This window comes from Medicago truncatula, chromosome 3 (assembly GCF_003473485.1).
Source record: "Medicago truncatula cultivar Jemalong A17 chromosome 3, MtrunA17r5.0-ANR, whole genome shotgun sequence".
Taxonomy (NCBI): Eukaryota; Viridiplantae; Streptophyta; class Magnoliopsida; order Fabales; family Fabaceae; genus Medicago; species Medicago truncatula.
In genome coordinates this window covers 22,046,209-22,118,297 of record NC_053044.1, presented here as the reverse complement: position 1 = coordinate 22,118,297, position 72,089 = coordinate 22,046,209, and the positions used below count along the sequence as shown (strand labels likewise).

The 72,089-nt window shown below is 35.5% G+C and overlaps 4 protein-coding genes across 4 annotated transcripts; 2 read left to right on the top strand and 2 right to left on the bottom strand.

The window, feature by feature from the left end:
* Positions 1-26,111: 26,111 nt before the first annotated feature.
* Positions 26,112-27,777, bottom strand: LOC11407957 (receptor-like protein EIX2). The gene is made up of 4 exons (XM_024778782.1): positions 27,696-27,777; positions 26,978-27,272; positions 26,317-26,860; positions 26,112-26,162 (listed from the first exon to the last, which is right to left on the bottom strand). Exons 1-4 carry the CDS (start codon positions 27,775-27,777, stop codon positions 26,112-26,114), a joined length of 972 nt encoding a protein of 323 aa, XP_024634550.1.
* A 5,984-nt stretch (positions 27,778-33,761) lies between these two features.
* Positions 33,762-36,912, bottom strand: LOC11405908 (receptor-like protein EIX2). The gene is made up of 2 exons (XM_003599836.4): positions 34,137-36,912; positions 33,762-33,972 (listed from the first exon to the last, which is right to left on the bottom strand). The coding sequence occupies exon 1, from the start codon at positions 36,742-36,744 to the stop codon at positions 34,153-34,155; it is 2,592 nt and encodes an 863-aa protein (XP_003599884.2). The 5' UTR covers positions 36,745-36,912; the 3' UTR covers positions 33,762-33,972; positions 34,137-34,152.
* Positions 36,913-52,901: 15,989 nt separating this feature from the next.
* On the top strand, positions 52,902-54,791 carry LOC120579555 (uncharacterized). The gene has a single exon (XM_039831980.1). It carries the CDS (start codon positions 52,902-52,904, stop codon positions 54,789-54,791), a length of 1,890 nt encoding a protein of 629 aa, XP_039687914.1.
* A 366-nt stretch (positions 54,792-55,157) lies between these two features.
* On the top strand, positions 55,158-56,922 carry LOC112420316 (uncharacterized). The gene is made up of 3 exons (XM_024779140.2): positions 55,158-55,469; positions 55,627-55,728; positions 56,346-56,922. Exons 1-3 carry the CDS (start codon positions 55,272-55,274, stop codon positions 56,838-56,840), a joined length of 795 nt encoding a protein of 264 aa, XP_024634908.1. The 5' UTR covers positions 55,158-55,271; the 3' UTR covers positions 56,841-56,922.
* The last annotated feature ends 15,167 nt before the right edge of the window (positions 56,923-72,089 follow it).

Here is a 72,089-nt window from a genome sequence, read left to right as displayed (position 1 = left end):
CTTTTTTCAGTCGAGTCACCAGTTCGAATCCGTAAGAACAACTCGTATTTGTCAATTTTCTCTTTCTTTCAGTCGAGTCACCAGTTCGAATCCGTAAGAACAACTCGTATTTGTCAATTTTCTCTTTCTTCCAGTCGGGTTACCAGTTCGAATCCATAAGAACAACTCGCACTTTCCAATATCCCCAAGTGAGTTACCAGTTCGAATCAATAAGAACAACTCATGTTTGTCCAGTAACCTCTATCCCCTGTGAAGTGACCAGTTCGAATCCATAAGAACAACTCATGTTTGTCCAAGTAACCTCTATCCCCTGTGATGTGACCAGTTCGAATCCATAAGAACAACTCGCAGTTGTCTGTTTGTTTCATCCCCGGTCAAGTGGCTAGTTCGAATCCAAGAACAGCTTGTACCTGTCCAACTTGTTTCTAGTTTCTCGTTACTCTGCTATTCACTATCTTTGTCAATGTCTACCAATCCCGCAGTGGATACGACATATTTTGTTAATTCCAATCCCCATGAGGTCTTGCATTCATAATCCAAATGATGCATGGCATGCATATTATTTGAAAATGGGTAGGCGTATTTTTACGTCCAAACACAGTGCAAATGCTAATATTTAAGTATCTTCGTCCTGTCAAGCCAAAGACTCCGTCTCTTGACTCTCCAGACAAAGAAACTTAAATAGGGGCAGCTGTTATACCCTGTTTTTGGACCTAAAAAATACTGGGCCCAGTTTCATTTCAAACTTTGTCGATTATCAAATTTCAACTGCACAGTTCAAATTGTCTCTGCCTCGCAGTATTTTCAATCACAATTTTACCTATGTTTTTCTTGCATGAAACCTTTCGAAATGTCTTTACTTGTCTTGTAAGTCATTCAAAAGTGTCTCTGAATCATTACATTGCTTTTTCTACAGTTTATTTCAAAATTTGCAAGTCATACAGAAGGGTATTTTGGTCATTTCCTGCAGTGGGACCCATTTTCATCCTTATAACTATCTCTGAGTCTTTTCAAATTCATTTTTGACATTTCATCAGTAAACTTTGTTAAAATTCATTTCAAATTTGCGTCTGAGTCAGCGTCAAGTCAATTTGAATCTGTTTAGGTCATTTTTAGCCCTAGGGGCATTTTGGTCATTTCACACGAAATTTTGGCATGGGGGGGTTACTTTGAAGTACCTCATTTAGGCCATTGGTTCGTTTTAGTCCGTTTTGTCAATTTTATTTGTGTATCGCTTTACGTTTGGTCAAATTACCAATTTTATTTTAATTTTTAGTGTTTTTATTATTTTTGCATTTTTGTCCTCAAAGAGTTCCAAAATTGCAGTTCAGTCCACCTTTTTTTAATTTTCATTTCAGTCTTTTTGGTCAAATTGCAGTTTAGTCCCTGAAGTTTTATTTTTTGCAGAAAAGTCCAAAGTTCATTTTTCAGGTCCAGGCCGTGCCATTTCCATACAAATCCAGGTGTCACATTTTCATTGGCTCAAGTGTACACATGTCAACTATATAAGCATTGAGTCAGAATCAAAGCCATTGATTACACGCCACTTCACCAAAACAGATTCAATTTTTCTCTTTCTTGTCAGTTAGATCAAACCAAGAAAATCACAGAGAAATCACCAAGAACACAAGAACCCTAAGATTTCCAGAACCAAATTCATACACAAATTCATTGATTTTCACATCAATCCTCAGAGATTCGTGTGAATCTTCATCACTGGATTGAAGATTTCCCCTACAATTCAAAGTGCGAGCTCACATTGAAGCAAGCTCAAGCACTGATCATAGGGATTTTTCACGCAGATTCAAAAAACGTTGAAGCAAGCTCAAGCACGTAATCACAGAGAAGCAGAGAAAGAATCAGAGAAGATGAAGATGAACCGGTAAACCGATTTATTTTTGGTCCAAAAGCAAGCAAAATCATCAAAACCGTCAAGAACATTCAAGTTTTTCCCAAAGGTTTTCCTCCATTAAAGGTTTCAACCAAAACCTTAGGTAAAACTCATACTCTTTTTCAAAAGCAATATCACTGTTAAACCTAAAAATCACGCAAGCAAAACAGATCCAAAGGTTCCAGAATTCAAAGAAAACCATAACCGTAAACATCAAAATCTAGATCCGTAAGGATCAACGTTTTGAAAGCGAAAACAGGCGTCAAAAAGTAATCAAACGACGAAACGATGTAGATCTTTAAAGATCTAAATGATCTCATTCAAAAAAATCAAAAATCATTTCAAAACCGTAAAAGCTTTTTCAAGATCTACGTCGTTCCAAGCCGTTTTCAAAAAAACAAATGCCGGATTCGTGTTTAGGGTAAGAAGGCGAATCGTTTGATGTAGAAACTTTGAAGTTCTGGAAAATTAGGTCACCGGAGTTGCTTAGGCGCGCCGGAGAAGATGAAGCTTCCGGCGGACCTTCAAGGTCTCCGCCGTGGCTTCATCCTCACCGGCGGTGAGGGTTTAGAGAGAGATGAGAGAAGAGAGAAGAGTTAGAGAGAGAAAGGTGTGTGACAAATGAAAAAACCGGCGCGTTAGGGTTTTATATAGGGCGCTAGACCGGACCGGTTCAAGACCGGTCCAATCCCCTGCGTTGTGAGCCCTTAGATCTAGGGTTTGGGACCTTGGATCAATCCAACGGTCCCTGAGTATCCCTGTGAGATCCGTTTCCTCTGGTTTTGGGCTGGGCCTTCTGTTGTACGTTTTTTTGCTTCTTTTGCTGCTTGCACCATTTTCTTTGCTATTTGCACCTGTGGCCTGCTCATTCTTGTTTACAAAATTTCTAAAAAAATCCTAGTTGTTTCTTGGTACATTTTTGGCATTTTTACGGTGTTTTCCTGCATGTAAAAAATATCAAAATGGCATGAACAAATTTCCATGTGTTTTTACACTTTTGGTATACTTTTTGCTATGTTTTTGTTCTTGATACTTTGATATGTGTTATGAATAAATGATACCATATCTTATGATGAATATGCCTCTGGACATGTGCTTCTTTTTGCTGTTTTGAATATGATTTTATGGATTTCTTGTTTTACAAGCAACAAATGTTTGTTTTAGAGAATAAAGTGTCAAATTTCTCTATGAATTTGGTGTGATACCTTGCTTGCATATGTTTCCATTAATTTCATGTCATGGCTTGAAACCAAATTTCTTGCAAAATTGCCATGATGTGATGGTTATGGGTTACAAGCACCTTTAGGTATCACATCAAAGTTTTTAGGTTCATTGCCACTTTATTACCTTTTCTTTGCCATTTTTATGCATTTCCTTTTGATTACTTCCTACTATTGTGTGCTTTATGATTACTAACCATTTCATCTCATGTGCCATACCTTTCATAGCATTCCACCACTCTCTCCACTTTCTTTAGCTTAGCATTTATGTTTTTTTACAAGTTTTAATTCATTTGGTAATGTAATTTGTTATCATTGGTTTGTAGCTTGGCAAAGGGGCCATAGAATGTATTTAGGAAATGTTGTAATATGGACTATGGACACTATGACGCACCGACACGCACACACTTACCTTAGATGTATGCATAGGATTGTATGGTTAGATAAGCGTTTAGGTTTTAAACCCTTAGAGAAAATCCATCTTTTTCCAAAAAAGAAACAATTGAACTTCACTTCAAAAATTTTCATAATAAATATGAAGTCAACACTTCATTTTTTCCCTTTCTTTTTTCTTAAGAAAAATTCAATTCATCTTAATCATTTAGACTTTCTTTTTAAATCACTAATCAAACCTCACTTTTTTTGCTAAATCTAATGCCCTTGAGGTCTCCCAATCTCCTTCTTCAAAACCTTTTTCCAAAACTTAAAATCAAACAATTAAATCAAAAAAAGTTTTTTCAGCAAGAACTACGAACGGTTTTGATCCCTTAAAAGGGTACGTAGGCAATGAGTCAAAACTCATCCAAGCCGAAATAAAATCAAAGTCTTACAACTTCTCTCCCCCATTCTTAACTAAATAAACCTCCCATTTTCAAAAGTAAGTAAAAATAAGCGTGAATATAGACTTAGGAAAACGGCTCCTATAGAGGACTATAGTTACTCCGGGTGCCTAACACCTTCCCGTAGTAAAACCGACCCCCGAACTTAGAATCTAAGGGTTTTTTCTCAATTTTTCCCTTCCCAAGAAAAAAGAGAGATATCAACGGTCAAAAGGTTCAAGTCCGATTAATGGCTTGGCACCCAAAAACCATGATAACACTGCTGTTACTGGAAAGATTGCACGCTGGCAGATGCTTTTGTCTGAATATGATATTGTGTTCAAAACTCAAAAGGCAATCAAAGGTAGCATTCTTGCCGATCATCTTGCTTACCAACCTCTTGATGATTATCAACCAATTGAGTTCGACTTCCCCGATGAAGAGATCATGTATTTGAAATCCAAAGACTGCGACGAACCGTTGATTGAGGAAGGTCCAGATCCCAATAGCAAGTGGGGTTTAGTCTTTGATGGTGCTGTCAATGCTTATGGTAAAGGAATTGGGGCAGTCATTGTATCCCCACAGGGGCATCACATTCCTTTTACCGCCAGAATTCTGTTCGAATGTACCAACAACATGGCTGAGTATGAAGCATGTATCTTTGGGATCGAGGAAGCAATTGACATGAGAATCAAACACCTCGACATCTATGGAGATTCTGCGCTCGTCATCAATCAGATAAAGGGTGAGTGGGAGACCCACTATGCTAAGTTGATTCCTTATCGTGATTATGCGAGACGTTTGCTGACATATTTTACAAAGGTTGAGCTGCACCATATTCCTCGTGATGAGAACCAAATGGCTGATGCTCTTGCTACTCTATCTTCCATGTTTCGAGTAAACCATTGGAATGACGTGCCATTAATCAAAGTGCAACGCCTTGAAAGACCTTCGCATGTGTTTGCTATTGGGGATGTGATCGATCAGGCTGGTGAAAATGTGGTTGACTATAAACCCTGGTATTACGACATTAAACAGTTCTTGCTGAGCCGTGAGTATCCGCCGGGTGCTTCCAAACAAGACAAGAAGACCCCGAGAAGATTGGCCAGCAGATTTCTGTTAGATGGAGATATTATGTACAAGAGAAACTATGACATGGTGTTGTTAAGATGTGTTGATGAGCATGAAGCGGAGCAGTTAATGCATGATGTACATGACGGTACCTTCGGGACCCATGCTACAGGGCATACTATGTCAAGGAAGTTGTTACGAGCAGGTTACTACTGGATGGCCATGGAGCATGATTGCTACCAGTACGCCAGAAAGTGCCACAAATGTCAAATCTATGCTGATAAGATTCATGTGCCTCCGCACGCTCTCAATGTTATTTCATCCCCATGGCCGTTCTCAATGTGGGGCATCGACATGATTGGAAGAATTGAACCGAAGGCTTCAAATGGTCATCGTTTCATCTTAGTGGCAATTGACTACTTCACCAAGTGGGTTGAAGCAGCATCTTATACCAATGTGACCAAGCAAGTGGTAGCTAAGTTTATCAAGAACAACATCATATGCCGGTACGGTGTTCCCAGCAAGATTATTACCGACAATGGTACCAACCTGAACAACAATGTGGTGCAAGCTCTTTGTGAAGAATTCAAAATCGAGCATCATAACTCTTCTCCTTATAGACCTCAGATGAATGGTGCAGTTGAGGCCGCCAACAAGAATATCAAAAGAATTGTCCAGAAGATGGTAACCACTTACAAGGACTGGCATGAGATGTTACCCTATGCTCTGCATGGCTACCGTACTACCGTGCGCAGTTCAACCGGGGCAACCCCTTTCTCTCTTGTATATGGTATGGAAGCAGTTCTTCCTTTGGAAGTGGAGATCCCATCTCTCCGTGTGATCATGGAAGCAAAGTTATCTGAGGCTGAATGGTGCCAAAGCCGGTATGATCAGTTGAATTTGATTGAGGAAAAACGTATGGATGCCATGGCTCGTGGACAGTCATATCAAGCAAGAATGGAGACTGCTTTTGACAAGAAAGTCCGTCCTCGAGAATTCAAGGTAGGGGAACTTGTATTGAAAAGGAGGGTAAGCCAGCAACCCGACCCAAGGGGCAAGTGGACGCCTAACTATGAAGGTCCTTATGTTGTCAAGAAGGCCTTCTCCGGTGGTGCTTTAATCCTTACACACATGGATGGTGTAGAACTTCCAAATCCAGTGAATGCCGATATAGTCAAGAAATACTTTGCCTAGAAATATGAAAAGAACAGCGTGGTAGGTCGAAAACCCGAAAGGGCGGCCTAGGCAAAAATGCGCTTCCCGGTGGATCGAAAACCCGAAAGGGCGGTCCAGGCAAAAATAAGGGACAAAAAAATATATATGAAAAGCTCGCTGAGATTGTACGCAACTCAGGCAAGAATGAGCGTCTCGATGAGCCGAAAACCCGGAAGGGCGGTTCATGCAAAAATGAGATTGAAACAAAAGGCAAGTAACTATATCTGGCCAACCACCGTCTCCCTTGGGGCATCTGCAGCTGTCAATGACCGTCTTCATCAAAAGCTCTTATGCTTGCGAATTCAAAGTTTCTAGGAAATGTCATGATTGCTGTGTTCAACGTACCACCAACCAATAAAATTACCATTTTCCAAGCTTTGTGAATCCGTGGAGTCACGCCTTCGGCTGACCACCACTCTTATACATCAAATTGAGCCTGTGCTTTTGTTTAAAACTCTATTTTCTTCTATTTTCAAAGCTATATACAATTTATTTTCCTTCTATTTTGATAATGACAATGCTTGAAACAAACATTTTGAAAATTGAAAACTTTTTGTCTATTTTGAAAAGCAAACCTGAGCAACAGGGTACATTCAAATGAAACATGCATGAGCGAGAGTATGTTGATGTCTATTTCAATATGCGTTACAAGCAGGTTCTCCTCCAGGATAGTCTGTGGTCAATGGCAAGAATGAAAAAACAGAATGAAAATGCATGAAAATGAATGAGCTCGCTAAGTTGAAAACCCGAAAGGGCGACTTAGGCAAAAATGAGCACCCCGCTGGATTGACAACCCGAAAGGGCAGTTCAGGCAAAAATGGGGCATTGAAAAGAATTTATTGCCCCGGTGGATCGAAAACCCGAAAGGGCGATCCAGGCAAAAATGGGATGCAAAAAATGATGAATGAAAATTGAGAAAATAACATGCAAAAAGCATTGACCACAGATGCAATATCTACGACATGCCCAGCACAACGGCGTTTTCCCCGGTGGAGTCTCTCAAGATTCTATCCCCAAGCAAGTTGTTTAGTTACCTGCCCTCAGCCATGGTTCCAATATGTCTCCCAACGACGTCATCTCCAAAGAGGATTTCCAAGAATGTGTAATATAGCACGAGCCACTACGTGCCCAATACTCTAATGTCTTGTCTTCCCCGTGAAGTCGTGCCTACAAAGTGCCAATAGTCATGCATTACAAGCATTCATACATGCATAATCATGCATATTACGTACCCATGCACTTAATGAAACTGTTATATCATCCGTGCATATTGCATTTCCAATAACAATATCAGTCTCAATTCAAAACTCATGTCAGGTTCTCTGTCAAAACCTTGTGAGCCAATAATATCGGTCAATTTCTACTTTTCAATTCAAATCGACGTCAAGTCAATCTCAATCTATATTTTGTCAAAAAAAAAACCAATCCCCAGTGAATATGTTTCTGTTTGGTCAAGTGGCTAGTTCAAGTCCAAGAACAGCTTGTACCTATCAATTTGCTTATGTTATCGGTCGAGTGCCCAGCTCAATCCAAGAGCAGCTTGTACCTGTCAATATGTTTCTGTTTGGTCAAGTTACCAGTTCGCGTCCAAGAACGACTTGTACCCGTTTACTTTTCAATGTTATCGGTCAAGTGGCTAGTTCAAGTCCAAGAACAGCTTGTACCCGTCTATCTGTTTCTGTTCGCTCAAGTGGCTAGCTCAGTCCAAGAGCAGCTTGTACCTGTCTATCTGTTTCTGTCCGGTGGAGTAACCAGTTCGCATCCAAGAACAAGCTCACACCTGTTTATTTGCCTTTGCTTTCGGTCGAGTGACCAGTTCGAATCCAAGAACAACTCGTACCTATCTACTTTTCCATGACCCCGGTCGAGTTACCAGTTCGAATCCAAGAACAGCTCGTGCCTGTCTATGTGTCTATGATTTTGGTCAAGTGGCTAGTTCAAGTCCAAGAACAACTTGTACCCGTCTATCTGTTTCTGTTCGCTCAAGTGGCTAGCTCAATCCAAGAGCAGCTTGCGCCTGTCTATTTTGTCGTTGTCTCCGGTGGAGTAACCAGTTCGAATCCAAGAACAACTCGTACCTGCCAATTTTACATGTTTTCAGTCGAGTCACCAGTTCGAATCCGTAAGAACAACTCGTACTTGCCAATTTTCTCTTTTTCCCAGTCGGGTCACCAGTTCGAATCCATAAGAACAACTCGCACTTTCCAATATCCCCAAGTGAGTTACCAGTTCGAATCCATAAGAACAACTCATGTTTGTCCAGTAACCTCTATCCCCTGTGAAGTGACCAGTTCGAATCCATAAGAACAACTCGCAGTTGTCTGTTTGTTTCATTCCCGGTCAAGTGGCTAGTTCGAATCCAAGAACAGCTTGTACCTATCCAACTTGTTTCTAGTTTCCCGTTACTCTGCTATTCACTATCTTTGTCAATGTCTACCAATCCCGCAATGGATACGACATATTTTGTTAATTCCAATCTCCATGAGGTCTTGCATTTATAATCCAAATGATGCATAGCATGCATATTATTTGAAAATGGGTAGGCGTATTTTTACGTCCAAACACAGTGCAAATGTTAATATTTAAGTATCTTCGTCCTGTCAAGCCAAAGACTCCGTCTCTTACTCTCCAGACAAAGAAACTTAAATAGGGGCAGCTGTTATACCCTGTTTTTGGACCTAAAAATACTGGGCCCAATTTCATTTCAAACTTTGTCAATTATCAAATTTCAACTACACAGTTCAAATTGTCTCTGCCTCGCAGTATTTTCAATCACAATTTTACCTATGTTTTTCTTGCATAAAACCTTTCGAAATGTCTTTACTTGTCTTGTAAGTCATTCAAAAGTGTCTCTGAATCATTACATTGCTTTTTCTACAGTTTATTTCAAAATTTGCAAAAAAGGTCATACAGAAGGGTATTTTGGTCATTTCCTGCAATGGGACCCATTTTCATCCTTGTGACTGTCTCTGAGTCTTTCTCAGAATTTTTTAACATTTCATCAGTAAACCTTGTTAAAATTCATTTCAAACTTGCGTCTGAGTCAGTGTCAAGTCTGTTTGAGTCGGTTTAGGTCATTTTTAGCCCTAGGGGCATTTTGGTCATTTCACACGAAATTTTGACATAGGGAGGTTACTTTGAAGTACCTCATTTAGGCCATTGGTTCGTTTTAGTCCGTTTTGTCAGTTTTATTTTTGTTTCGCTTTACGTTTAGTCAAATTACATATTTTAATTCATTTTTATTTTTACTTTGCATTTTAATCCTTCAACTTTTTAAAATTGCATTTAAGTCCAAACTATCCAATCTTTATGTTTTTTTAGTTCTATTTTTAAAATTGCAGTCCAGTCCCATATTTTACAAAATTGCAGGGAGGTCCTCAAAGTCCAAAATTGCAAAGCCGTGCCATTTCTTCTCCAGATCCAGGTGTCCTGTTCTCATTGGTTCAGATGCACACTTGTCAGCTATAAAAGCAACACAGTGGCAATGAATTTCACACGTTTTCCATTCATCAAGTGCCAACTCATAAACACAGAATCACACTCTCTCTCTTGTCAGTTACGAATCAAACAGAAAAAGCTTCAACATTCATCAATGGCGAAAACCTAAACCACTTCCAGAACGCAAAATCCAGAAAAGCTGAACTGGTTTGTTACTGCAATTCTCAGTGATTCAATTGAATCATCATCACTGAATTGCAGACTCTGCAATTCGAAGCACGAGCTCTTCACCTATGGCAAAAAGCTACGAGTGCTGATCGCAGAGATTCGAAGGAAGAAGAAGAAAAGAAGTTAGGGTTTACACCGAAGAAGATGAAGATTCAAGGCTAGCAAGGACCACACTGATTTATTTTCAGTCTCCAGAAACGAAATCAGATCAAAACAGAAACAAGATTTGAAGATTTTCTGAAGAAATCAACAATCTCCATACAAACTCAGGTAAACACGTGAATCTTCATCATTCTCATCATCAAAGTCAATAACAAACTCAGAGAAGATGTAGATCTGTGAAGTTGAAAACATTTAAGCCAAAAAACCTAAAAGATTTCCAAAAACCGTAACACCAAAAGCGCAGATCTACATCATCCAGACCGTTAATCTCTTCATCTTTTCGTAAAAAGGACCATCAGTACGTGAATCAACAGAATCTCAAAAAAGATTCAAAGAATTTCATCAAAAAGAGCAAACCCTAATTTTGCGAAAAAACGTAAGTGAGAAGACCAGATTCGCGTTGATTCACGTAGTGTTTGTAAAAACCAAGGCCAGAACCGTAATCGCAATGAAAAGACGAAGAGAATGATGTGATTTTCATCAGATTCTGGGTTGAAAGCTCGCCGGAACCCTAGGGAGCTCACCGGAGAAGATGAAGGTTCCGGCGAGCCTACGGTGGCTCCAGCCAGACCTTCATCTCTCACGGTGGCTCAACCCAGAATCCGGTGAGCTTATGTTAGAGAGAAGAGAGAGAAGCTCTGAGTGTAGAGAGAGAAAGGTTTTGTAAAAATGAAAAAACCGGTGCTAGCTTGTTTATATAGGCAACTGAACCGGACCGGTTCAAGACCGGTCCAATCCCTTCAATCCTGAGCGTTGGATCTAGGGTTTCCTTCCCTGGATCAATCCAACGCTCCCTGTGCATCCGGATCTTTTAGTGATTGGGCTTTGGTTTGGGCTTAGTTTTCCTTTACGTTTTTTTGTTTTTTCTGCTATTTGCACTGTTTTTCTTTGCTATTTGAACCTATGTCTTGATTTAAAAATCTTGATAAATTTCCTAGAAAATCCATGCTTACTTCTTGACATTTTCTTGATGTTTTATGGCATTTTTGCACGCTGGAATTGGCAAAATTCTTGTATGATTAATCCATGGCATTTTAATTCTTTCTTGGATTATTTCTTATGATTGTTTTGTCAATTCTATCATTGATTTGTGAAAATGTGATAAAGGCCATTTGATATGTTAATGTGAGGTGCTCACACCTACGATCCTATCTTGATTTTGCTGTTTTAAATGGATTCATGAAACCTTGATTGTATGAGCAACGTATGCATATTCTAGAAAGTAATAAGATGCTAATTCTATCTCAAAATTGGCATGAAACTAAGCTTGTTTGTTTCTAATGATCCCATAATTATAGCTTGAGATAAAAGAAACTATTTCAAACTTGCTATAGCATGAGAATTAGAAGCTACAAATGCCTTAGTTCTTATATCAAAATTTTGGGTTTTCATTACCATTTTATTACTATCTTTATGGCATTTTATGCGTCTTTGCCTCTTGCTACTCTTTATGCTTTATTTCATTAACAAGTTTATTTCCATGTTTCATGCATCCCATTTAGCATTCCCTCCACTTTCTTTAGCCTAGCATTCATCTTTTGCAAGTTTTAATTCATTTGGTAATGTAATTTGTTATCATTGGTTTGTAGCTTGGCAAAGGGGCCATAGAATGTATTTAGGCAATTTTTGTAATATGGACTATGGACACTATGACGCACCGACACGCACACACTCACCTTAGATGTATGCGTAGGATTGTATGGTTAGATGAGCGCTTAGGTTTGAACACTTAGAGAAAATCCATCTTTTTCCAAAAAAGAACAATTGAACTTCACTTCAAAAATTTTCATAATAAATATGAAGTCAACACTTCATTTTTTTTCTTTTCTTTTTCTTAAGAAAAATTCAATTCATCTTAATCATTTAGACTTTCTTTTTAATCACTAATCAAACCTCACTTTTTGCTAAATCTAATGCCCTTGAGGCCTCTCATCTCTATTCTTCAAAATCTCTTTTCAAACTTAAAATCAACCAATAAAAACAAAAAACCATTTTTGAGAATGAACTACGAACGGTTTTGATCCCTTAAAAGGGTACGTAGGCAATGAGTCAAAACTCATCCAAGCCGAAATAAAAATCAAATTCTACTTCTTCTCACCCCCCATTCTTAACTAATCACACCTTCATTTTTTACAAATAGTCTCTAAAAATAAAGCGTAGAAATAAACTTAGGAGAGCGGTTCTTATGGAATACCATAATCGCTCCGGGTGCCTCACACCTTCCCGTAGCGAAAACGACCCCCGGATTCGGAAACTCAAGGGTTTTTCTCCTTTTACCCTTCCCAAGAAAAAAGAGAGATATCAACGGTCGAAAGGTTCAAGTCCAATTAATGGCTTGGCACCCAAAAACCATGATAACAATGCAGGATGAATTTGAAATGAGCATGATGGGAGAATTAAAGTTCTTTCTTGGAATTCAAATTAATCTAAGCAAAGAAGGAGTTTATGTTCATCAGACAAAATATACAAAGGAGCTTCTGAAGAAGTTCAAGCTAGAAGATTGTAAATTGATGAACACTCCAATGCATCCAACCTGCACCTTAATCAAAGAAGATACTGGATCAAAAGTAGATCAGAAGCTATACAGAGGTATGATTGGTTCTCTGTTATATCTCACTGCATCTAGACCAGATATTTTATTCAGTGTATGCTTGTGTGCAAGATTCCAATCAGATCCTAGAGAATCTCATTTAACTGCAGTTAAGAGAATCTTCAGGTATCTGAAGGGAACAACTAATTTGGGACTCCTGTATAGGAAATCTCTAGATTATCAGTTGGTTGGATTCTGTGATGCTGATTTTGCTGGTGATAGGATTGAAAGAAAATCAACCAGTGGAAACTGTCAGTTCCTGGGAGAGAATCTGATATCCTCGACTAGTAAAATATGTCCACAGCAAAAGCAGAATACATCTCAGCTGCAAGTTGTTGTACACAACTACTTTGGATGAAACATCAGTTGGAGGACTATCAGATAATTGCTAATAGTATTCCCATCTTTTTTGATAATACTGCTGCTATTTGTTTATCAAAGAATCCAATTCTACATTCAAGAGCCAAGCATATTGAAATCAAACACCATTTTATCAGAGATTATGTTCAAAGAGGAGTTTTAGATATAAAGTTCATTGATACTGATCATCAATGGGCTGATATATTTACAAAACCTCTAACTGTTGAAAGATTTGATTTTATTAAGAAAATTTTGAACATGCATTTTGTGTCTGATTAAAGCTTGCTTGCCTCTGAATAAGAAGTTTGGTTCTGAAGTTCGTTCAGAAGCTATCAATCCATCAGAAGCTCTTCACTGAGATTATGAGGAAAATGTGCTTCTGAAGATGACATCAGCACTAAAACTTCAGAAGCTGTGTTCTTTGCTTCTGAATAGCAGGATTAGTGGAAACGTTGGAAGTTACTTCTTAATTACAACTGTCCCACTAACTTAGTAACGTGTCTGAAAAACCTCTGACGTGGTCTATTTGTATTGGAGTATAACTAAAAAGGGCAATGATGTTTTATTTGCTTTTAAATTTACTTTCACGCGCCCCCAATTTGTCATTAATGTTGTGTTTGTTTGTCCCCTACATGAATTTCTATCGTTTTATTTAAAAACACTTAAACAAACACACACTACTCACTTCACAACCAACACTCTGTCTTTCCAAACACTCTCATTCTCTGCAAGTAAGAACAGTTCGTCCAAAAACCCTAGAAACCCTTTCTTCTCAAATCATCAATGGCTTCTTCAAGCTCTGCTCCTGAATCAACATCAAATCAACAACAAGAAACTCCTGCGTATGAAATCAAGGGAAGAACCATGTCCTTGGAAGAATGGGAATTGAAGATTCAGTCTGAATGTCCAGTTGATTTCATTTCATTAGCTGCTCACAACTGCGACATTAGAAGATTTTATGTGAATCAAGGTTTAGTAAGGTATTTCAATCTTCTAAACGGACCAACCTATCAAACCCTTATTCGTCATTTCTGGGTAAGAGCCAGCATATTTGATAGGGCTGCTGCTAAGATTGAAGAAGACGAGAAGGTTCTTCTTCACCCTGAACTAAAAGGGAAATCAAGAGAAGAGATGGGTCTAGAACCCTATTCAGGAATCCAAATAAGATCAAGAATCATGAAGAACCTCAACAACCTAAAACCTCCACACATCACAACCTAGAAAAACATCTAGGAGGTGAAATGTAACCAACCCCCACAAAAGCCTCTAAAACAGTCCCTGAAGAGACTGTTCTAGAAAACCAACCTGCAACTTCAACTATCCCAGAGCAAATTGTTCCTGAACAACCTGTTTCTGAACAAGTTGTCTCTGATCTACCTAAATCAACCCAACCTGAAACCTCCACCAGCCAAGAGCAAACTGTTCCTGAACAGGTTGCTTCTGAACCTCTCCAAACTAATCAACAAACAGAAAATCTACACCACTCACCAACTCACCAACATCAAAAAACTTCTGACCAACCTTCCTCATCTTACAAAATACCTATCCCTGATACCATCCTTGAGTATGAATTCATTGACGAAGAGCTTCAAAGGATGTGTGATGAAATTCAAGGACTTGTTCTTCAAAGACAAGTTCCTTCTCTTTCAGTTCACTATGAAGACCAATGGATGAGTCTTAAAGCTAAACTGAAGACAGAATTCGCTGAGTTGCTGGAACTTTTAAGTGAAAAATGCATCACAACTCATGCTGAACTTCTCAAGAAGCATCTGGAAGAGCTTCATTCTGCTGAGAAAGAGGAAGAACAATCTTCTGTACTTCTGTTAGCCAACACTCCCTTCTATCCTGAAAGTGAATATATTTCAAGGGGAGATAGAATTCGTCAAGGGCTGAAGAGAAGACTGATAGCTAAGAATGAAGAAGCTCAGAAGAACAAGCAGAAGTCTGCTACTTTAGAGGAAGTTGTGAGCAAGCAAGCAGAAGAACTCAAGAGGCAATCTGAGCAAATCAAGTACCTAATGGAACAAGTCACTAAGCTAGCCAACCCTTAGATGCACACCATTTTTTTTGCTAGTTTAAGATGTTGTTTTATTTTGTATTGCTCTGATTATGTATCTTAACTTGCTTATCATAATATTATTCATTGCTTCTGAATTTCTTGCTGTTAATATTTTATGTTTTGATACTTATGCTTATTGAACGTTCAGATTCATGTGTTTTAATGCTTACTTTCTCAATCTCTTTCTTTTGTTTTTCTTTACTTTTTTGTTGATGACAAAAGGGGGAGTAGTTGTATAGTATTTTTAGGCTCTGAGCCCTAATTAATTAACTTTTAAGTTAATCTGAACCATTTTTTTTAACTTCTGAAATGTTATTAATTACCTTGTGTGGATTATATTGAAATTTAATTAACAAGTATAGAATTTAGGGGGAGCTTTCAAACCTCACCTTAAAAGCTATTAGACTGAGGGGGAGCTTACAAACCTCATACCCAACAGTCAACGTGTTAATTAGATTAACAACAATTGAACAATTCTGAAATACTATTGTTTGTCATCATCAAAAAGGGGGAGATTGTTGGAACAAAATGTGTTTTACAATAAACCTTAAAGAGTTAAGGGGAGATTGTTTGAACAATATGGGTTTCACATTTAACCTTAATAAGTTTTGATGATAACAAGGTATTAAAAATTGTCAATTGGTTATTGCTAACATTTGTTCAAGTGTACAGGACCATATACAAAGTTATTTAATTTCAATAGGTCTTGGAAGAACAATGAAGAGCAAAGGAATCCAGAGCATCTGAAGAAAACTACGTCTGAAGATTAAGGAGTGCTTCTGAAGTATCAAGTGCCTCTGAAATGATGACGTCATCAGAAGCAGAAGGCATCAGAAGCAGAAGTCATCAGAAGCAATATTTCGTCAGAAGCTAGATCATCACCAGAAGCTACAAGTGATCAACAGATTTAAATCTAAGGATTCAAAGGAGTTGTTTCACGTTTCAATCTCATCTAGAAGAACGAAGAATTGCAAGGAAGATATCAACGGTCATCTACAAAACACTGGATGTTCGAAGAATTGACTAAGTACTTTTGTACAACCACGAACTCCACGAACTCTGAACATGTCCGCGCTACAAGACAAGAAAACAGCTCTGCCTGCAGATTTGTTCCTTCAAGATAGCAATGAATTTGAAGTTGATTATGCAAAGGACTGCATCCAAATCAGGCAACAGATCACTGGTGGATGATCAAAGGAACTCAACGACTCTATTGAAGTGCAAAAAGCTCTCAACGTCTTTCTACTCACCTCTATATAAAGGAAGTGAAGTCTTGAAGATTAAGAAGAGACCATCAAAATTTGAAAGCGCCAAAACTCTGTCAATTTGCATTTCACAAAAGCTCTTAGAATTTCAGTGTTCATTTGTCTATCTTAGAAATTTCTTAAGCTTAGAGAGTCTTTCATTGCATTGTATTGTGAACACCACTGATTGTATATCAAGTGTTCAAGTCCAACCAATTTCTTTATATTTTTGTTTGAATAGAAGTCTCTTGCCTGTGTGCTTGAGCATTTGAGAAGTCTCTTGCTTTAGTGCTTGAGCATTTGTAATCTGAGAGATTATTGAGTTAGTGAAAATCTTCTTGGAAGTGCAAGGGGGACTGGACTACTTCCGGATTGTGGAAGGAACCAGTATAAATTGCTTGTGTCTCATCTTCTTTTCTCTGCTCTGTTTTATTCCGATGCATATCTGACTCTGAACAGTTCATCAGAAGCTCTCTCATATAGCTTCTGAAGTCTTATCAGAAGAAGATTTCTTAAAGAGAAAAAGAAAACACAATTCAACCCCCCTTCTTGTGTTTTTCTCACCTTCAGAAGGTTCGCTTAAGCGACCCCTTAAGCGAACAGTCATAGTTCTGTAGAAAATGCTACGGGTTTCAACCCCTTTTTACCCAAAATCCCCAATTTTGATCTCTCAATACCCAAATGTGTTTTCAGAGATTGTTTTCAGGTGAAAATAGCTAGAATGATCCACAAAGACACAACAAACATGAAAACAATGATATTTGAACAAATTCAACCCATTTTACAAAGTCACCAACAACAACTCATTTCCCATCAACAAATCATGAATTATGCACACCCAAGTCATGAATTATTAATAACAACATCACTTAGCAGCAAACACATCAATTGAATATGAATCTCAGCATAATTCAACATCAACATAACACAAATTGTCATTTAGAGCATAATATGACATATATCATTTTCATATACTTTGATCATTCAATTTCACCCACAAAAAATCAATTATCACCAATTTCTTACATACAAACATAAAATCATAATAGGAGCACGAATTCTAACCATCATGAACAATTAATTAATTACTCAATTAAGCAATTATTCATACAACAATTGAAAATTTACACTAAAAATGATTATGATGAATTCTAACCCCCTTACCTTAGTTAGATCAATTCCCTAGCTCAAGTTTCACTTTAGCTCCTAGGTTCTCTCCTCTTCTTCAATCTTCAAGTTCCTCATTCTCTAACCATTTTCCTCTTTGTTCCCACTTTCTCTCTCTATCTCTCTCAAAATATCTATGTAAATGAAAATTGTGTGATATTTTATCTTAAGACAACCCGTATATAGTCTATTCTCTTAATGGGCTTAACCCTAAACCTTAGTGGACTTAACCCACTCCAACTCAAATCTAAAATGTTTCTACACTCACAACGGTAAAATGCTACTAACGGTTACTTAACTGTAAAATACTAATTACTACCCTACTCTTACCTTTCTCTTTAACAACCTTCTTAAACTCTTTATTATTTTCTAGGACGTTTTAAGGCTCATTGAACAGATTATGCTGAAGTTTCACGAAAAACGCAGCATGACCCAGGTACGGTAATTTGACCATAACTCAAGTTGTAGAGGTCTGGTTGAGGTGAAACCAAAGTCATTGGAAAGCTAACACACATACCTAAAACTTTCATGTTTCTACCGAAATCCCGTTCGAAACGGAAAATGGTTAAAAACAACAATTTTTGTTTGTTAAGTTATGCTGACAAAATCGGGGGCCGAAGTTACAAAATTGGGGCCCGATTTTTGTCGAATCAAAACACTCAGACAGTCGTTTTTCCCCAATTAATCACTTTTGAATCACTTAACTCAATCCCTACACACCCAAATTGTCCCTAATCATCACTCTAGGTTTACCCTACTATTTGAGTGTTAATTCCTTCTCAAAGTATCCAATTTTACACTATTTCAGGGTCAACTCTAATCTCTAAACTAGGTTCCCTTAATATTACTCTTTCAACAACAATTCTACATTCATTCATCATAATTTTTCAGTGGAACTCTTCCTCATAACAGCAATCATAACTTAAGAATTAATTAACGTCAACAACGTCGTCATCACCATCATAACAACACTCATACTCTAACCCCTTTACAACCCTTAATCAAAATATTAAACCCTAGAGATGAAGAGATTCTCCCCCTTACCTTGATTTCTTCTAAAATTTCCAGCTTGACTTGATCCCGTCGCAACTAGGGTTTCTTCTCCTATGCTCCTCTTTTCTTTCTTTTTTTTCACGTTCAGCAAAAGTGACTCTTCTAACTCCTAATGTTTCTATTTATACTTGGGTCAATCACATGTTATAACTTTCTTCTCCTTTATTCACTATACTTTTACTCCTCCCCTCCCCCACTTATTTAAAACTTATATTATACACCTCCGAGTTGTATTATATTTATTAATTCTTCTCTTCATCCTATTAGCCCTCATAGTACGTCACTAATCCACATTATAATCATAATAAACACGACTCCACCTATTTAACCTAACAAAATTAATTAAATAGAAATTTGGGGTGTTACATCCGTTAGATGGAGTCGCTCCTATGGAAAGGCCACCATTAGGAGGAGAGTGTAACACTCCTATTTCTATTTAAGCAATTAAACATGCGAATAATACATTTATTCAAGAAATAGTCGCTACTTTCACCAAATCAAGAAAACAAAAATGGAATCAACGGTCAACATGCATGTATATAAAACCTCATCAATCGCAGCGGATACAAATCTCACACATCAACATACATGTCATATGATCTCAAAATACATAAGCATAAAATTCTCCAGGTCCGACATATGGACAAAATCTCAAAATATAAAATAATCCAACAAGATCTAGAGCTAAAGACAAAACCCTAGATCAGAGCCGTATCTACTCTAAGACCCGATAGTGGAGAAAGCTCCCACTATCCACCAACATCAGGAACTCACCAAGCTACTATTCATGCATAACGTCTACTCACCCATACAGGCAAGTAGGCGGTTAAAACCACTGGGGGTGAGTATTACATCAACATAATCAATAACAGTTAACATGGATATTTCAAAGTAAACATCATGTACTTGATCAATAATAATACTCCCATATTAATACTTACATCATATCCCCCAATATCTCACATCAATAATCACCAATCACATGAACCATCATCAATTCACAGTTGTTCATAATTATCAATCACATATATCTTAAACAATCATTAATCATATTTCATGAACAATCATCAATCACATATATCATATAAGACTCATGTCATGAGATGCACTTATTGACACATAAATGCATGTGGTACCAAATCTCCAAAAGGTCGTCACCTATATCCAGATCTCAATAGATCTCTGCCAGGCAGAAGCCCTATAACGAATAAAACATCGTATCCAGATCTCAAAAGATCTCTGCTAGACCGAAGTCCAAAACTAGATCTCAAAAGATCTCTGTCAGGCCGAAGCCCTATAACGAATAAAACATTGTATCTCAACATGACTATGATGCATGGACATGTAACAAGACTCGATAATGCGACAACAATCACAATTTTCTCCACAATATATAGGACGACACCCAATTATATTGTTCATGTCCACATCATTTGCATTATCAAGAAAACATGTCCATACACAATTAAATCATAGTATTCACCATCACACATCAACATGATTATCAATAATCAACAATGACATTCAACATCAACTATATCATATAGTTTCACCATTCCAAACAATTCTCATATTCCAAGTAAGAGAACATACAACATCTCATGATAAATATCATATCCAACATATAACCATCCAACATCAACTATCACATATAGTTTCACCCATTCAAGCATTCCTTACATTCTAAGTAAGATAACATACACATCTCATGATAAACATCATATCCAATAAAATCATTCATTCATACAACTTCACTTAGTCATACAAGAATAATCACAATAACTCACAAGACAATTTGTTCAAGAAACATTTCCGACAAAAATCCAAATCATGTGGCAAACGGCCAACATTGATATTTTCAAAGTTAGGCAACTTATTCAAGTTTGAAATCCTACAATTCAATCTTAATCAATCATGTAACCAAAGACTTAAGCCACTTACAAACTATTAGAAATTAGTTCAAAGGATAGCTTAAGTTCGTATGAGAAAATCCAAGACAAAACGACATTTTAGCTCAAAACCCGTTTTCACCGATTCAACTCCGCCCAAAATATTTCTTAAACCATCAACACATTCACATCCTCAAATACATAAATGCATACTCAATTATTCACTCTAAGTACTTCATTAGACCCAATATCAAGTTTGGAAAAGTTCCACGGCTCATAGAAAATGTTATGATAAGTTTTCACAAAAATCCACATGACCCATGTGTAGTAATTTGATCATAACTCAAGTTCTAAATATCATTTAGATGTCAAACCAAAGCCATTGGAAAGCTAACAAAATTATCTAAAACTTTCATGTTTACATCAAAATCCAATTCAAAGCGGAAAGGGGTGAAACATAGTGAAATATGCAGGATCTGGTTCGCATAAATCGTGTCACGATTTTGGGCAATCGTGCCACGATTTTATGTCCAGAAACACTGAACTTTCTGCCAACAAAATCGTGATAGGCTTCCCAAATCGTGACACGTTTTGCCAGCATCAGGTCCAGAAATCAGTTCTTCAAAAATTATGTTTTTCACCATTTCGTGCGTAAAATTCAAACCGTTAATCGGATTTTGATGTCGTTTTCGCCTACACGCTCCTGACACTTGCCTCTAACATAATCTACAGAAATTTCATGTTTCAACCTTCTCAAAAATCATTTTCCAAAACCTCACATAATCACTTATTGGCGAAAACGCTTAAACATTGACATTTCACACGAAAAACCCGTTTTCTCCCAAACGACTCAACTAGCATAACCACAATATGAAAACATAAATTTTTCTAGGTTCAAATCATCCAACAACAACAAAATTTCAGTCGACAACCATATATATCAAAAGTTCATTTTGGTCCTTCTCATGAACACTTAACTCAACTTCACCAATTTCACAAAACCACCAACAACAATCCATTTCTCAACAACAAATCATGAATCATGCAAACCCAAGTCATGTATCATCATCAACAATATGACTAAACAACAACAACAACCATTGATCATGAAACATATCACAATTCATCAACAACCATGCATAATACACCAATTGAGTATAATTTACAAACTACTCATTTTCATACATCATGAACTTGCAATTTCATCATCAACAATTCATTTAACATCAAATTAACATATTCAGACATATCTCTACCACATAAGCACGAATTTCAAAGATTGGGTTCATGATAATCACTTATTCTCATAATCGATTATGCATAGAACAAGAGAAAAAGAATTAACTAAATGATTATGATAAAGACTAACCCCCTTACCTTAATTATCTCCAACTATTAGCTCTACCTAGCTTCACTTTTGCTCCTATGATTCTTCAAACCCTTGAATTCTTCAAATTCTCCCTCTTCTCTCTAACCCTTGTTCTTCTCTTCTCCCACTTTCTCTCTCTACCTCTCTCTAGAAAATATCTTATGAAATGAATGAAGTGATATTTTCCTAAGACAACACCTTAGGTATCACCCTTAATGGGCCTAACCTAGTTTCTAGTGGGCTTAACCCATTTCTATTCACATATCAAATGTTTCTACACTCTAACTAGTAATTAACTAATAACGGTAAAATCTTAGTTTTACTCTAGAAACTTAATGAAATAACTATTCTCGCTAGTCACTAAAAGTAATTCTCACTAAAAATTATAATTTTACCCGTTCTCGCGAAATGACCAAAATACCCCTAAGTCCAAAATGACTAAAATACCCTTCTAACACAGAAACCCATGAAAATACACTCAATGATGAATAATCACACACAAGCACATAAAACACATAATAGAAGTAATTAAAATAAATCTAGCTAAAAATCGGGCTGTTACAGAGAGGGCTATCAACGAGATGGAGCTAGTTCTCGATTCACACATTTGATTATTTTCACTAAAATGATTTTAATATACTTTAAAAACACTTTGTTTTGAGTCGAGCGAAAAGAGTTGTCCGTTAGATGGAGTTAGCAATAAGGGAAAGGCCACTCTTAGTAGAAAAGAGCTATCAACGAAATGAAGCTAGTTCTCGATTCACCCATTGATTATTTTCATTAAAGTTGGAGTTTTATACTTTCTTTAAAGTTTATTATTTTGGTATAATCAGATTGAATGTGATTTTATATTCTATTTAAAGTTGATTATTTTGATCATTTTCACTAAATGGAGTTTTCTATATTTTTTTAAAGGCTTTTATTATGATTTTCGGCAATATATTTTTTGAAGGCTTGTAATACTATTTTCACCTCTTTACGATATTGGATTTTCACTGAAGTATACTTATTTGATTGGAAATATTTAAAATGTGTGAATTTTTACGCGTATAAACGGTTGCGAATTATTAGAATTTTATACGGCAACTAGATTTGTAAATTGACAATAGATTTTGAGAAATATACATAATCGTGCTCTTTTGTGTTTCCCTTCTAGTGGGTAGTGGTTGTTGTCTCTCACTAAGTCCTTGTGACTTACTCTTTTGTTTGCTATTTTTTTTCAGATTCCTAAGCAGCTAAGTAGGAAGCTGCTAGCAGATTGAAAGTTTTCGCACTTTTGGTAGGCCCTTTGGTTGGCTTCTCTTTGTATATTTATATTTCAGTGTCCATTGATGTATCTGCAGCTATTTGGTAGTCTAGGATATGTTATTCTGAGTTGTACACGTATGAGAAAAATGTTATTTGATATACTCAATGATGAAACAGGTTTTTTAAAACAAGATTCATATCTTGGAAATGTTAAATTTATAGGGGAAACACTGTCGAAATTTCATTAAATATTTTTATTGAAGTGAAAACCGAGTTGAAATTTTTTTTATTTTATAGTTTGTCGTGTTGAATCAATAGGCTTGCCGGGTTAGAATGTTCTAGTTCGTGTGCCGGTTACGATCAGTGTTTTGGGTCGTGACAGATTATATGCTAATGGGAAAGCATAAAAAAAGAAGATGGCTTGAAAAATTGGGGAAGATGACAAAACTGAGTTTGGTAGGAAAAAAAATAATATTAGCTTAATGAAAAAGGAAATAGCTCCGAACAAGACTTTAGAAAAAGTAAAGAAGACTAGGGGTTTCAAGATTGAACTTGTAACTATCCAAATATGAATAAAAATAATTGAATATATGTGGCCGGGTTGGGCATGCCGATGATTAGGTAGAAAATATGAAATTCATTGCCAGAATCGAACAAGACCGCATTTGAACGATTTGATTTGATTTTATTCCCAAGAAATAAAGTTGTCCAATCCAAACGGATTAATTTGGATTCAGGCTTTGTTCAATGAACACACCTAAAGCAGAGAAGACTATAAATTTTTGAGTCAATGATATGAATGGTGTCGTGACAAATTTGCATATCTTTATTCTTTTTTCAAACTAGACTAGTCATTTCAGATTGACATTATTATCCTCATTGTTTTTCTTTTCTTGTACATTGTTCTTTTCTATCAGGACCAACAATCGTTATGTGGGAAATTACTTTGATGTCAAATAAATTTTTGTCATCATTATGAAGTTTTGTTTATTTTAATCGAAATGATGTTCACGTTTATTGCAATGTGTTGGGTCATGAGAGGAGTCCAATAATCATCACATTAAGCTACGAAAAACTAAATAAACGGAATTAAACACTACATCTTATGACTCTTACTTAAAAAACACACACTTTGCCAAAATAATTAGACATGCTTTTGTGAATAAAGTGAGAATCTAATTGCTTAGTATCTGTTTATATTTTCCAAAATAATTTCAGCTTAGGAGACCAACTATAATCCATAGATTTCACAAGCATTTCATAATGTTTATTCAACTCTGGAGTACATCGTATGAAGTTGTAGGGATGTCAGAAAAACCGAACTGAACTCAAATAACAGTTTTGATGAACTGAACCGAACTATTTTAAGTTTAGAACCAAATGAAAGTGATTTTGAGGTTCAATGCATTGCTGAATTGGAATTTAAGAACCTAACTGAAGCAATGTGTCCAGCATATGTATCTCTAAGTTGAATTTACAGGACTACATAGTCTTTCTTTTATTTATTTTTCGGCTTGACTTCCTTCTATGATGTTCCATCAATGCTAAAACCCCGACTAATTGAAGAAAAAGTCAAAAACTACCCCGTAGCCTTAAAAAATACTATGTTCTTCTCTCTTGCTTTCTCAATCTATTGCCATATTGTTGCCACCGTCACTCATGCACACAAAGCCTCAGAATTTGTGATTCAGTTATCAAACTATATTGCTAGAAGAGTGTGGTTACGAAATTGTGTCTAACTAACACATCAGTTCGGTTCATATAATTTATTTGAAAAAGATTACAAAACAAAAATATCATTTCCATAAATTTTAGAAAATGTATCTAAGTTTGGTCCATGTCAGTTTTGAGTATAAGTTCAACCAAATATTCTGTGGTATACCGCAAGTTAGGACCGTGGGAATTCCACTTGAACGCATTTTATTGGTGAACCACTGCTTCTCAACAATATTTTCAAATACTGTTAGGACCGTGGGAATAAACTATTTGAAAATGCATTAATGCGGAATATTTTCAAATACTTCTGCTAGAGAACAAAAATGTATTTTTTGCTGAGAGAGACCTATGGTTTACTGAGTTTGAATGGATGAGAAGACATACGACTACCACCGGCGTCGCTTTGGTTGCTTGGTTTAGTAAAACAATCATGTAAGCCTTTCGGTTTACTTCACTAACTGAGAGGACTTCTTTTTCCAGCATACAGTTCTTAAAAACGATTTCCATCTGAATATAGTCATCTCGATGAGAAAATACTTGTTTTAGCGGATTTATATTTCTACAGTGCTAGCAAGCAGTACATTGACCAATATGTTGTTAAACAAATTCCATCCAAGCAAAGTTGTCATCGCAATTGATACTCTGTTGACAAATTTGACTGAGATACTTGGTTTTCCTTTGTGTTTCCCCTACACTTTCATTGTTCATATTTCTTGAAAGTTAATGAATTGGAAACTTTGTCATTGCTTCATGCACAAAAAATGTACCATGATATTAAAAGAAAGGACTATTTGAAAATGCATTGATGCAGAAATCAATATATGAAATATACGAGTGGTATAGATATTTGAACTCGAGGAAAATCAAATGGACATTAAATTATAAAGAAAACTGGCAGAACCTTCACATACAGGATATAAAACTGTTCAATGAGCAAAAACTTTAACACCAAGTGAAAAATTAATTCTTTATCAACTATCATTTTTATCACTTTCTGAAAAGTCTGAAAATAGTTTAATTGATGTTACTTTTCTGGACAATTAGTTTTTAAAAATTAGAAGAGAGACCAAACCAATACCTCTAGAACAAAAGAAAGCAAACAACACAGTACAACAATATTAATTTTTTCTTTTTTACTGCAATCAAAGTTTCTACATAAACTCAATATTCTATAATCATCTACATAAAACCCATAAAATGAGAACATTATCCAAAATCACTACATTTAACAAAAAACTTAATGACAGAGATGCATAGACCAGTTGACCACCTGAATGAAACCATTAACTAACTTGTATCCAAACTTACAATTCAACAAAAACATTACAACAAGTGATACATTAATATAATGGCTTTTGGCTCTGTTTGGTAAATTATATCAACGATTTCCATAGCAGTATAGGATCTTCCACATACATAATCACCTGACAAAATATCAAGCAAGCAAATTGGTATAAGTTATGCATAGAATTATAAAATAAAGAAAAATACTCTATATCGTGATCAATTCAACTTAAAGTAGGTTCACTAACCTTTTCTAGCAGAAGCTCAACTTCTGCAAAAGCTATTTAACTTTACCTTCAAAGTTACATAGAGCCTGTTACCCACTCCATATATAAACCGAAAGTATGCATGCCTCCATTTTCGAATAAGAAACAAAGAACCACAAATCCCCCAGAAACCTACTGCAAATCCCACTCCCATACCAAGGTACAATGATTCTTTTAGAGATTCATCATCCTCATTCTCTGCATTTTTAGGATTTTCTTCTTCCGTGGAACAATTATTAAGAGGAGATCCACATAATTTAAGATTGCCAATGTAGCTCGATGCATTAAAACTTTGAAGTTGTGTACCGACCGGGATTTTTCCATCAAAATTATTATATGATAAATTCAAATAACTCAAAAAGGTCAAGAGAGACATACCATGAGGAATTTCACCAAAAAACTTGTTATTAGAGAGGTCGAGAGATTCCATATTTTTCATGCCTCCAATCGTTTTCGGTATTGTTCCCACAAAATTGTTGTGAGATAAGTTTAATGTTTGAACTTGAACAAGCCGAAACAATTCCAATGGCACTTTTCCAGACAAGCTATTGGCTGAAAGGTCAATAGTTCGCCTATACAGGTTAACATCATACACATAATCTTAACCTTTTGTAAACAACTCAATCGTTATATCTACTGGCAATTCCTCCGCATGAAATGTAACCATATGAGTCAAGTTATAGACACACTCTGGTATAGATCCTGAAAGTTTGTTTTGTGCAAGGTCCAAATGAAACAAGTAAGGAAGATTGAATAATTGTGTTGGAATAGTTCCTTCTAATTGGTTAGCTCTCAATATGACAACTTCTAATTTTTGTGATAAATTGATTGGTATTGTTGCAGAAAATTCATTTTCTCCCAAGTTCATGATTTCCAATTGTCTCCAATCAGAGAGGTGTCCTAGAACTTCACCAGATAGCCTATTACTCCAAAGGTTAATGTAATGTAATTCTGACAAGTTCTTTAAACTATGTGGAATTGATCCTGAGAAGGAGTTGTAAGAAAAATCAACTCTATAGGACATTGGTGATATGTTCGGGAGTCCTCCTGTGAAATTATTGTGATGCAAATATAACTCGGTACAATTTAGTGATAGGTTAGTTATGTCTTCAGCAATCGAATTATTTGACAAAAAAAGTTGACAAGCTATACTTTCTGTAAGGCTCGAGAACTTATTTGTATCTACCAACGAAATTCCCGAGCTCGATAAGTCAAGCATTTCGAGAGACTTTTGTGTTTATATCCAGGATGGAAAGTTTGGGCCTTGATTTGTATTTCTCAACGAAAGTTGGTATAGTTGAAAAGGAGGAACCCAATCCAAATCAAATTGGATTACAAAATTTGAATTACTCAAGTCTAGTTCATCTAAACTAAATAATTTGGAAAAATGTAAATTTGAAATTTTACCAGAGAAATTATTAGAGCCAATAGATAAGTAATATAAGGATGAGAGGTTTCCTAGAGTTGAAGGAATGAGACCACCAAACATGTTCGCGGAAATATCAAGGTATTCAAAATTTGGTAGTTGGCCAATTCTATCTATAATTGATCCTTGTAGTTAATTTGTTATTTGAGAGATCAAGGTGTCTCAAATTTTGAAGGTTTAGCAAGCTTGAAGGTATCTCACCATATATATTATTTAGTGCAAGGTCAAGAGAGGTGATATCTTTGGTGAGATTGAAAAACCCATTTGGTAAATGGGAGGTGAAGTTGTTTTCATCAAGATAAAGAGTTACAAGTGAAGATAAATTCAAATACCTGATAGACGTTCCAATCAAGAAGTTATTCAGGTTACAGTGAAACAACTTTAATTCTAATAGTGAAGAAAGTGAATTCACTACTTGAAACCAATTATTTTCCTTATTGAAGATCAATTCCACCGAGGTTGAGATAATTTAAGGAAGAAAGTGGAGAAAGCCAATGAAGATTATCCATGTGCAGAGTAGGACCATATAAGTGGGATAAGTCAAGGTGCAAAAGGTTAGATGAATGTGTAATGTTTTGTTGAAAAGGCAAGAAAGACTTAGAATTATAAAATTTCTTTGAAACCTCATGTTTTAAACTTGGTGCCAAATTATTTGAAACTTTGGTGCACAGCAATTCTGTTATTATTTGAACTTTTTTTATATGACAAAGGTAAGTGCTATAAATATATGTCGTACAGACTAAAGTTAAGCATAGAATCTACGAGTGTCATCGACAATAATATATGAAAGTAGAAGTGATTAAATATACTTGTATGTATTGGTCTAATATTGTTGGACATCAAAAATATATTTGATCTAAAGTTTCAACTAATCAAGTCGTAACTTCTAATCATTTTTTTTTTTTGTGTAAACTTCGATCAGATCATAATTTGATAGGTTTTTTTTAGAAATGTGAACAATTTTGCGGGGTTTATTTAACAACACCTTAAGGTGTTAAACGAATTTTATTTTGATTTGTAAATGAACATAATCAATTTCATTAACTATTTCTAGTTCATTTGATAATAAATCGACAAAATTAATTTTTCATAAAAAAAATTTAAATTTTTTTTTTGTTAATTTCAATTTAAAAATAGTAAAAAATATGCTTTTGAAGTCGATAAAATTGTCTATGAGTAGCCTAATTACCCATAAACTTTTTTTTTTTTTTTGAAGGACAATCACCATATATGAGCGATTCTTGTTTTATTTTATCAAGATATATTCGCTCATCAGAAAGCTAAAAAAATTAGAAGCTCCAAAAAAGAGGACTTGGAATTTTGAAGTGATAAGAAATATGTGGATAATAGTCTTACTATTTCAGCTAGATAAAAAATTAGAAGTTTCAGGTAGTCTTTTTTATACAAATTTGACAAAAGTTTATTAAGGAATTTGAGAAAATTAGTGTGATTCAAATATTAGTTGCATTCAAGCAATTGTAAATGGATATTGCAAGGCGTTGCAAGTCATTAACTATATATCACAATCACAATTTCGAATGTAATTAGCCACAATTTTGAATAACTTAAAATAGTCTAGGCACTTCCCTACATGTATTAATTATATCCACTAAACTACATTAACAAAATATTTAAAAAGTGTTTCCCTCAGAAAAAAAAATATTTAAAAAGTGTTAACAATTTAAAGTATTTTACAGATGGTTGTTGTGATTGACATGATATATAGCCCATGCTGATACAAATGGGATTTTGATTGCCAGGGCCGATTCTGAGGGGGTACAAACAGCTCTACTGATTGGGCCTCCAAATTTTAGGGGCTCAAAATAAAAAAAAAAATTGCATGTAAACATTATATTTAAATGGCGTGAAAAAGTAAAGCAGTCATAGAGAAGCGGCCTATGACTGCTTCTTTAATAGATATATATTAAAGAACACTTAAATTTAAAGAATTTTTATGAAGCGGACCATGACTGCTTCATTAATTTTATTCTCATGTCCTATGGCCTATTTTTATATAAGAGTCAAGCCTCCAATATAGAAAAGAAATAGCTTCAAACAAAAAGTCTTTTTAAAATTAATGAAGACTTAAATTTAAAGAATTTTTATGAATCTATGTTTTAAAATTTTGTCTTGAAGTGACCATTATTTGTTGATTCAAGTGGCAGCGTGATTTCTTAGCGACTTCTCTTGTAAATTAGGCGTTTGAAAGAAGCAAGAATAAATAGGAAATATCCAAACAAGAAGACTTGAGAAAATGACTAGGGAAAATTAAAATATTTTCTTTTGAAATATTTTTATAACTAGAGAGTTAAACCAAAGAAATTATCAAAATCTTTTTCCATTTTTGTCTTTAATGACAAAATGTTAACCAGCAATAGTGATTGACTTTAGGACTCATTTAGAAGCCAAAATAAGAGATATGATATCATATATTTATTGGATCATGTTAACCAGTGTCCTCGGGGCACTAGTTAAGCAGCTAAAAATGGAAAGAAAAAATAAAATCAGCATTAAAAGCATCACTTTTTCAAGTTTCAAACATTAAAATACACAATTTACTAAAAAACATTTCCTTTTATATTTCCTTAACTAGTGCTTCGGGGGCACTCGTTAATATTTCTCATATTTATTATATCTAAGGGGGTGTATTGGATTAGGATTTTAAAAGACTATTTTAATAAAAAAAAATCTTTTAAAATTTTAAAAGACTATGTGAGATTGTATTGATTCTGTGAGATTTTAAAAGACTTTTTATGTAAAAGACTTTATACACTCAAGATTTTAAAGGATTTATCACAATGACTTTTAAGGATTTCAAAGGATTTTATGTGATTTTAAAATTTCAAAAGATTCAATGAATTTTAGGGGAAAAAGAACAAACTTACAAGTGTGAATGATAAAAATAACGAACAAATAAATTCCAGCGTTTGATTGAATAAAGAAAAATAAAACCAATAAAAAAAAATTTACTATTGATTTTCAAATTTTTAGAATTTTATGGATTTTATAAGATTTTAAGGGACTAAAAAAAACTCTAACAAATTATTCTCAATATACATTTTTTATTTGTTAAAAATGTCATTTCCACAAAATTCAATTGTACATATTTAAAATTATGCCATCACTTACAAATCTTTCAAAAAAAAATATTGTGTCAGCCATTACAAATCGGTCGAGTTTACCGAGTGTTAACTCAAACTCGTTAAACCTTCCGATTTTACCAGAAACCGAGTTTACCTCAGAGTTAACATGATTTTTGTACCTAAAAACGTAAACTCGATAATCTCGGAGAATTAACACTCGATTTGCGGAACATCGATTACGACATACTCTCTATCATAATATTCTCAATACAATTTTTTATTTTTTTATGAGATAGAGAGAGGGGGATGAGAGAGAGAGATAGAGAGAGAGAGAGAGAGAGAGAGAAGAAATAGATAGTAACTTTTAAAAGAAAAACAATCTCAAGAAATCTCATCTTTTCATGAAAGACTTTTTCTTGTTAAAATTACACTACAAAATCCCACAAAATCCATCAAAATCCAATTTATTAAACAATCCTTTGAAATTTGAATGATTTTGAATATCACGAGACTTTTTTTAAGTGATGAAAAGTCTTGATTGAATACCTCAAGACTTTTTTAAAATGACAAAGAATCTTGATTGAATACCACAAGACTTTTTCATAATTAAAAAGTCTTTTAAATCCTATAGAATCCTAATCCAATACATCCCCCTAAAGTTGTCAAATTGGTCACAAATCCTACACTTATTAAGAATGAGGTAGAAACTTTCAAGCTTCTATAAATGTTTCTTTTATTAATTTCTTGAAATACTATTTGTGGATGTGCAGTGGTTGTCATCTCTTGTTGTTAATTTAAGTTATAAGATTGTACATGTATCATCAATATGTAAACTAGTTTATCTTGGACAAATCATCCTAATTATTGCAGCAAATTATACTTTAACTTAGATATGACCGTATATGGCTTCGCGATCAAGGCTAATTCAGGTCGAAAGGACTATGGCTTCGCGATCTTGGACATTGTTTCTTGGTGACCTTTCTCTCAGATGATTTCTCATGTTTAATACTGTCTTGTGCAATGACTTATCATTATGGATTTTTAAAGGATGAGTGATGATGATATAATATAGAATCGCTGTTCACAATATTATTCACTATATTGCAAGATCTGGTTGTTTACGACAGCAGTGTTACCTATATGTTTATACAACATAGCAAGCAAAATCTGCCTTGCGATCACTGTGAGACAAAATAGTAATTGATGTAAGCGTTCTTCTGATTCGAACGAGCCTTCATTTAAATTTTGAATTGAATAAGTTTAGCAAGCAATGAACAATCGGTGAAATTGTCTGTTGTAGGTGTTTAAGCATTATCTTGAAGAATTAGAAGAGGAACCGCTTAGGGATAACTTCGTTGTCGTGGTCAAAATGTGGAACTGTTTCATCAAAATTACGAGTTGCAACTTAATAACTATTTGGACATTCAATGAAGATCAACCTACTGATAATTAGTAGGAAGTCTTGTATTTTGAATGAGATATTACAAAACTGCACAAGAAGATGACATTATCTCATTCTCAATAATTCCGATAATCCTAAACTCTTGCATCAAACAAAATACAATTTAAACCTCATGGGACAAAAATCATATCTACCTCAAATGGATTAACTCTCGCTGCTAGTAAATCTATCTTTCTGTCATTTCGAGACAAACATGCAGAAAACTTAAAGCATGTATAATCTGCATGATGATTCTCACCATGTCTTAGTAACTGATGACTTGCATGCGATGTGCGACATAAACCTGTAATGAAAAAAATAACTCATTCAATTTCAAAATTCTAAAATTTGGCTTTATTAATAGTGAGGTGTTGGATGTGCAGTTAGCAGTCGCTGCTAAAATTCTCACATTGTATAGATCACAGATCAAACATAAAAAGCGACGTCTGGGAACTAAGAAAATCAGAATGTTTTCGAAAGAAGGTTACCATGTTGAATCGAGAGAGGGAAAGACGAGGATGATTTTCTTCAAAGCGTTTCTGGAGTAGAAGATTACCATCTCCGATTTTGAGCTTTGCAGTATTTTCTTCCTCTTCCTCGGACATATAAGTTAGTGTTGATAATTATCTTTGACAGATATCAAAAAAATATATTGAAGTAAGTTCTAGTTTATTTCTCTGTGTTTTACCAAAGAAAAATCATCAGCTCATATCATTAAGAAAAAAATATTGATTACAATGAGGTAAACTCATCAACGATTCTTTGTTTGGAGATTAATTTACGAAGTCCATGGATCTTTCTCATTGCAAAGCGTTGGTTCATGAGAAGAGCCCGAGGATCGTCGCATTAAGACTCTTACAAACCACTATTTGACCACTAGACATGCTTTTGTGGAATGTGTTGAAATATAGATAGTTACACTCATTTTAGTTAGTCACTGTATAAGGTAGAAGTTGGATATATTTTGTAACAAACTTGTTAGTTTATATCATTCTCTTAGTTTCTAATACAACATTTTCTTAAGCTTTTATCTCTTTCTTCTCTGATATCATTGATTCTCAATAGAATGTGTTTTCAAATATTACAATTTGTGAAATAAAAGTGGCCATAGTTGAATTATTAAAGTGAGAGTCTATTTCTTAGGGTTTGAATATGATGATGTAGAAATATTGGAATATGAAATTAAGAAGCTAGAAAGAAAGAGAAAAAAAAAAAGAGAAACATCCAAACAAAGAAGACTTAGAAAATGCAGGGAAGACTTCAGTATTTTCTTTACAAATATGTATATTGTTAGAATTTGTTAACTTTAAGCATTTGTTATCATATATATATGTACCATCATTGTAAACTAGTAGAGATAACTAATTCTCTTCTAGAGAGTATCCAAAAATATTTAGCAATTTTCAATCCATTTATTTTAGAGGCTTTGTATCTTTCTTTATGCTTTTGTAATGCAAATCAAATATAATATGGCATCTAGCTATAATGTAAAATTGAAAGCACCAAAGTTTGCACACAAACTCTTATTCTGCAACTATCTGCATAAAGTGATACATAAACTAATAAAAAGAAGAGAGATACATAACATAAGCAACACTGTCCAAAATTAAAGAGGGAGATACATGAGATGAGGACAATCCCCAAGAACAGTGTCTTCTCTTTCTTATTATTGATATTCACAATATTGACTTTGTTTGCAAAATTATATCCAAGATCTGTCACAGACATAATCACCTGATAAATATGAGGCAAATGCAATGGATATAAGTTAAATGGAATTATATAATAAAACAAAAATAATCTATGAAATGATCAATAAAACTTATCATCTGTTCAGTTATGAATAACAAAATACTCTATAGTCTAATCAATGTAACTGTGAAATAGGTTTAACTAACCTTAACTAACAGCAGCTCAGTTTCTGCGAAAGCTATTTAACTTTACGATCAAAGTAACATAGAGTTTGTCGCCCACTCTATCAATAAACCGAAAGCATGCATGCCTCCATTTTCTAATAAAAAACAAAGAACCACAAATCCCCCAAAAACCTGCTGCAAATCCAACCCCCATGCCAAGGTACAGTGATTCTTTTATAGAGTCATCATCTTCATTCTCTGTGGACGGCTTTGCAGTTTTAGGATTTTCTTCTTTCGTGGTACAATTATTAAGAGGAGCTCCACATAGTTTAGGATTCCCAATGTAACTCGATGCATTAAAACTTTGAAGTTGAGTTCCAATTGGGATTTTTCCATCAAAATTATTGCAAGATAAATTCAACACCCCCAAAAAATTTAAGAGAGCCATGCTCTGAGGAATTTCACCAAAAAACTTATTATTAGAGAGATCTAGAGATTCCATATTTGTCATGCCTCCAATGGTCTTTGGAATTCTTCCAGTCAAATTATTGTGAGATAAGTTCAATGTTTGAACTTGAATAAGCCGAAACAATTCCAATGGAACTTCTCCAAATAAGTTATTGACCGAAAGGTCAATCGTTCGCCTGTTCGGGCTAACATAATACACGTAATCTTGACCTTTGGTAAATAAAACAACAGTGGTAACATACCATGAATCCATATGATCAGTATCCATTTGAGTCAAGTTGTAGACGCAGTGTGGCAAAGATCCTGAAAGTTTGTTATTTGCAAGGTCTAAGTGAAACAAATAGGAGAGATTGAATAGTTGTTGCGGAATAGTCCCTTCAAATTGGTTAGCTCTCAATATGACCACTTGTAAGTTTTGTGATAAGCTGATTGGTATGGTTCCAAAAAACTCATTTTCTCCCAAATTCATGAATAACAATCGTTTTGAAGCAGAGAGGTGTGTTAGAACTTCACCAGACAGCCTATTACTCCATAGGTTCAAGACTTCCAGTTCTGACAAGTTCTTCCAACTATGTGGAATTGATCCTGAGAAGGAGTTGTAAGACAAATCAATTCTATTGGACATTGGTGATATGTTCGGGAGTCCTCCTGTGAAATTATTGTGATCCAACAATAAAGTGGAACAATTTAGTGTAAGGTTGGATATGTCTTCAGCAATCGAATTATTTGACAAATAAATTTCATTGGGTATTCTTTCTATAAGGCTCGAGAACTTATTTCTATCTACCAACGAAATTCCTGAGCTCGATAAATCAAGAAGTTGTAGTGACTTTTGTGTATATATCCAAGATGGAAAGTTTGGGCCTTGATTTGTATTTTCCAATGAAAGGTAAGTGAGTTGAAAAGGAGGAACCCAATCCAAATCAAATTGGAATACAAAACTTGAATTACTCAAGTCTAGTGAGTCTAAACTAGAGAGTTTGAAAAAAGTTAAATTTGAAATTTCACCAGAGAAATTATTAGAACCAATAAATAACCAATTTAATGATGAGAGGTTTCCTAGAGTCGTGGGAATTGATCCTTGTAGTTCGTTTTCAGAGAGATCGAGGTATTGAATATTTGGTAGTTGGCCTATTCCATTTGGAATTAGTCCTTGTAGTTGGTTATAAGAGAGATAAAGGTGTCTCAAATTTTGAAGGTTTAGCAAGCTTGAAGGTATCTCACCATGTATATTGCTCTCGTGAAGGTCAAGATAAGTGAGATCTTTGGTGAGATTAAAAAACCCATCAGGTATATGAGAGGTGAAATTGTTTCCAGAAAGAGAAAGAGTTACAAGTGAAGACAAATTCAAATACTCAATAGATGAGCTGATCATGAAGTAGTTTTGAGAGAGATCAAGGCATCTCAATTTCTGAAGGTTTAGTAAGCTTGAAGGTATATCATATATATTGCTCCCCCGAAGGTAAAGATAAGTGAGATTTTTGGTGAGATTAAAAAACCCATCAGGTATATAAGAGGTGAAATTGTTTCTAGAAAGAGAAAGAGTTACAAGTGAAGACAAATTCAAATATTCAACAGATGGGAAGTTGTTCAGGTTACAACTTTTTAATCGTAACTCTAATAGTGAAGGAAGTGTATTCACTGCTTGAAGCCAATTAGTTTCCTCATGAAGATCAATGCCACTAAGGCGGAGATATTTCAAGGTAGAAAATGGAGAAAGCCAATGAAGATTATCCATGTGAAGAGTATTATCAAAATTGAAGGAGGATAAGTTAAGGTGGACAAGTTTAGAGGAATGTGTGATGTTGTGTTGAATGGATGGAATTCTTATCACATCAAATTTATTATCACTCAAATCCAAATAACTGAGAAACTCAAGTTCAAGAATACAAAGATTCATCTCACCTTCCAAATAATTGGAGTTGAGATCAACTTTTGTAACTCTGTTTGTAATATTGTCACAAAGGACTCCTTCCCAAGCACAACAATCATTTTTGGTTGACCACGTTGATATTCGACCAAGACTATCATTGATGCCATGTTTGAAGGTTAATAGTGTCTCGCGATCTTTCTCATTGCATTGAACAACTGTGTGATTGCTGCACATGGTTTTGTGGAATGTGGTTATAAATAAAAGTAGAAGCAAAAAAAGGGACATTTGTGAAGTAAGAATGGTCATCATGAATGTTTCCTTGAATTAGAGAAGAAGAAGAAGATCTAATTCAAATATAAGTTTGGTTGGTAGAAACAGATGTTGGCACCTGGATTCTTGTGTGATTATATGCATAAGTTTTTTTTTTTTTGACGTTATGTATAAGATGGTGTTAGGTAATTAATGGGAAAACATGAAAAAAAATATAGGTCAAAAGTAGATAACTTTGAAAAAATATGAGAAGACTGAATTTTGAACTGATAAATTCAACGATTAGGTTGCTGCTATTTGTGAAAAAGTTTCATTTCGTAATTTTGTTGATGTTGACTTGAAATGTAATGGTTCTTGTGAAGTTCATGTAAATTCTTTTAAGGTTCACAACGATCATTTTTATTATAATTTTATCATACATATATTTTTTGTAAAATGTATTAATTTTTTTTAATTCAACACCAAGATCCGTTGGAGAGGTTCAGTTGCCAAGCTTTGCCTAGTCAATATTCAAAATAAGTTCAAGCAAGTCAATATTGAAAATAACCGATATTGTATTGTCTTTGCCTAGAACAAAGAATAATGTTTCCTTTCACACCGACTTTCAAAATAGTCTTCAAACGCACATGTAAAATAACTACTCCCTCTGTTTCTAAATATAAGCAAAATTTACTTTTTAGGTTCATTCATTTAATGATGTATGTGGTCCACCACATACATCATTAAATGAATGAACCTAAAAAGTAAATTTTGCTTATATTTAAAAACGGAGGGAGTATTATTGAATTGATTAATACAAATTTCTTCTTACTCTTTTCCATTTTTTAAAATGTCCTATAAAATACGTGTTATATTCTCTATAAATTTTCCTTTTGTACGCATCTGAATTTTATTTTGTTTTCCATGAATTCATTTTGTATATAAGAGAATTCAAACTCAATTCATCAAGTGAATATAAATAAATTAAGTTTTATTTAAGTATTTCGTGAATAATTAATGAGAGGATTCGCGTGTATATTAGACATTCTCACATTTACATGTATATTTTTTTTAATAAAGAGCATGTTTATTTTGATGTGGAATCCTATAGGAGTATTAATTTGTAATACTTTTTTCTTTTTGAAAGTATTAATTTGTTATACTAAGTATATTGAAAACTCTAAGAAACGAGAGCACGAGTTAAGATATGAGGAGAGAGAGGAGCGATTGTGAGAGAGAGGAGCGGCAACTATGGGGAAACCTCAGGCAACTGCGTCGGCACCATTCGCCGACCTATGGGAGGGATGGGGCGCCTGCCGGGGTGGCATAAAGGGGAGGGGATTCAGGGGATTGGACTACGGTGAGCTACAAGCGTCGGAAAGCGATCCGATCGGGTGATCGAGGACAAGACAGACCTAGGAATTCTTCTCGGCATGGAGGCTACAGGGAGGACCGGCTTTACTCTTCAGCAAGACGTCATCAGTATCATTCACGCGACTCATGTAACAGCCCGATTTTTGTTAGATTTATTTTAATTTTTTTTATATGTTCTTATATGTGTTTATTTGTACTTGTGTGTGATTAATTGTCATAGGGTGCATTTATTGGGTTTTCGAGTTAGAAGGGTAATTTAATCACTTTAGACTCAGGGTTATTTTGGTAATTTCACTAGTAAGAGTAAAATTGTAAATTTTGTTGAGGATCGTTTTTAGTATTTAGTGAGAACCATTATTTATTAAGTTACCGGTGTAGTAATTAATATTTTACCGTTAGTGACCGTTATTAATAAATTACCGGTTAGTGTGTAGAAACATTTGAAAGGTGAATAGAAATGGGATAAGTCCATTAATTTAAGGGTTATGCCCAATTGTGAGAAACACTACAAAAACCTACACTTGTGAGAAATTTCCTCACACTTTCATTTCACAAGATATTTTGAGAGAGTTAGAGAGAAAGTGGGAGCAAGAGGAGGAAAGGGTAGAGAGAAGACTTGAAGAATCAAGGGTTGTGGTTGAGCTAGGAGCAAAATTGAAGCTTAAGCTAGGGATTACTCCATCTAAGATAAGGGGGTTAGGGTTCATCATAATCACTTATTGCAATTTTCAATTATTTGTATGAAAAGTGCTTAATTGGGTGAATTAATTAATTGTTCTTGAGTGATGAAATTCGTGCTCTAATTATGGTGACATGTTTGGATGTATAAAGCATGGTTAAGCGAATTGTTGTTAGTTGAATTGCATGTTCAAAGTATGAGAAGTTGATATATGTTGAAAATATGCTTAATTGATGAATTATGCTTTGTTGTTGTTGGATTGTGGTTATTTTCATGATCAATTGATGTTGTTGTTGATATGTCATGTTGTTGATAATCATTCATGGCTTGGGTTTACATGATTCATGAATTGGAGATGAAAAGATGAGTTGTTGTTGTTGTTTTTGAAAATGGGTCAAATGGTGATTTTTGCTAAGATGATGTTTAATTCAAGTTTGCATATGGATTTGAGTGTCTTTACATGTTTAGAAACGTTTAGACACACTTTGGGATCGAATTTGGATATTGGGAAGTCAAAATTTAGGATTTTGGGGTAAAAATGGATTTTTTCCCGAGAACAGAACTTTTTCAAACTGTCATAACTCGCCACGGCGAGCTGGAGGCGAGTTGGGGGCGAGTGGCACTTGTGTTAACTCGCCATGGCGAGTGATTCACTCGGGAGGCGAGCTGCACAGTGACAGCATCCCCTGTTTCTCGTTCTTGCATCTTTTTCGCATATTTATGTTTCGAATTGGCTTTGGATGTAAACATGAAAGTTTTAGATAATTTTGTTAGCTTTCCAATGGCTTTGGTTTGACTTGAAAATGATTTTTGGTTTTTGATTTATGATGAAAATACTCTAAGGAGGTCTTAGTGAAATTTTACGAAAATTCCGCATAACTATTTCTAAGTCAACCCAAACCTTATGGATTGTTTCCAAACTTTAAAGTTTGTTTATTATGAGTTCAATTAAGGGTTTAAGAGTATTTAACCTAGGTTGTGTTGGATCTAATTTGGTTTCTCTTTGAAAATGAATTGGTTTTGCATTATGAGTAAACGATTCGAACTTTGCAAAACATTGAGATTTAAGTGAGTTGGCCTATGAAACGTTGATGTATGCATTACTACACTCATATGTGATTTGTGTATATACTTAGTTGAGGTTTCCCAATGTGTTTCCTTTGTTTTGTTGGATAACTTGGAAAATGGTAAAGTGATACGAACTTGTCGTAACTTTGTGATTTTAATGATTTTGTCGTGGTCGGCCGGTGAAACGCACACGTATACTCAAATACACTCATATGTGATCTAATTGTATACGTAGTCGAGGCCTAGAGTTTATTTATTTAGTTTTGGTGCAATTGTCTCATTGTTTTAAAGTTGTGAAAGGAGAGATGGACTTTATCGGAAAATATTCTTTTAAGCCAATTGTCTTGTGAGTTATTGTGACCATTTTTGTATGACTAAGTGAAGATGTATGAATGAATGATTGTATTGGATACGATGTTTATCATATTATGTGTATGCTATCTTACATAGGATGTAAGAAATGCTAGTATTGGTGAAAGTATATGTGATAGTTGATGTTGAATGACATTGTTGATTATTGATAATCATGAAGACGTGTGATGAATTGTTAAATGTTGGATATGATATTATCATGAGATTTTGTATTTTCTCTTTACTTGTAATATGAGAAATATTGAAATGGTGAAACTATTTGATTGATAGTTGAGTGTTGAATGTGATGTTCATCTTAAGGTGATGTATTTTCCTCTTTACTTGGAATGTGAGCAAATCATGTATTTGATGTGAAATTATATATTGGTGATGATATTGGTGAGTCCATATACATTGTTTATTATGATATGGTATTGATTATGCAAGTGGTGATGAATTATTGGTGTGATTGCATAAATGCAAATAAATATTGGTGATGATATGGTGAGTTGTTGTGTGGACATATGCATTATTATTGAGTCATATGTTCATGCATACATATTTGGTGATGGCGGATATGTTTATATATCCAATTGGTGATGATGGGCGACGGCCTAAATATTGGTGATGAACGGAACCGCATGCATATAGGTGTTGTGTCTAGGATCATATCATGAGGTGACATGAGTCCTAGTTGTGAAAATTACTTGATGTACTTGTGGTTGTAAGTGATTGATGGTGATGTTTGTATTTGATGGATTGTTGTGTCATGTTATGATTAACTATGTGAATTGTTAAACTCATGAAAGTGGTGGAATTGTGATTGATGATTGTTCATGGAATATGATGGGGTATTGTTCATGATATATATGATTGGTAATTGTGTATGAATAACTGTAAATTGATATTTGTTCATGACACATGTGATTTGAGATTATTGATGTGAGATATTGGGGTTTGATATAAGTATATGTATGGGAATATTATAATTGATCAAGTGCATGATGTTTATGATGAAAATGTTCATGTTAACTGTTATGTGGATTATGATGATGTAATACTTACCCCCAGTGGATCTGTGATGGACCGCCTGCCTATCTGTATGGATGGGTAGACGTTGTGCAGGTTTAGTTGCTCGGTGAGTTTTTGGTGCTTGGTGGATATCAGGAGCTTTCTCCGATATCGGTGTTTAGATGTTTAGTCGGCTCTGATCTAGGCTTCGTTGTGTCGGTCTAGAATAGTTTTGTTGGACTTTTGTTATGTTTGGAGATTACCCGTATGTTGGGATTTTTGAGATTTATCTATGTGATGAAATAATTGATTCATGACATGTATAATTGAGTTACTCTGGTTTATATTCCGCTGCGACTGTTGAAGTTTATATACATGTTTATGGTTTTGAATAAATGTATTATTCGCATGATTATTTGCTTTAATAGAAATAGGAGTGTTACAACTCACGCTACTTCTCTTGTGATTCACGTGTGTTTGCAGCAGAATTAGGGTTTCCAAATAGCAGCAGCAGGTTCCACACACACCATTCTCATTCTCGGGCTCACTATCATCATTCACAGCCAGGCATTTTTCAGCATGCTCCTACTCGCCATCATTCCAGGACTGGACGTGGAAGATCTTGCACCAGACATGAAATACACTCCAGACCTGTTTCTATTTCAATTTCTCCATCTACCATTTCGCAAGGTAACAATTCTGCCTCTAGGGCTTCCTTCTATGTCACAAACTTACCTGATCAGTTGCAATATGTTGATATTCGTAAGGCATTTGAGGTTTGTGGTATTCTATCGGATGTTTATGTGGCTAGAAATAGGAATGCTCGTGGCCAAAATTATGGTTTTGTGCGTTATTTAAATGTGAAGGACGTTGTGCTCGTGATTTTCGGATATCAAACCATTAATTGATTTGAATCGTAAATCTTTGAACTCTCAATTTTTATTTGTGGGAAGGGAAAAAATGAGTAAAAACCCTTAAGACTTTGGATTCGGGGGTTGGTTACGCGAAGGGAAGGTGCTAGCACCCTAAGCGTCTACGGTACTCCGTAGGAACCTCTTACCTAATTTATCTTGTGCTAAATTGATTTGCTTATTTGAAAATTATTACCTAAAAATCTAAGTGAAAGAATGGAGGGAGAAGAAGTATGTTTTTGGTTATTTTTATTTGATTTGGAAGGATTAACTCCTTTGCCTACATACCCTTAAAGAAAGGGATCAAAACCAATGTAGTTCACCTCAAAAATTTTTTTGGTGGGTTTGGTTGATTTTAAATTTTAGAAAATGGTTTTAAGAAGAGATAAGAGGCCTCAAGGCATGAGAGAAAATAAGGTGAGGTTGGTCAAGTTTTAATTACAAGAAAATCAAGTCTAATATGAATATTAATTCAATAAAGCATTTGATTAAGAAAATAAAAGGAAAAAAAAAAAAAAAAACACTTGGGTTACAAACCAAGGTTTATTAAGAAAATATTTTTGGAGTTTTGCATATTTAATTTTTTGGTAAAATGATTTTTTCTAAACTAACGGTAAACTAGCGTAACGGCGTAAAAATAAAATAAGCGTAAAGCGGTAAATAAAGTGGGATAGTGTCGGTGCATGTGTCGGTGCTACTTCTCATTTATGGATATTTACAATGGACCTAGATACATTCTAATTGTCGGAAATAAAATAACAATAATTAAAATGCTAAATAGAAATAAAATAAAATGCAAAACTGCTGAAAAGAAATAAAATGCAAGAAAATAAAAGAAAGGGACAACCGAAGGGACAAAATTTCGAAGGGACTTTTCCGAAGGGACTTATTCCGAAGGGACAGAAAAAGAAGGAGAAGAAAAGAATAGCTCGTCAACACAAGGTAAATAGGAGAAGAGAGAAAAGTTCTTTGACAACTCAAGAGAACTTTTGGTGTGTAAAATTGTGTGGAATGAGGGCTCTATTTATAGGTGAGGAGGTTGATGAAAAAAGGAAAATTGGTTTAATGGAATGATGGACAATTATGGTGAATTTTGAAAAAGGAATATTAAAGTTGACACTTAACTTGAAATTTTTTTTTTTAAACCTTGGACATTATTTTTTAGACCTATTGACACTTTTTTTTTTTGGACACTAATTAATAAAAAAGAGATAAAATAAAATAAAATAAATCTAATACGAAATAAAATAAAAACAAACTAAAATAAATTATGTAAAGTAAAAAAAAAATTAAAAGATGGAAAATAAAAGGTAAGATAAAACTAAGAGACTAAAAAAAAAAAAATATTGTCACTCACGTGACAATACATATACATATGTATAAATAAATAAAGAAAACTAACTAAAAAAGAAAAATAACAAAAGTAATAAAAATATAATAAAATAATGGCTTAATTACTCATTTAGTCCCTTAACTTATTTTTTGGTTTTGTTTTGGTCCCTTAACTATTAAAAGTTTCGTTTTGGTCCCTTAACTCTAATACATTCATCTAACATAAAGGACCAAAGTGGTTGACGGAGGAAGAGTTAAGGGACCAAAATGAAACCAAAAAATAAGTTAAGGGACCAAAACGAAACTTTTAATAGTTAAGGGACCAAAACGAAACCAAAAAGTAAGTTAAGGGACCAAAACGAAACTTTTAATAGTTAAGGGACCAAAACGAAACCAAAATATAAGTTAAGGGACCAAACGAGTAATTAAGCCTAAAATAATAAAACAAAAGTTAAAATTGTCCCTTTCGGAAATCAAATGAGGTACTTCAAAGTAACCTCTCCGAAGAAATTTCGTCTGAAATAACGAAAATTTCCGACTTTAAAAATACGAATAAAATGGGTAAAAATAGAGAAAATTGGTCAAAATTTGGGGTATGACAGATGCCCCTATTTAAGTTTCTCCGTCACGGAGATTTAAAAGGATAAAGTTTTTAAATCAACGGGTGGAAGAGACTTAAATATTAAGTACGCCAATTTTGACCAATTGAAATACTGAGAAATGCAATGCTTATGAACATAATAGTATGAGTGCCTATGATGCAATTATGAATGCAACGACGGCAAGGATATACTGACTGGGGAACAAACTTATAAGTATTACTGGGGAGGAAAGACTATTTAGACGAACATACGAAATGAAATACCGTCTATTACCATTACTGCGGTAAAGACGAACGTACGAAAAGGAATATTGTCTATTGCTTTTATTGGGGTAACGACCTACATGCGAAGGGAAATACAATATGTTTCTTTGGTAAGGACAAACATAGGAAAAGAAATACAGTTTATTACCGTTATTTTGGTAGAGACAAACATAAAGAAGGAAATACTGTATATTACCTTTATTGGGTTAAAACCATCATCCGAAAGGAAATACCGTCAGTTACCCTTACAGGAGTAACGACCAACATACGGAAAAGAAATACCGTCAGTTACCTCAACAAGGGTAACGACCAACATACGGAAAAGAAATACCGTCAGTTACCTCAACACGGGTAACGACCAACATACGAAAGGTAACGACCAACTTACAGAAAAGAAATACCGTCAGTTAACTCAACAGGGGTAACGACCAAACATACGAAAAAGAAATACCGTCAGTTACCTCAACAGGGGTAACGACCAACATACGGAAAAGAAATACCGTCAGTTACCTCCACAGGGGTAACGACCAACATACGGAAAAGAAATACCGTCAGTTACCTCAACAGGGGAAACGACCAAACATACGGAAAAGAAATACCGTCAGTTACCTCGACAGGGCTAACGATCAACATACGAAAGGTAACGACCAACATACGGAAAAGAAATACCGTTAGTTACCTCAACACGGGTAACGACCAAACATATGGAAAAGAAATACCGTCAGTTACCTCAACAAGGGTAACGACCAACATACGGAAAAGATACCTCAACAGGGGTAACGACCAAACATACGGAAAAGAAATATCGTGAGTTACCTCAACAGGGCTAACGACCAACATACAAAAGGTAACGACCAACATACGGAAAAGAAATACCGTCAGTTACCTCAACACGGGTAACGACCAACATACGGAAAAGAAATACCGTCAGTTACCTCAACAGGGGTAACGAGCAAACATACGGAAAAGAAATACCGTCAGTTACCTCAAAAGGCTAACGACCAACATACAGAAAAGAAATACCGTCAGTTACCTCAACAGGGCTAACGACCAAACATACGACCTCAACACGGGTAACGACCAACATACGAAAAAGAAATACCGTCAGTTACCTCAACAAGGGTAACGACCAACAAGATAAAAGTCACCTGCTACCGGTACCAGGATATCTTACATAAGGTACTGGGGAGCTGAACTGTATTGGTACAAAGGTAGATTTGGTGGGACCTTCCCCTTGAAATAAACATTGATTGGTAACATTTCTGAATCAGACACATTGGGGATGACACTTTTACGAGATACACTGAAATAAGAAACTGGGTAATAATGCAACCATGCATGTATGATATTTGTATGCATGCTATGGATGCATGAATGAATGAACAAGTACGAGATACATATGATAGTACAACGGAAGACTGTTGAGACAAGATTGGGACAGGTCCTAAAAGGAAGTAGCCCGGCATCGCAGAACAAACACTCGAGAATCTTCAACGGGGATACCAATACAGGCGGTGAGTCAAACACTGACAGGTTAAAGTCCTCCAAACAAAACACTAGTGGGGTAAAGCACAATAATCAAACCGCTGATGGGATACGACCCAATAATCAAAGCACTGATGGGGATACGACCCATTATAATGTCTTAGTTGATGGTTATGTAATCATTCCTTGGGGATAAAGCCCACAAATCAGAAACCTGACAAAAGTTGTCATTTCTTAGGATAAAACCCATCAATCAATCATTTGGCAGAAGTCGCCATCAATCAAAACACCAGCAGAAATCGCTATCAATCAAAGGACATGCAGAAGTTGTCATTTCTCGGGATGAAACTCATCAATCAACCATTTGGCGGAAGTCGCCATTTATTCAAACCACTGGAAGAAGTCGCCATCAATCAAACCACAGACAGAAGTTGCCATCAATCAAACCACAGACAGAAGTTGTCATTTCTCAAGATGAAACCCATCAATCAACCATTTGGCAGAAGTCGCCATTTTTAAACCAGCACAAAGTGATTCTTCCAATTGACCCACTTGAGCTGTCATGCCTCTGTTTTTTCATTTTTCATTCATTTTTTTATTTATTATTTTTTGAATCCCTAACTTTTGTCTGGACCGCCCTTTCGGGTTTTCAGTCCACCGGGAATAAATCTTTTTTGTATGCCCCTAATTTTTGCCTGGATTGCCCTTTCGGGTTTTCAGTCCACCAGGATGCTCATTTTTGCCTAAGCCGCCCTTTCGGGTTTTCGACTTAGCGAGCTCTTTTTCCCTCTTTTTTTTTTATACTTTTTTTTTTTGACAGAGGTCATCTCACGGCTTTTGGTCATGGTTACCTTGGATAGCTTAACTGTTCTTGAGACGGATGTGATGTATGTTTCACCTACTCATAAGTTCAAAGAAGACGTACATGTTTATGCTTTTTAGAAGACATTTAGAATTTTTTTTTTTTTGCTTTAAGTATTAACATCAAAAATAGAAGAAAAATTTGCAAACATAATAAATGAGAATTTCAAATAAATGGGCATAGGCTCAAATTAATGTAAATGGAGTGGAAGCCTGCAAAAGGTGTGGCTCCACGGATTTTAAAAAGTTTGGAAAATGGTAATTATATGGAAAAGGTACATTGAACACGATAACTATTGTTTCCCCTACCAACTTTGAATTCCACTGTTCTGAGTCTTTGATTTGCAAACGCTTCAGATCGAAAGCCCTTTAACAGCTAAGATGCCCCAGATGAATCATATCTGATTTGATGCAATTACCTTGCCATGAGTCGGAGGTCTTTTGACGACTAAAATGCCTCAAGTGAGTCATGTCCGACCAGATACAGTTACTTTGTCACAATCCTTAACTTTTGCATAGGTCGCCCTTGTGGGTTTCAACCTATCGGGATAAACACTTTTTTTTTTTTTTTATATGTCTCTAACTTTTGCATGGACCGCCCTTTTAGGTTTTCAGTCCATCGAGACGCTCTTTTTTTCCTAAGCCGCCTTTTCAGGTTTGCGACTTATCGAGCTTTTTCATTTTAACAAAGTATTTCTTGACTGCATCGGTATTCACAGGACGTACAAATCCATCACCATTCTTCTTAATTTGGCATCCATTTGCCCCTGGAATCAGGTAACATATTTTTGAGCACAAAGCCATTTTCTTGACACGGGGACGAGCCTACTTGCTTTATCCTTTTGATATAACTGTCCATGGCACACGACAATAACACTTTTAATTCAATCAAGCTAAGCTTTCATTGGAACTTCCGTTGACAGAACTTTGACCTCTATGTGGGGCACTGCCTTTATATTGAATACTGAGGGATGGTGACGGGGTTGCCCCTGCTGAAGTGTGCATGAAGTACAATATCCCTGCAAGGCAGATGGTAGCATCTCGTGCCAGTCTTTGTACATGAAAGTCCTCTTCTGGACAGTCTTTCTTGATATTTGTAGCTTCGACAGCCAAGATGCCCAGTAAGCGAGAAATCTCATTGGAAAACTTTCATTCTCTTTTTCTTCGGTCTCGGATACACGGAACTCAAAGTTGGGAGAGAGTACAGGGTTAAAGTATTCAACGGGTTTATTAACGCATGATTTGATTATTGATATAAACATTATGATCATGCAGATATGCGAAAATGATTTGATTATTATATTACCATTTTTCCAGAAAAAGCACGAAATAAAACAAAGTCGGGATCGAGACGACCTTTCATTAATGATGAAAATACATAAAGCAAAAACCCTAAACAATTTAACTTTCATCTCGAATGGGACGAAAGGATTTTTTGAAAGACAGAAAGCAACAAACCAACATATTACTTGAACAAATGAGTAATAGAAATAAACATTAGCAACGACCCAATTGCAGCTAAACATTCCACGTGTCAACCTTAGGTACCAAGATCCGATAGCAGATTAACTTGCACATTCAAATTCAAATTCTTCGAAAGGTATGAGGTTTTTTTGGATCAACTTCTGAACTATCTTCTGCAATGCAAAACAGTGCTCAATATCATGACCTGGTGCCCCTTGATGTAAGGCACAAGAGATATCAGCTTTATACCCTGCTGGCAATATTGCCGGCACTGAAAGAGGTGCCTTTGTGTGGATCAAATTCCTTTCAAGCAACATTGGAAACAAAACTTCATACTTCATAGGAATCGGATCAATAAGTGTTCTTGAAGCCTGTTGTCGAGGCTGTTGTTGATATTGCTGAAACTGGGGCGGATAATCCGGATCTTGGGCAGCATTCATGATGGGCATAACAGCGGCAACAGAGTGAGAGGCCAGATACTGTTGTTGACTTAGTCGAAACTAGGGTTGATAACCCGGATCTTGAACAATATTGGTGGTGGGCCTAACAACGGCAACAGAGTGAGGAGTCAGATGTTGTTGTTGAAGTAGCACTTTTATATCTGGGTCATCGAAGGACCAGGTGTTATTTTCAATAAACTTCTGAACTTCTTCCTTCAAAGGATAACACTGCTCAGTGTCATGACCTGGTGCCCCTTGATGGCAGCGGATTCGGCACCTGAGGAAGTGGCAGGGTTCGAACAAGGTTCCTCTTAAGCAAAATGGGAAGCAAATCCGCATATTTCACAGGAATTGGGTCACACTGCGATGCTTTTTCGGACCTGATTTTGAGGGATAAGCCGCTGAGAACCCTGATTCTGAGAGATAAACTGCCGAGGAGCCTGTTGTCGAGGCTTTTGAGAGCACACTGGCTGATATGGTGGTTGAGGCCTTTGTTGGACAAGCGGTGGATCCTTTGTAACCATCAGCAACGATACAAGGCTAGTTAACTTCTCTACCTCAACCCGAAGTGTTATTACCTCTCCACGAAGTTCCTGGACTTCTTGCTCAAGTTGATCCATCTTTTGTGTTTACACGAGTGTCTGCATATGCGAGCCGAACTTGGATGAAGACATCGAACCACTTTACTGACGGATTGACCTTTTGTAGGTAGAAACAAAATATGAGACATGGACTAGAAAACTATGAATGCAAAATGATGCATGATATGCTTATGCAAAAAGGAATTTTTTTTTTTGAAGGACTTATCAAAGGTAAACATGGCAGAGGAACATGGTTTCATTTGAAAATTGTAAAGATATTGCAATATGTTTCCTTTTCACAAGGTAAGAACGAAACCAAGGAAAAAAAGTACTTAACGAAAGCGAAAGCTTAATTAAGATTTTTGAAGTTCTATCTCTTGGTGTTCATTCTTACAAGGTCCATAACCGTGATGTTTGCAAAAAATTTGTCTAAATCCTTCAAGTTTTGATGGAAAAAGTTGTTTATGAATGAATGCATGTATTCCTAGTTATGTTAAAGTACATAGAATACATGATGAGGTTAAGTTCACAATCACTACAAGAAAACTTGATTTTAGCCTCAGATTTTAGCGTCGGCCACCGACACCGACGCTACTAGTGTTCACGTAGAGTCGGCCAAGCTCACTCTATATGAATTTAAGATATTTCTTTAATTATAAATAATGTTAGAGTCGGCCTAGCCGAGGCAGCACGCTTGGGTCCCACATATTAATTTTTATAACAAAATTAGAGTTGGCCTATCCAACTCTATTCTTTTTGCTAAAAAAATTTAAATTTATATAAAAATTACTATAAAACTATTTTTATTCAAGTCAATAAAAATTTTACCCTAAATTTTTTCACACACTTTTTTCCCTCTCTTTACTCAGTAAAAAAAACACCAAAATATTTTCCCTCTTTTTTTTTTCACACTTACTTAGTAAAAAATTAAATTAAATCATTTACCAAAATAATCTCCACCACTCATCTACAAACCCTATCACTTTTCATCAGACTCAACACTCATCTCTCTTCCTAGAATCATTTTTCACCACTCAGCTGCTTCTCACCGTGCCCTTCACCCACCGATTCAGTTCTTGCAGGAATCACTTTTCACCACTCAAAATAACTTATTCAACCCAAATCCTTCATTAATCACACTCCTCTATGGATAACGGATGAAAAAACTGAGATGGGTCACTCATTAAACCTTCTTCTTCGTTGACCTTTCTTCTTCGTCAATCACACTTCTTCTTCGTTAACCCTCAACCTTCACTCATTCACTCATTCAACTTCAGAAAATGCAAATGGGTCACTTATTCTACTTTAACCCTTAACCCTTCTTTGGTAAGTCACTAATTCAACTTTAGAAAGATCCAAATGGGTCACTGATTCAACCTCTCACAACTCTCTTATTTCAATGTTTTAATTATTTGATTAATAGTAGGTTTTGAACTTGTTTGTTTATCAGTTTTTTTCCTTGTGTTTAATTTATCTTAATTTTTTTCCTGGTGTTTTTATTATTTGATCCAAATACATATATTTTTTTTATTATTTGGATCTTAGAAGGATTAATGTTTATGATTAACATAATAAGATGTTGTGTAGCTAATCCAAATACATATATTTTTTTATTATTTGGCTCTTAGATGTTGTATTTTTAGTTTTAGAAATTAGAATAGAATCTTCTTGGCTCTTCAACGTGTAAAGAGAGTGTGAAGATTGAGAAGTGTGTGATGATGAGTGAGTTTATAATTTGTTTTTTCTTTTTTTGGTGAATTTTGGTAGTCATGCATAGTGGATTAATGTGTTGTGTAAGATGCAAAACATTGTAGGGATTGTTGGATTAAAAGAAAAATATTACATATAACTCAAAGTTTTCAATCTTTTTTTCTTCTATTATTTTCTGCTCAATATACAAATTATATTTTTATATAATTTACTTTTTTTTAGCAGTTTAAGAGCCTTTCTTTAGTATGTTCATATTTGAAAAAGTTTTATTGTATTTTCATATTTGGATAAGTTTGATTGAATTGTTAAACATTTAAAATTATATTTTCATTCTAGCATCCAATGTGTGATTTTTTTTTCATGAGATTATATTATGCATTAGTTTGTGTATGACTCCCTGATTAAATGTTAGTAAAAATAGTATCAACTATTCATAAATTTGACTGATTAATCTTTTCAAATTTGTTCCTCTCAACACTCATTCACTTCATTATGGTTGGGTATTAGAAATCATTATGCTGGGTATTAGAAATCATTGACTGCGAATTGAGTTTGCTATGGTTTCCAACAACTTCAGATTAAGACAAGGCATTTTGTGATTATTAATACTTTCCTGCTTGCTCTGATAGTCATATCTTGTCTAGATGTTCATGTAAATTATAAATCTGAATTATGAAGTTTTTGGAATGTGAAGTTTTGTTGGGGTTTCACCCTCTGTGCCTTCGGTGGCTAGCTTTTCGGTGTTTTTTAATTTGGTGGATGTTACGCCTATATGCGGCATCTCTGTAGCTTTTTCAGTAGCAATCCAAAGTTTACACAATTTAAGTTTTAGTGTAATTTTATTTCTGGAAGTTATGGTAATCTTCATAAGTATCTTACTCCCAACAAGATGGAATATACAATAGCAACGATTCCGTCATGGCAGAACTGTCCTGTGAGTTGTTGTGTGTAGCTTGCTGATCTGGTTTGGTGCCTTTTTGTACGCTGCATACTGATCTGGTGTTTTAGATCAGGGACTTCTATTTTTAGTTTTGTGTTGCGGCTATAGTGGTAGGTGGGGTGTACTTGTGTGCTTCCTGGTGTAGTTGTTTCCTTGCCTTATGAATGGGTAGAGATTTGGGGTTTTGGGTTTGTGTACAAGCCTTTTCCTTTCCCAGCTTTGTATTGTTGCTTTGCTTTACTCACTGATCACTTCTTGTGTTGGTGTAGTTTTAATAAATTTTCCACTAAAAATAAAAGAGCCTAATATTTAGAGTCTAGTCAGTTGATGCATGTCACTCTAGGAAGGTGGTACTTTATTAGGATTGATTTTCTTTTCATAGTCTGTTTTTTCTCTATAGCAATTTTACAATTGTTATAGCACTTTTAGACAATTTTATATAATTTTATAGTAAACGCACCCAATTTTCGCTTCATGTCTTTTTGCTTGTTGTTTCCGATCTTGCTTTGCAGCACTCTTCAACTCTCGTCTTGTGTTCCGTCAATCTCTTCAACTCAGGTAACCTTCATTCATTCTCATAATATCCTTATAATCCAATGAAACATATATTCTGCATTTAAAAAAGAAAACAGATTAGAAAATGCACTCTGCTCATATTTGTTCTAAATTTAATATTGGCAGGTTTGCTAAATCCCCAATTTTAGTTTGATTTCTATTTGTTCTAAACTTAATATTAGTTTGTTTGCGTATGATTCAGGATTTAGTAGGATTAAAAAATTCAGAATTTTTAAAAAAAGAAAACAGATTACAAAATGCAATCTGCTCATGTTTGTTCTATATTTAATATTGGCTGGTTTGCTAAATCTTTAATTTTTTAGAAAATGCAATCTGCTCAATGTGATCAAACTTTATAATTAGTCCTCTTCTCATATTTTGCCTAAAAATAATTAAATAGTTATCATTTTGGAACCTGGAATAGCATATATTCTCATCTTTTGACTGAACATGACATAATAGTTTAGAAGTTAGCTTCTTATAACTTAGCGACTAAAAAAAACCCACAAAGACAATCACTTTTTTAGTGATTTGTACTTTTTTTCTAACTTATTTTGTGGTTGACAAGTTAATTGTTTGCCTTATAGAAAATGGATCGTTCTTGGATGTACAATAGGGTAAATGCTAATAGGCACAGATTGAAAAAAAAGTATGTTTGTGGTGTTCAAAAATTTGTGAAGAGGGCTTTGAAACAACCGATTTGTATATTTGAAGGAGGGATAAGGTGTCCGTGTACAAAATGCAAGTGTACCAAGATATCTACACCAGTGAATGTTAGACTTCACTTGTACCAGAATGGATTTCAACCAGAATATTGGATTTGGACTGAACACGGAGAAGTGAAACCCATTGTTGATGAGAGTGGTGGTTTGGGTAGTAACGACCATGTGCATCATGACGGCCAATTTGATGTGATGGATAAAATGTTGTATGATGCTTTTAGGCTTTATGAAGATGTCCCCCATGCGAATGCTAACATAGGAAATGAGTTATTGGCCGAGGGTGAGTTGCCTAATACAAATGCTAAAAAGTTTTATGACAAGTTGATATCCTTTAACAAGCCCATCTACGAGGGGGCTACCGAGTCTAAGTTATCCATATCGGTCAAACTTCTGTCAATTATGGCTAACTGGCATGTTCCACAAAAAGGTATAGATTTTTTTGCACAAATGCTTAAAAATGTATGCCCAGTTAAAAAATGCTTTCCCGAGAATTGTTACCAAGCAACGCAGCTGGTGTCTAAGTTAGGGCTGAAGGTTGAGAAGATCGATTGCTGTAAGAAAGGTTGTATGTTATATTACAAGGATGATAGTAAGTTATCTGAGTGCAAATTCTGTTCTGCTCCTAGGTTCTTTCCTCGTAGGATTGGTATGGGAAAGTACAAAGATGTCCCAGCGAAGAGAATGTTTTATTTCCCTATCATTCCTAGATTACAAAGATTGTATGCATCAACCGAGTCTGCATCTGAAATGAGATGGCATAAGGAAAATAAAAACAATTCAAACCTTCTTCGCCATCCGTCTGATGGAAAAGCTTGGAAACACTTTGATGAAGTATATCCTGAATTTGCTAGGGAACCAAGAAATGTAAGGTTAGGTTTGTGTTCAGATGGATTTACTCCTTACATTCAAGCGTCTGCTGGTCCGTATTCATGTTGGCCGATAGTAGTTACCCCTTACAATCTTCCCCCTGAAATGTGCATGACAAAACCATACTTGTTTTTGGCTTGTCTCGTACCTGGACCTAACAACCCCAAAGAAAAGTTGGACGTCTACTTGCAACCATTGATTGATGATTTACAACAATTGTGGTCCAACGGAATTTTGACCTATGACATATCCACTAAACAAAACTTCATAATGAAAGCGTGCTTAATGTGGACAATTAATGATTTTCCGGCCTATGGTATGTTATCTGGATGGGGAACACAAGGTAGGTTGGCATGCCCTCATTGCATGGGAGACACAAAAGCTTTCTACTTGAAAAATGGTGGCAAAAATACTTGGTTTGGTTGTAATCGTCGTTTCTTGGCACCTGATCACCCTTTCAGAAAAAGTAAAAGAAGTTTTACAAAAAATGAAGATGAGAAAAAAGGTCCACCTCACATTTCCACAGGGCAAGAGATATGGGAGGTAGTAAGTATCTTTCCAAAAGTGACCGAAGTTGGTTGGGAGAAAAAGCTGAAAGAGTTGAATGATTCTAACAAAGATTATAAGTATGGAGTTCATCATAATTGGAGAAAACGGAGTATTTTTTGGGACCTTCCATATTGGAAGGACAACTTGTTAAGGCACAACCTCGATGTGATGCACATAGAGAAAAATTTCTTCGATAATATATTTTACACTGTCATGAATATTACGGGCAAAACAAAGGATAATGAAAAGGCGAGAAAAGACATGGCTGAATGCTGCTTTCGCGGGGACTTGGAGATGCAGGCTTTATCTAATGGAAAGATGGGTAAACCAAAGGCAGGTTAGACTTGGAGATGCAGGCTTTATCTAATGGAAAGATGTGTCGATATTTACTAACGAAAGATAAATTTGGTTTGGAAATATAAAATGTTATTTCAATCCTATACAAGGATGCTTTGGATTTGGCTTAATGAATGTTTGCTTGTTGAATTTTCCTATACAGTAACTGGTTTCGGTAAAGTGAGCCAATACTTGGATATAATATTTGAATATTCTTTATTTAAAAAGGAATTATTATATTAATTTGTTTTAATTTTTGTCATATATAGAAATTGTGAGCAATACTTGGTGGTGTATTTTGTAGAAATTTGCAGGACATGTACAACTAGTTTATGTTACACAACCAGTTTGCTTGTAGAAATTGTTAGCCAATACTTAATGAATGTTTGCTTGTTGAATTTGTAGGAGAAGGTATCTTGGGATCCTCGTGATCAAGCTTTTGTCTATCGCGTGTTTGAACAAAAAGGAGCTAAACGACTAACAGACATGCTTACAAAGGCAAGGAAGAAAGGGCGGCCTAAATGGATAAGTGTTGATGCTTGGACTGGTCTTGAAACCTACTGGAAAACAAACCCAAATTTTTTGAAATCCTCCAATCAAAATAAGGCCAATCGAGCTTCAACAAAAGGTGGAGCAGTCCACACCTCAGGCCGCAAAGCTCATATTGATGTGGCGCTTGAGCTCGTAAGTGAAAATGACACTTTGAATTTGAAGACTTTTATCCGAGTTGTCTATTGATGTTAGTAAAACCTATTGGCACTCATATTAATGAAAACTGACTCCTGAATTGTTTATACTAATTGTTTCTGTACTGATTATTTCAATCTTTTATGATTTGTAGTCCAATAATCTTCAAAGGGATTTGGACCCTGATGAATTATTTATATATACTCACAAGAGGAAGACCGGTGAATGGGTTGATAGTAGATCAAAGGCGACCTATGTAAGTTATTGACTGTATATATTTTTTGACATTCATTTGGCTACTGCTAGTGTCTTTCTATCATACATTGCCTGAATCCTACATATTATATCTTATACACAATGTAGGCTAATTCTGAATCCTACATTTCAAGAGAACCATAATGTGATAACTTCTGAGCTTTACAATTTTGAGAACTAAAATGCAGATTCGCTATGTGGTAATTTAGTAATGTTGATGAGTTTTCTTTTAATTCTTTTGTATGTTATCTCTTTTTAGTTTTTATAATTGATTGCATTTGTGTACTTGGTTGCTTAATGCTATGCTTAGATATTTATTCAACTGCATTGTTATAACTTGCAAATACTAGTGTTTCTTGTCGTTGTTAACTGACATAATGATCAATGTTTTGTTTACATAATATGTGAGTTTTAGTTATGAATGATTATCACTGTTGTACATTTTTGTAATAATATGGATTTCTATTTTTCAAAAATTGTGCATGTCGATTATGATGGTTAGATTAGTTTTGTAACAATGTTGTAACCATGTGAATAACCTATAAATGATGCCTATGACATGTTTTTTTTGGTTAATGAATACCATGAAATATTATATATTTTTTCTCTATTGAACAGGAATCATTTAAAAAGAAAGTAAGTACAGTACAAGCCCAAATTGATGAAACAACTGGAGATGGTGTGCAAGAGGTTGATGGAGGAACAAAGCTTAGGTTGTGGACCGAGTCTGCAGGGGGTCGTACTCGTGGTCGAGTTTATGGTACAGCAGACTTGTCTGTCAACCTTCGGCGTGGGTGCACGTCATTTACTCAAAAATCTCGAGATCATCATGGTTCCATGTATGAGATGTCTTTGGAGGCGGAGAGGGCAGCTAGAGTTAGAGCTGAGGAGAAGGCTGCTATAGCTGAGAAGAAGGCTGATGATGCATTAGCTCAATCTCAAATGGCTATAGACCTAAACAAGCAAATGATGATTGAAATAGCTGAATTTAAAAAATTTGTTATGGAGCGCGACCGTCGATCGGGTAACGGATCATGTAGTGCCACCCAGCCTCTTTCACATCCTCATTATGATGACAACTTGGATGACCATTCATTGCATAGTGACTCTTGACTTTGGTTGTTTTAGACTAGTTTTTAGTACTAGAACGACTTTTTTTGGACGTGCTAATTTTTTTTGGTAATATATTATAACATGAGCATGCTACTGTGGTCGTAACTTTGATATTTTGTAGTTTTCGGTTCTTTTGCAGCATCACAACAGTAGTTTAAGTGTTACACTAAATGTGTTTCTTATGTTAGTACAATATTACTTTTTGTAGCTTACTTGATGTTCTAACTGGTTTATTGGCGCTACGCGCAAACATGATATAAAGTGAAATATTTAGCAGATTTGTGGTATCGTTATGCAAAAGAGAGTATGAAATGAAATGTTTTGCTGAACAGGGTATTAAAAAAAAAAACTAGCGTCGGGCATACCCTCTCTAAAAGTTGATTTTGACTTTTTTATGATTTTGACTTTTTGAATTTGACTTTAGAGTCGGATAAACCGACTCTAATATTTAGTTGACTGTAGAGTCGGATGGCCAACTCTACTCGAATTGGTGGACCGACTTAAAGTTGACTTTAGAGTTAGTGCAGCCGACTCTAAATTGTAAAAGATAGCGTCGGAGTGGCTAACTCTAAATGATTTTGTTGACTTTTTTATCTTGAATTTAATAGCCTCGGCCTACCGAAGAGTCGGTGTTAAACTCGGCTAAGCCGACTCTATATTAGCCTCGGATGTAAATAAGCCGACTCTATCCAGTAACTTCGAATTTTTTAGCCTGCCCCCGACACCGACGCTAATTCAGTGTTAGCGTCGGCTTTTGCCCTATTAGAGTGGGTTTCTGGCCGACTCTAAAACGTTGTTTTCTTGTAGTGAATGTTGGAGTCAAGGGTAACAACACCATTTGGTAAGGACTAAGGTTTCAAATTGCACTTGTAACAAGGGTTCTACCAAGTTCCCAAAGTCTTTAACCACTTCCGAACATTTATCGGGTGACGGGAGTACTCCCATTCCAATTAACGTTCGTCGGAAAGTCTCGTTTGGGTGTAGTATCGCGTATCAACTAATTCAAGAGTACTCTCGATTAGCCACCGCACTACGTCCTAGAAGGCCAAGATGGGTTAAAGGTGACTAAAGGTCCTCAACTTCAATGGTCACTTGAAAATAGCATGCCAAACATGACTACTCACGTTGACAACATATACTTCCAAGAATTTTTAGACCTTGGACATTATTTTTTAGACCTATTGACACTTTGTTTTTTTTTTTGGACACTAATTAATCAAAAAAGAGATAAAATAAAATAAAATAAATCTAATACGAAATAAAATAAAAACAAACTAAAATAAATTATGTAAAGTAAAAAAAAAAATTAAAAGATGGAAAATAAAAGGTAAGATAAAACTAAGAGACTAAAAAATAAATAATAATATTGTCACTCACGTGACAATACATATACATATGTATAAATAAATAAAGAAAACTAACTAAATAAGAAAAATAACAAAAGTAATAGAAATATAATAAAATAATAAAACAAAAGTTAAAATTGTCCCTTTCGGAAACCAAATGAGGTACTTTAAAGTAACCTCTCCGACGAAATTTCGTCTGAAATAACGAAAATTTTCGGCTTTAAAAATACGAATAAAATGGATAAAAATAGAGAAAAGTGGTCAAAATTTGGGGTATGACAGACGTCGCAAAACTACAGAAAGCTCTTAATAATATTTATTTTGGTCAGAATAAAGTTTGGGCGAATGTTGCACGCTTTGATAAGTTTGGTGAGGTTAAAACAGAACTGTTGAATGGGTTGGAGGATGGTAAGAAACCGGCTGCAGTAGGAGGAAAAAATAAGTCGAAAATTAACGCCGATGATGGGAAAAAAGAAAAAAAAGAATCAAATATTATGAGAGGAAAAAATAAGTCGAAAAATAGTGAAAAAATTGTTGTGAAGGAAAAAATTAACGAGGGAGAAAAAAACAATGATGGAGGTATTATTGATTCGGAGAAGGAAGAAATGGCGTTGGCTAGAAAACGCGCACTTGAGCAAGTTAAATTGAATGCTAAGGGTAGTGAGGAGGAAAGGGAGCAAGTAAGGTTAAGCGGCGGAGCTGGTGTTATTCCTTATGCTAATTTCTTTAAAGAGAAAAATAATAGTCATGTCGGCGATGCACCCAAGGTGATTGGTGAAGCAAAAGTCACGCGCAAGTATCATTCTGATAATGAAGATGTTGTTTGGGCAAGTAAAGGGGCGTTGGCTACAGTGCTGAATGGGGATTTTATTCCAATTGTTCAACAGAAAATCATTGATGTTGGCTTTGAAAATGTTCGTGTAGTACCTAGAGGTGGAGATAATGTGATTTTATTTTGCTCCGGTAAAGAAGACATGATGTCAGTTTACCTTGCAGCTGCTGATTTTTTCAATTGCTTTTTTACTGACATGCGTGCTTGGTCCCTGACGGAGGATAATGTGCCTGAAAGAGGTGTTTGGCTTCGAATTTATGGAGTTCCCTTACATGTCTGGCATATAAAATTCCTTGAATTTATTTCCTCCTCTTGCGGAAGAATGTTAAAAATTGATCCTTGCACTACTAATTTGGAGAGGTTAGATTTTGCCCGTATTTTAGTTAGCACAGAATGTCTTGATACTATCAATGCGGTGGAGAATATTTTGATTGATGACAAGCATTATAGTATTAAAATTGTGGAAGAAATAGCAGCGGGATTTGCTCGCGATGTCTGTTTTGAAGAGGAAGCTTCTGATTCTGCTTCTGAATTTTCGGAACACTTTGATGAATTGAATATTGATGAACCCATAGTTGATGTATTAGTTCAAGATCTCAAGGAGGTATGGGAGAACTCAGCCGCAAAGCAAACAGCAGCCCATCCTGCTGCACCTTCAGCCACTCAAAACAACCATGTTTCAACATCATTTGATATTCAACAAAAACCGGGGCTGATACACATATCGATCCCGTGTTGTTTGTTCCTTCAAGAGGACAATCATCATCGCCTTGTACTCATTCCAATGATATCCGTAAAGGTGCAGCAAGCAAAATGAAATCAACAAAGGCAGCCTCTTGTTCCAATACACACAAATCTCATTCAATTTCGGGCCCATGGAGCTCCGAATGGATTAAGGATCGCCACCTTGGAGATGTTGGAGTTGTTTTCTCGCATAAAAGAAAGGAAAAGGTGATGCAGCAGCGACATAAAGTTACCCACAATCCTTCTCTTATTAGCCTTCTGATGAATTGCTCGTATGTCACACAAAGATCGTCAAAATCTAATTCGTATGCTCAAGAAAACAAAGAAGAAAGCAGCAGCTCCATCTTGCTCTATTGGCAGCAAAAATAAAGAGTGTTTCGATGCTAAATCCTCTTCAACAACATCGGAAGAAGATTGGAAAAAGTGGCTTTCTTTGCGTGATAAATCTAATGGTGGTGATAAAGATATTGTCGATATTGGTAAGGCTATTAATTTACAATTCAAAGGTGATTGCTCTAATATGTTTCAAGTTCTCTCGCGGCCTAACAAATTAGAGAGGAAGATAATGAAAGGTGACATTGGTGTGGAGGGCAGACATGCGATTGTTGATGCCTTTTCAGCTGGTTGTTAAATCGTGTTGTGTCGGTTCAGGTGTAGGTGGTCAAAATGAAACTTATTTCTTATAACATCAGAGGCTTGGGGAGTTTTGAGAAAAAAAGGAAATTCAAAATTAGATGCTGAAATTTTATCGTCTGTGGATTTTATGTGTTGAGGAAACTAAGTTGGAAATTATTAATGATTTTTTTTGTGCTTTGCTTTGGGGTAATCCAAATTACGGTTTCTCTTACAGACCATCGGTGGGGGCTTCCGGCGGCATTTTAACTATTTGGGACACTGATGAGGTTGATGTCATGATTACTAGGAGCATGGCTCATGTTGTTATTATTCACTGTAAAATGTTGAAAAATGGGGTTGATTTTTCTCTTGCAAATGTTTACGCTCCGTGTGAACTCCTTCGGCGGCAGGAGGTTTGGAATCAACTTGGATTGGTTATTGGCAATTTTCATGAATCTAGTTGGTGTGTTTGTGGTGATTTTAATGCTATTCGGTCTCAAGTTGAACGCAAAAGCAGAATGGTGGGCACTTTTGTTGAAGATTATTCTCATTTCAATCAATTCATTGATAGTAATATCCTTTTAGATCTTCCTCTTTGTGGTAGAAATTATACTTGGTTTAGAGGTGATGGCGTCTCTATGAGCCGTCTTGATCGCTTTCTTCTCTTAGAAGACTAGTGCACTTGTTGGCCTAATTTAATTCAACGAGCCTTAAATCGCGGTATTTCTGATCATTGCCCAATTTTGCTATCTATGGATGAAGATAATTGGGGCCCTCGCCCTAGGCGCATGCTAAAGTGTTGGGGTGAATTACCAGGTTACAAACAGTTTGTTCGAGATAATTTGCAATCATTTCATATTGAGGGATGGGGTGGCTATGTCCTTAAAGAAAAGGCTTAATTGCACTTTTGGACCCCTATCTTTCCAAAAGTTGCGGTTATGGACCCCTAACTAAGTTAAATACAAAACATCCCCCTATGTTTTGATTCTTTGGCAGTTTTGGACCCCCAGTCCATTGTTGACTCGGTCAACGCTGCCGTGGCACCCTAAGTGAGATGCCACGTGTCAATTTTTATTTTTATTTTTTTGCCTTGGGGGTCCAAAACTGCCAAAGAATCAAAACATAGGGGGCTGTTTTGTATTTAAATTAGTTAGGGGTCCAAAAGTGCAATTAAGCCTAAAGAAAAATTGAAGTTGATTAAAGGAATCCTGAACACTTGGCATCAGAACCACACTCAAAACCTTGAAGGCCGTTTAAGCAATATTCAAGATCGTATTGCTTTTCTAGATGCTAAAGGGGAGGATAATGATCTTTTACTGGAAGAAATTTAGGAGCTTCATTCTCTATCAGCAAATTTTCATTCCTTATCTCGTATTAACACCAGCATGCAATGGCAGAAATCTAGATTACTTTGGTTGAAAGAGGGTGACGCTAACTCTAAGTTTTTTCATAGCATTATGTCCTCTAGGCAGCGAGCAAATTCCATATTTTCTTTAACTGTTGATGGCACTACTGTTGAAGGCGTGGAAGGAATTAGGGGACTGGTTTTTAACCATTTCTCATCTCATTTTCGATCCGTGGCAGGCGAAAGACCTAGCATTGAGAATCTCAATTTTAATATGCTTAATGTAGGTCAATGTGGAGAACTAACCAAACCTTTTACAATTGAGGAAGTTAAGCAAGCTGTTTGGGATTGTGACAGTTTCAAAAGTCCTAGACCAGATGATGTTAATATGGGTTTTGTTAAAGATTTCTGGCCGGAACTCTGTAATGATTTTATGCGCTTTATATCTGGTTTTCACAGGAATGGGAAGTTGTCAAAAGATATCAATAGTATTTTAATTACTTTAATTCCAAAAGTTGAGTGTCCTCAGCGCCTGAATGATTTTCGACCAATCTCTATGGTTGGAAGTTTATACAAAGTTCTTTCAAAGGTCCTCTCAAACAGATTGCGAAGGGTTATGTCTAGTGTTATTTCGGAAACTCAATCAGCTTTTATTCACGGTAGACAGATTCTTGACGGCATCCTCATTGCTAATGAGATTGTGGAAGATGCTAAGCGACTAAAAAAAGATTTGCTCTTATTCAAAGTTGATTTTGAGAAGGCTTTTGACTCAATTGATTGGTTCTACCTTGAAGCAGTTATGAAAAAAATGAATTTTCCAACATTATGGCGCAAGTGGATTATCGAATGCGTCAGTACGGCCTCAGCATCTGTTCTTGTTAATGGCAGCCCAACAGATGAATTCAAATTTGAACGGGGATTGAGGTAAGGTGACCCTCTTTCTCCCTTTCTTTTTTTAATAGCCGCGGAAGGATTGAATGTCATGACGAATGCTTTAGTAGAGGCTAGAGTTTTTTCTGGTTACAAGGTGGGGGCTAATAATAATCTTGTTTCCATCACTCATTTACAATTTGCTGATGACACCTTGTTAATTGGGAATCGAAGCTGGGCTAATATTAGAGCTCTGAAAACTCTTCTCATTCTCTTTGAAGCGACATCTGGTCTCAAAGTGAACTTCCACAAAAGTATGTTAGTTGGCGTTAATATTCATGATTCTTGGTTGGCTGAGGCAGCCTCTATTCTTCATTGTAAATTGGGCAGAGTTCCTTTTCTATATTTGGGGCTGCCTATAGGTGGTGATCCTCGCAAATTATAATTTTGGCAACCCTTGATTGACCGTATTAAATCCAGATTATCAGGTTGGAAGAGTAAAAATCTATCTTTGGGTGGCCGTTTAGTTCTTCTTAAGTCTGTCTTGTCCTCTCTTCCGGTCTATTTTCTTTCCTTCTTCAAAGCTCCCGCAGGTATCATTTCCTCTATTGAATCTATTTTTAATTGTTTTTTTTGGGGGTTGTGAGGAGGTTAGGAAAATTTCTTGGATTAACTGGGACACTATTTGTTCCAAAAAGGAGGATGGAGGCTTAGGAGTGCGGAGGATTCGGGAGTTTAATTTCGCATTACTTGGTAAATGGTGTTGGCGTATGTGGGTTGAAAATAGGAGTTTGTGGTATAGAGTTTTAACAGGTAGATATGGGGAGGTAGGAGGTATAATCGTAGAGGAGGGGCGGTTTAATTCTGTTTGGTGGAATAATTTAATAAATATAAAAAATGGGGCTGGTGTGGGAGGTGGGCGGTGGTTTGATGATAATGTTGGGCGGGAGGTAGGCGACGGTTTAATTCATGCACTCGATCAATAATAATACCCCCATATTAATACTTATATCATATCCCCAATGCTCCACAACAATTAATCACCAATCACATAAGACATGAACATTCACCAATTACATTTTATGAACAATCATCATTCACATGTATCACGTACAACCATTAAATCACAAGTATCAAGAACAATCATCAATCACATACATCATATAAGACTCATGTCATGATATGCACTTATTGACACATAAATGCATGTGGTACCAAATCTCAACAAGGTCGTCACCTTTCGATGCCACTTGCACATCGTACGTAAGGGCTCACACCTGCCTTACAATAATCTCGAAGTAAAAGAGCTTAACCCTTTTACAGCCACACGACTATGATGCATGGACATGTAACAAGACTAGATAATGCGACACAATCACAATTGTCAACACAATATATAGGACGACATCCAATTATATTGTTCATCTCCACAACATTTGCATTATCAAGAAAACATGTCCATACACAATTAAATCATAGTATTCACCATCACACATCAACATGCTTATCAATAATCAACAATGCCATTCAACATCAACTATCACATTCAACACTCCACTATCATTCAACTACTTCCATATAGTCATACAAAAATGATTATGAAAGATTTATAAGATGATTTGGCTTAAAGGATATATTTTTATCAATGTTCGTCTCTCTTGACATTTCACAAGAATCTCCCATTTTCAAAACCAAAAACCAATTAAAACTCAAGGAAACCAATCAATACCATTTTCAGTAGTCATATAATCTCTATACTATCTTAACCCCATTCCATTCCCTTGAAGATCAAATTTCGGAAAAATCAACGTTCTTGACAATTTTCAAAGTTAGATTTAATTTCATAAACCAAGTCCAATTCTCATTCAAGGATATGTTTCAGTAGGATTAAGTGTATAACAGTGATTATACAAGTTAAAAGAAGTGTTTTAAGAAGTTCAGATTGGTCCTAGGAAGCTTGGAATAAAAATCAGAAGGTGCTGAACTGGGCACGGTTGCTTCTTAAGAAGCTTCTGGCATGCTTCTGAACATGCTTCTAAAGTATGCTTCTGAACATGCTTCTGAAGTGTGCTTCTGGCCTGTTCGCTTATAGCTTCACTTAAGCAAACAGTCAGAATTCTGCAGAAACAATACTGTTTCCAATCCCGTTTCATCTAAAATTCCCAATTTTGATCTCCCAATGCCCAAATGTGTTTCCACATATTGTTTATAGGTAATTTAACTCACAGGGATACAAAAAAACACATTGAACATGAAATTAATATCACTTTTAGCCAATTCACCCAACTCTTCCATTTACATCAAAACACCCACAACAATTCAAATTTTCATCATCAATTCATGAATATGCATACCCAAGCAGTGATTCATCAACAACAACATCAATTAACAACAATAACATCGATTGAACATGAATCATAGCTCAATTCAACTACAACATATCAAATTCATCAATTTTGCACAATTTTCATAACTTTTCATTTTTACATATTTAAACATGTAATTTCACCAACAATCATACAATTATCATCAATTCATGCATACAAACATATCATCAAGTTGGAGCACGAATTTAGCAACAATTATCCATTCATTCATTTCAACCCATTTCATACAAATAATGAAAATTGCAATAAATGAACATGATTATGATAAAGACTAACCCCCTTACCTTAGATAAAGATTAATCCCACCTCAGGCTTCAATTTAGCTCCTAAGCTCACTCCAACCTTGATTCTTCAAGCTCTCCCTCTTCTCTTTAACCCTTGTTCTTCTCTTCTCCCACTTTCTCTCTCTACCTCTCTCTAGAATGTCTCAAATGAAATGAATGATATTTTCTCTAAGACAATTGTTTTGTGGTATATCCCTCTAATGGGCCTAACCCAAAACCTAATGGACTTAACCCATTTCTATTCACATCCAAATGTTTCTCTACTTCAAACGCCATTTAACTAATAACGGTAAAATGTCACTAACGGTCACTAACGATAAAATCTAAGTTTTACTCTAGTAACTTAGTAAAATAACTATTCTCACTAATCACTAAAAGTAATTCTCACCAAATTATAATTTTACCCGTTCTCACAAAAATTGAATGGAATGAGCTTTGGCCAAATGTTGTTGAATGCTACTTCAAAAAACTACTTCTCGACAATTGATTTTACAAGCATCTCTCTTTAATTCACATTGAAAACCTTTTCTTTTATTTTCTAATATTATATTTCAATATATTTTTTTTGTTCCATTTAATTATTTTTTTTTAGCCTTTCCATTTAATTTTTTAAAGGAGGTTCTATTTAATTTTATTACCTTTTTTTCAAAGAAATTTTATTATCTTTTTATCACTTATATATTTAATTTAAATATCGTTTAATCATAACAACCTCACAACTATTTTTATTCACGCTATCATTTAATGATACAAAATATTTTTATTTTCTTTCTTCAACCTCGCAAATATACAGACACACATATTATCGTTTAGAGTAATACTTTATGTGTGTTTGTTTTTTTGTTACGCTAATGCGTATAATTTTTATAAAATTTTGATTTTAATTAAAAGTAAAATTGTAGATGTCTTTTCTTCAAAAAAGGTATAGATGCCTAAAAAAATTATGCTTATCTTATATATATATATATATATATATATATATATATATATATATATATATTGCACCTTTATATCGTAACAAACTATGCATATATTTGTCTTATTCAAAAAAACTAAACATTGCTAAATAGAAAAGGTATTATTTTCTATTTTGTCAGCATCAGATGATTGAATTTTGTATAAGTTTGATAATGACCCGAAAAATGTCTTTCCTTATGTAATAGAATATAGTAGATGTTACATTATGGGAAAAATACTCCGTAGCTTTATCATTTACCATCTATATACCTTGAGTTCTTTGCTTCCGTTTTGTAGTCAATGACAACCCAAATAAATGTAACAATTGGTCAGGTTCGAGGCTGCTCATCAACCTACATCATCCGGTTGTTGAGAAGTTTAAGACTTCGTAAGTTTGCATTATGATTTCACAATACAGTGTTAGAGTAACTTATTATTTCACAATCCGATTTGATTGTTTTTTGACCATGTTTCTTGAATTGTTGTCGTGACTTTAACACTTCTCAAGCTCAGAGTCAAAGCTTTAGTTAAAACTTAAGTCAGAGTTCGACTTCTTCTAAACGTACTTCGTACAACGATTTTTCCAAACTCTCGCAGGTTAGGCCTGAAGGTGAGAAAAACACAAGAAGGGGGGTTGAATTGTGTTTTCTTTTTCTCTTTAAAGATTCTTCTTCTGATAAAACTTCAGAAGCAGTTTGTAAGTGCTTCTGATGAAATGATCAGAATCAGATACGCAGCGGAAAAGATCAAAGCAGAGAAAAGAAAAGCAAGACACAAGCAGTTATCCTGGTTCCTTCCACAAAACGGAAGTAGTCCAGTCCCCCTTGCACTTCCAAGGAGATTTCACTATAATCACAAAGATTACAAACTGCTCAATACTCTCTAAGTATGAGACTTCACAAAAATGCTCAAGCACACACGCAAGAGTCTTCCAATGCTCAAGCACTAAGCAAGAGTCTTCTAATGCTCAAGCACGCAGGCAAGAGGCTTCTGATCAAACAAGAAAAATACAATGAAATATTTTTGATTTGAACACTTGATATGCAATCAGTGGTGTTCACACTACAATACGTTAAAGACTCTAGACTTTTGAATTTCTAAGATGTATCAAATCAGTGCAGAAATTCAGTGTGCTTTGTAGAATCAAATTGATAGAGTTTTGGCGCTTTTTAACTTGTATATATCTATCACCAATCTTCAAGTCTTCACTCCTTTATATAGAGGTGTGAAAGAGACGTTGAGATGATTAGCACGTCTAAAGAGTCGTTTGAAATCCTTTGATCATTCACCAGTAATCCTTTTCCTGATTTGGGTGTTGTCCTTTTAGGAATTAACTTCAAATTCATTCCCATCTTGAAGGCATAAATTCTGCAGGCATAGATGTTGTCTTGTCTTGTAGCGTGGACAAAACAGAGTAGTGGAGGTAGTGGTTGTACACTTGTACTTTGTCAACTCTGTTAACGAAGGACAAATACTCAGTGCTATCCAAATGACCGTTGATACCTCCCTTTCAATTCTTCGTTCTTCTTAGATAAAGTTGAAATGAGAAACAGCTACTTTGGATCTTCAGTTTGAATTTACAGATTAAATGTAGCTTCTGGTGATGATATCGCTTCTGATGAAAACCTTGCTTCTGATGAGCTTCTGCTTCTGATGACGTCATCACTTCAGATGCACTTTAGCTTCAGGAGCACTCCAAACTTCTGACGCAGTTTTCTTTAGATGCTATGAATTCCTTTGCTTTCCTTTGTTCTTCCAAGACCTATTCAAATTACTTGACTAGCATTTGGTCCTGTACACTTGAAAAATTATTAGCAATAACCAATTGACAATTTTTAATACCTTGTTATCATCAAAACTCATTAAGGTCCATTGTGAAACATATTTTGTTCCAACAATCTCCCCCTTTTTGATGATGACAAACAATAGTATTTAAAATGTTCAATTGTTGTTGATCTAATTAATAAGTTGACTACTGGGATAGAGTTTTGAAAGCTCCCCCTGAGTTCTATACTCATTAATTAAATTTCAATAAAATACTCATAAAATATCAGAAGTATTAAAAAAAGGTTTAGAAGTGGTTCTGAGCAAAGCTCACATCAAAAAGTTAACTTAATCAAGTTATTATAATGGGGCTCAGAGCCTTAAAATACTATACATCTACTCCCCCTTTTGTCATCAACAAAAAGTAAGTAAAGAAAAACAAAAGAAAGAGTATCAGAGCAACAGAAGGATAAACTTTAAAATACAGTGTATTAGAGCCAATGACACAACAGATATAGCAATGATTTTCAGAGAAACAACTTGAAAAATAGCATGAGAATTATTGAATTGATTCAGAAGCAATGATAAACCAGTTAAAATACATAGTTAAAGCAATGCAATACTTAAAACAAGATCTAAACATTCAAAAAGAATTGGTGTGCAACTAAGGTTTGGATAACTTAGACACTTGTTCCAATAAGAATTTGATCTGCTCAGACTGCTTCTGAAGTTCTTCATCCTTGGCTCTCAGTCTTCTTCTTAGCCCTTCTTGAATTCTATCAGCCCTTGAGATGTAAACAGCTTCTGGATAGAACGGAGAATTTGCTAGCAGAGGCACATAATCAAGCTCCTTCACTCTAGCTGCTTCATGCATATCATCCAATAATTTCTTCAACATAGCAGAGTGAGATGAGACACATTTTGTGCTCAGTTGATCCAGCAGTTTATTGAATCCTTTCTTCAGATCCATCCATTGATCAAGATAGTGAATGGGAGGTACAGGAACTGTTCTGAGAAGAATCAGTGACTGAATCTCATCACTTAACCTTATAAGCTGTTCATCAATATATTCAGATTCCAGGATGGTGTCTGGGATGGGTGTTTGAGATGTAGAAGGTTGATTAGAGGCTGTTTGATGGTCAGAAGAGGTTAGGTCAATTATTGGTGGTTCTGGTTGTTGTTGTTGTTCTGTGTTAGTCTGGGGTTGTTCTATGGTAGTTTGATCTAGATCAGAAACAGTCTGTTCAGGAACAGTTGGTTCAGGAACAGTTGGTTCAGGGATGACTGTTTCAGTTTGTGTAATTGTTTGTTGGTTGTTCAAAATAGTCTTTTCAGGGACTGTCTTAGAGGCCTTTGTAGGTGTAGGTTGCATTTCACCACCTAAATGCTTTTCTAAGTTATAAAGGGTTGATGATCCTTGTTGTTGGGGGGTTTCTGAAGTAGTTGCTTCTGAAACTACTTCAGAGGCTTTTTGTGGAGATTGGTTATTTTGTGGGTTGGTTTCAGGAAATTGTATACTAACAGCTTCTGGAATTTGTGGTTGAAAAAAGTGATCAGGAGGAAAATTGATTTTTTCACAGATTTTTATCCTCTGTTTAGTGAATTCAATTTGGGTCTGCTCATAATCAATTGTTCCATAGTTTGTTAGTTTGGTAGGTTTGCGATTTAGTAGTTTTTCAATGTGTTGACTAAGAGGTTGGTCATCTGATTCAGTGGATGATGATGAGGGTGAAGATGGAAGGTCAAGAATCTGAGTATTGATATTAGCTTGTAAAGAAGTACCTGAAGAGTGAGCTTCTGGATGAGCTGCTTCTAGAGCTTTAGATGCTGGTTCTGATGAAGTAGCTCCTAAGCCTGCTTGTCTTTCAAAGCTTGAGATAGCAGTTTTACTCCCTCCTGGACAGTTTCTTGTTCAACATCAGCAGCTAAAGCAAAAAACTCAGCAGCCTTCTCAGGAGCAAGCTTATACCCTGCAGCCTTGAGTTGTTCTTCTCTTTTCTTCTGCTGTCTCAGCTGCTTCCTCCTAGCCATCTCAGTTGCAGTATAATTTCTAGCATATTGCCATTGTTCTTCTGTAGGAACAAACATTGGCATTACACTAGGCTTATTACTCTTAGCCTTCTTAGCACTTGGCTCTTCTTCCAACACTCTTGATTTCTTGATTTTCTGCTTCTGAACATCTTCTTCAGAAGCAGGAACTTCTTCAGAAGCAGCAGCTTGTTCAGAAGCTGAAACATTTGCTTTGGATTTCTTGGGCTTTGGTGCTGCAACCTCAACCTTGGTTTCTTTTCTGGTCCTCTTGGAAGGTTTCCTTTTAGCCTCTTCTTCTTCCAAGTATTCTTCTTTTGAAAGGGGCCTGTTCTTTGATTTTCTGCTCTTGGCAACAGGAAGAACACCTCCAAACATCTGTTCAGGCACATCTTTCAGACTGATCTTCTCCCTTGTCCTTTCAAAATGATCTCTGATATAGTTCATCTGAACATCCAGAGGATCTTGTTTGCAGATAGGAGGAAAATTGGGAATCAATGCTGATTTGGCATCAGATGCCTTCATATCTGTGGGTAGCTTCTTAAGGTCTTTTACATCAATTAGATGCATGGACCTCAGTGTTTCTCCATTAATAATCTTTCCTATAACAGTTCCCAATTGTTCATCTGTGAAGAATTCTGCCTCCTTCAGCATCTTGATGATACCTCCTTGATGAAAAATCTCAGAGAGTAGCCTCCCATAGGGTACCCAGCACCTATTCTTCAGCTGACTCTCTCTGAGCTGTTGTACCATATGTCTGAAAATGTATCTGGGCACATTAGCCTTTACACCAGTTATGAAAAAGTGTAAGAGGATTTTGTGTTCCAGAGAAGGTTGATCACTACCACCACCTTTTGGTAGTAGGTTGTCATTTTGAATTTTCAGCATCACTTTGGTCTTGGCATTCATATCTGCATAGGCGAAGTCCTTGACCTTGTTGAAGAGTGTTTTATTCACAATATCATTCCAGGGGCTATCTTTGGGCTTAGTGATTCCAGCTTTATAATCTCCTTCTGCTGGTCTTCTGAGGACGAAAGCAATCACATCCTCATTGATCCATACAGGAATCCCCATGATGCTTGATCGTATCTGAGTTTTAGTAAATGGTTCCAAGCCCATTTCCTGTCTTGATTTTCCCTTGAGTTCTGGATAGAGAAGAACTTTTTCATCTTCTTCCATCTTAGCAGCATCTCTATCAAAGATACTGGCTATAACCCAGAAATGTCGTACCAACGTTTGATAAGTTGGACCGTTCAGAAAATTGAAGTAGCTTCCCAAGCCTTGTGCTTCGTAGAAACTTCCAATATCACAGTTGTGAGCGGCCAAAGAAATAAAATCCACTGGATTTTCTGATTGAATCTTTAAATCCCATTCTTCCAAGGACATGGTTCTTCCTTTAATCACGTAGGCAGGAGCCTCTTCTTATTGCATGTTTGATGATGGACCAGGTGCAGAACTTGAAGAAGCAATAAGATTGATTGAAGAAGAAAAGGGTTTCTAGGGTTTTTGGAGTTTCTTAGTAGATAAGTTTTGAAGTGAAATGAGAGTGTGAGTTGTGAAGTGAGTAGTGTGTGTTTGTTTAAGTGTTTTTATCAAAAACGTTTGCAATTCAAATGAGACAAACAAACATAGCATTAATGACAAATTGGGGCGCGTGTTAGTATGTTTAAAAGCAAATAAAACATCATTGCCCTTTTTGTTATACTCCAGTACAAATAGACCACGTCAGAAACTTTTCAGAAAACTAACCTTTGGGTAATGGGACCGCTGTTACAAAAGAGTAACTGTAAACGATCCCACTAGCCATGCTATTCAGGAGCAAAGAATACCGCTTCTGAAGTTTTAATGCTGACGTCATCTTCAGAAGCACATTTTCCTCAGAACCTCAGTTAAGAGCTTCTGATGGACCAGATGCTTCTGAATAGACTTCAGAACCAAACTTCTTATTCAGAGGCAAGCAAATTTTCAATCAGACACAAAGTGTGTTATCGCGATTTTCGGGTGTCAAGTCATTAATTTGGCTTGAACCTTTCAATCTTTGATATTCTCTATTTTTTCTTGGGAAGGGCAAAATTGA

Coding starts and splice junctions, on each gene's coding strand:
- LOC11407957 (XM_024778782.1), bottom strand. CDS start 27,777: ATGTTTGGTGGTCTCATTCCTTCAACTCTAGGAAACCTCTCATCCTTA. Junction 27,273..27,695: donor TGGCTCTAATAATTTCTCTG/GTAAAATTTCAA, acceptor ACTCCTTCTCAG/GATCAATTCCACATAGTTTA. Junction 26,163..26,316: donor GGCTCTATGTAACTTTGAAG/GTAAAGTTAAAT, acceptor ATATTTTGTCAG/GTGATTATGTATGTGGAAGA.
- LOC11405908 (XM_003599836.4), bottom strand. CDS start 36,744: ATGATGACCATTCTTACTTCACAAATGTCCCTTTTTTTGCTTCTACTT.
- LOC120579555 (XM_039831980.1), top strand. CDS start 52,902: ATGGATCGTTCTTGGATGTACAATAGGGTAAATGCTAATAGGCACAGA.
- LOC112420316 (XM_024779140.2), top strand. CDS start 55,272: ATGCTTACAAAGGCAAGGAAGAAAGGGCGGCCTAAATGGATAAGTGTT. Junction 55,470..55,626: donor TTGATGTGGCGCTTGAGCTC/GTAAGTGAAAAT, acceptor TATGATTTGTAG/TCCAATAATCTTCAAAGGGA. Junction 55,729..56,345: donor GTAGATCAAAGGCGACCTAT/GTAAGTTATTGA, acceptor TCTATTGAACAG/GAATCATTTAAAAAGAAAGT.